Source organism: Peromyscus californicus, unplaced genomic scaffold (assembly GCF_007827085.1).
Source record: "Peromyscus californicus insignis strain IS unplaced genomic scaffold, ASM782708v3 Scaffold_11__1_contigs__length_118956290, whole genome shotgun sequence".
Lineage (NCBI taxonomy): Eukaryota > Metazoa > Chordata > Mammalia > Rodentia > Cricetidae > Peromyscus > Peromyscus californicus.
The window spans coordinates 100763654-100834060 of record NW_026294402.1 but is presented as its reverse complement, the minus strand read 5'-3'; the positions used below and the strand labels follow the sequence as shown (position 1 = coordinate 100834060).

The window sequence follows — 70407 nt, the reverse complement described above, 5'->3', positions numbered from 1 at the left end:
CACCACTAACGGCTGTCATAAAAGGATTGCTCAGTACTGGTAAAGAGGAGCATGGTGGAGAATTAGAACAACTGTATACACCACTGATGAAATACGTGGTACAGGTGCCCTACAAAAGACCTTTTCAGGCTGGGTGTGGTGGTGCTCGGGAGGTAGAGAGAGGCAGGTGGACCTCTGAGTTCAATGCCAGTCTAGTCTATATATTGAATTCCAAGCCTGATCCTCTGACCCCACCACAAAAAAGCCAAAATCAACCAACCAAACAAACAAACCATACTTTTTCTGGAAAGTTATGTGACTCAGAAATTCCACTCCTAGGTATATATACTTTAGCAAACTGAAAATGCCTACACCAAAATGTTCAGGCTTTTACAGTAGCATTATGAATGGGAATGACCCAAATGCTCACTAATTAACAAGTCAACAAGATGTGGACTAGCCATATAACATGACACAGTATTATTTGAAAAAAAAAAAAAAAGAAACTAAGTGCTAATTCATATGACAACAGGGATAAACTTTGGAAACATCATGCTACATGAAAGAAGACACACACAAAAGGTCATATGTTATCTGACACCATTTATACAAAATGTCCACTATAGGCAAATCTAGAGACATCACTTAGATGAATGGCTGCTAATGGGTACAGAGTTTCTCTTAGAAAGATGAAAATATTCTGGAATTATACTAGCAGTGATTGCCCAACTACATATATACATACATACATACATACAATCACTAAATTGTATTTCTTATTTTGAGATAGGGTTTCATATAGCCCAGGCTGCCATAGTAAAACAGAGAGAGCATAATGCATATGGACATGGAATTTTGTCACACTGTCTAGCTCAAAAGTTCACAGGTCCAAGTGGATACAAAAGGCTCTGTGCTGATAAGTACAGGGAACATAAGAACCCCTGGCCCTAGGGAAACTTACCTGCCAGTTCACAAGGTGCCAAGACACTAGAGCAAAAGTGAATAAGCTGGCCCATGTTTGGCTCACACAGTAACCAACACTTCCTGTCTTCAGCAGCACAGAAATACCCTGCTGCTTGTAAGCGCAACTTCTTTACTGAACTATTTTTTTTTTTTTTGAGAGAGGAGTTTGAGACAGGGTATTAATACTATATGTATCCCAGGATGACCTTTAATTTACTATGTATCTAAAGCTGGCTTCCAATTTGTAACAATCCTCCTACCTCAGCCTCCACAGCACTAGAATTACAAGTACATACCACACCATGTTCATTCAGAAGTACAATTTTTTTTTTTGCTTTTTGAGATAGGGTCTCTCTATGTAGTCCTGGTTGTCTTGGAGCTTGCTATGTATACAACCAGGCTGGCCTGGAACTCACAGAGATCTGCCTGCTTCTGCCTCCTGAGCGCTGACATTAAAGGTGTGCAACATCAAGTCCAGCAGAAGTATCACTTCTGACAAGCAGCTCTCAGCCATCTCTCCTGTCACCCTGAATGACATAGCTCTCCTGAAATCAGGGCAGCTGGGCCTGCTATTGTGGAGCTCTCAAAAGACCCTGATCCCTTCCAAGGACAGATAGGGAGTTAGCCATTTCTTGGGAGAGGAGGGAGATGGGTTTAGCTGCCATTTAAGTTGCCCCTGCTCCTACAGATGACCAGAATTAAACTTACTGGTTCACAAAGTTAAGATTTGGGTGGAATCATTTCTTTGGCTTTCTGGGGTGAATAGACAGATATCTTTTTACACTTCTCAGCAAGTGACATAACACCTGTCAGGACACTATACTACCACTCTGTATCATCTATATTAATATACATGCCTTTGGTCCCAGCACTTGGGAGGCAGAGGCAGGCAGATACCTAGGAATTTGAGGCCAACCTGGTCTAGACAATAAGCTCTAGGACAGCCAAGGCCACATAGTAAGACCTTTTCTCCAAAAAAGGGGGGGGGGGGGGAGCTGGAATGTTGTGGGATAATCTCGTTGTACACTGTGAAGAAATGTCACTTGGACTGGTTTAATAAAAAGCTAGACAGTCAATAGCTAGGCAGGATTTTGGGGGCAGGGAGAATGCTGGGAAGAAGAAAGGCACAGTCACCAGACAGACAGAGAGGAAACAGCAGGGGGAGTACAGAGTAAAGGTAATAAAGCCATGAGACAAAAAGTAGATTAATAAAAATGGGTTAATTTAAGTTGCTAAGAGCTACTATACATGCCTAAGCTACTGGCTGAACTTTTATAATAAATAATGTCTCTGTGTAGCTATTTGGGAGCTGGCAGGTAGGACAAAAATAAAAGTCCAGAGGTCCTGGGTCCAATTCCCAGCACCCACATGGCAGTGCTTAACCACCTATAACTGTAGTCCCATGGGATCTGATACCCTCTTCTGGTGTGCAGACATATATGTAGACACAACATCCATATACATAAAATACATAAATATATCTTAAAAACAAACAACAACAACAGCAACAAAAAACCCTTTCACATCATAAGGAACATTTTTCATGTAGAGACTAATTCAAATGTTGGCCTTTGTAGTGGAAGGCCTCATAAATACAAACAGTTCTTTTTTTAAGAGCTAACTGAGATTTGGCTTTGCTATAAATAACAAGTCTAATTTTAAAGCATAGGTTATCACCCAATAACTTTAGTTCACGTTTCTTACACACACACACGGATTCTTGTATGGCAAGCATGCTCTTACACTGAGCCACGTCTAACCCCTCATTAATTATATTTATTTTGGTATGAAGACTTGAATCTAGAGCCACTCACATGCTAAGCATGTGCTCAGCCACTAAAGTATACTCCAAGCTCCTACTTACAAAATGTTCCCCTTTGTTTTTTCAAGGCAGGGTTTTTCTGTGTAGATCAGTCAATCCTCAAACTCAAGAGATGCCCCTGCCTCTGCCTCCTGAGTGTTGGGATTAAAGGCATGTGCCAACATCGTCCGACTCCTTATTTAAATTTTAACAGAGACTATGTAGTTATTTCTGAAACCCCATCTTCTGTTTCCATTACCTCAGAGTTGGTTGAGATCAGTCAACAAGATGAAGAGAAATGCTCGCCAGCACTAAGGAAGGCTGGACTTACTAACAGACCTCTCCCTCTCTTGAGATAAACGAACTCTAACCCTGTAATACTCGAGTCTTACCTTTTGCTGTGTCCAGGAAAATATCTGATGTATTTGTTGTCATGCAACGACAAGTAACGGATAGTGTCTGTAAGAAAACAAATGAGGGATGACATTCACCATTTAAATGGAACTTACGCTGCATTTTCATTTCTGAAAAGACAAGGCCTAAGAACCTACTGTATTCTATCACCCAAGCAAATTACAGACAGATAAAGGCAAACAACTTCTCTCAACAACTTAAGAGTACACATATAGATTCATACAACTCAAAAGCCAAGTTTTCATTTGATAGCACTTATACCAACACTTAATATCACTGTGTTGGGGCCCAGACGGACAATTCAATAGTGATGTGCTTGCCTAGTGTATGAGAATCTCAAGAGTTCAATCTGCAGCATTGGAGTGGGGGTGGGAGACTCAGAGTAAAAACTACATTTAAAAAACAAAAACAAAACAAAACCAAAAAACACTGTTTTGCTACCAATCTTTGGATTCTTCATAATTTAAAATTCAACTTGTCCTACATAAGTATTTCCTGGCAAGGAAAAAAAAAAATCACTGGCTATAGACACTAATTTTAGTGTCTGCAAAATGACAAATCTTACACTAAGTATCAGGACCAAAAACTAGAGGGCTATATAGTGAGTTTGAGAACAGTCAGTGCTACTACACAGCCAGATCGGTCAAAGCTAAAGACAGAGAGAGGGAGGTGAAAGAAAGAATTCTATCTAGAAGAGTAAACAATAAGGGCTAGAGAGATGGCTCAGTGGTTTAGAGCACTTGGCTTCCATTCCCAGAACCCGCACAGTGGATCACAACTGTCTGTAATTCCAATTCCAGGGGATCTGACATCCTCTTCTAACCTCCCTGGGCACCAGACACATGATACATAGACACACATGCAAGCAAACCACTCACACACATAAAATAAAATGAAAAGAAAAAACGATAAAAAGATTATATTGACAGCAGAATGAAGTGAGTCTGGGTGTGCGGCTTAGGGAATAGTGCTTACCTAGCATGGGTGAAGCCCTTACTAGAACTAGAAAGCAGGAAATTACTACACTCCTAAAAGAAGAAAAGCTGGACATGGTGACTATAACCTGTAATCTCAATACACTGGAGACCACCATGGGGTACATTTAGTGAAACTCTGTCTCAAAAAACCAAACCGAAACATCACTGAAAACAAACAAAACAAAAAATAGGAAGAGAAACAGGTAACAGGAAACATGGCACCAAAATACAGGAGGGACGAAACACATTATAAAGGCAAACAGAAGATAAGATGTCTAAGCCAGGTGTGGTGGCACACACCTTTAAGCCCAGCACTTGGGAGGCAGAGGCAGGCTGATCCCTGTGAGTTCCAGGCCAGCCTGGTCTACAAAGTGAGTTCCAGAACAGCCAGGGTTGTTACACAGAGAAACCCTGTCTCTAAAAACAAAACAAAACAAAGATAAAACAAACAAACAAAAGAATAAAGAAGTCCAAAGTATCAAGTGGCTTACAAAGGGTTTTCTTTTTTTGGTCAGGGTCTCACTCCATAGTCAATGCTAGCTTGGAACCCATTATACAGGCCAGGCTAGCCTCAAAACTAGCAGCAATTCTCCAGCCTCAGCCTTCCAAATGCTGAGATTACTGGTATGAGCAACATACTTGGCTTGCAGGGATACTTTCTAATGAAAGGGCATTTACCCTCAGAGAGAAAAAAAGGAATCCTTTCCATACAATCTGTAACAGAATTCTACACGGTTTATTTGAACAACTCCAAGCCTCTCAAAGGACAACCATAAAGCATTTCTGGTTATTCTAGTGCTAGGAACTACTCACCTGCCCTAAAGAGAGATCCCTTCCCCATTACCTGGACTCCCAGAGATGAGCAGGGCTTCGCCATCTTCTCCACCCCACTTGGTAGCTGGTGCGCTGTTCCTGGCAAGGCAGTGGCCTGTACAGTTATCTCCTGTACCGGGTGGTATCATAGACCCTCAAACTGTACAAACTACTACCTCAGCCTGGAATCAGGCAAAAGAGAACGGAGCACTGGAGGAACTCTGCAGGACGCACTCGAGGCAGGAAAGGCAACATCCCCACAGCAGAGGCCTGGCAGCAAAGCTGCAAGTGCCACCACCCATTTGCCTCATCTTGTACGTGTTTGGAGAATCGTTTCATTACTCAGAAAAGCAGCCCAACAAGAAATACACCAATCATTAGGATAGCCTCAGGATCCTAGTATTTATCCTTATCCAAAAGCATCAACGGCAGTGCCTACTTAGAAAACTACTTCTGAAACAGGCATGAAAAATAGAAATTAGGTATGTACTAAAATCAAGTTCAGGTAGAGAAGTCTCATTAAAGAAAGACTTCTGCCCATTTGCTTTGAGACAGATTAAAATAGCAATTTAAAGTAATCTTTGCTGAATGTCTGGGCATGGTGTTACCTGCCTTTAGTCCCAGCACTGAGGATTCCTTTAAGTTTAAGGCCAACCTGGTCTACATACAGAGTACCAGGCCAGCCAGGGATACATAGTGAGAGCCTGTCTCAAAATAGGGAGGGAGGCAGAAGATACTATTCTGTGATCAAGAGCACATACTGCACTTTCAGAGGACTTGAGCTTAGTTTCTCAGTACCCCAGTACCCATGCCAGACAGCTCATAACAACCTGTAATTCCAGCTCTGGGATTGACACCTTCTAGACTCTTTGGCACCTGCATTCCCATGTGCACATACCACCTCCACACACATATATACACGATCAAAAAAGAAATCTTAGATGCCACAGAGATGATGGCTCAGTGGTTAACAGTGCTTGCTGCTCTTCCAGAGGACCTGAATGTAGTTCCTGGCACTCACAGCACATGGCTCACAACTGCCGGCAGCTCCAGGGAACCTGATGTCCTCTTCTGGCCCAAGGACACTGGCACCCACCCACCCAGAGATACACACATACATATAAATAAAAATAAATCTAACTGTGCCTGCCACAGTGGCACAGACCTATAATCTCAGTACTCAGCAGAAGCATCATGTGATCAAGGGCAATCTGAATTACAGTGATGCTATCTCTATACTAAGAAATCTTACTGCAAAAAGCAAATCAGTAAACCAGTACCAATAAGGCTAAAATAAGATAAAATAACAAGCATGTGACAGTTCAATCACTGAGACAGTTTGTCAACTTAGGAATTTATTCCAGAGGAAATCATGCAAAAGCAGAGACTATTTATTAAAAAGCAAGTTTCAATTCCTAAAAAAATTTCTTTACTTTAAAAAAAAACAAAAACAAAAGTATTCCTGGGATCAAAGACCACAAAGGTCACCATACTGTTCTTTATGACACACACCGTAGAAGAGCTAAACTCTTGTACCTGCCTCTAAGCTAGCACAGGGAGCCATTTGTAAGCCTTGTTTGTTGTTTTTAAGACAGGGTCTAGCTACAAATGCTAAACTTCCCAGATAGGGTCCAAACCATTTGGGTGCTGGGATACTTCTACTATATTTTTCCCCACAAGACAGGGTTTCTCTGTTTAACAGTCCTCGCTGTCCTGGAACTCTCTTAGGACTCAGGCTGGCTTCAAACTCACAGAGATCTGCCTGCCTCTGCCTCCCTCCCGAGTGCTGGGATTAAAGGCATGCGCCACCACCTGGCTGCTTCTACTGTTCTTAATTTCATGCACTTGGCCTCCTTTCCAGTCTGCCTTTAGTATATCTGTAAATTCTGTTTTACTCTCCCTCAGTCAGAAATGTAAAAGTTTTCTTTATACCAGCCACCTGCCTTTGTAGTTTCTGAAGATATGGTTTCACTCTGCAGCCCAGGCTAGCCGAGTACTCCCATTCCTCCAGCCTCAGACTCCCAAGTGCTGAGAACACAGAGGTAAGGTGTCACACCTGGTTTAATCCACAGACATATTCTGAATGGAAAGGCCCAGTAATTTACTAATTGCTGTGTCAAGTATTTCTCCCTTTCATTTTTGCTAAGTATTCTTTCAAGTTTCAAGGAGTGCAAATCATAAACATAATTAGTTACTTCCTTTTCCCACTCTCCATTGTACAGTAGACATTTTTCATACTCTGTTCCAAGTCCTTCCAAAGTCCTTGTGGCTTGCTTCCAGCATTCTTTCACTTTTAACGATGTAATCAGCACTGCTAACATTATAGGAAAACATTTAAACCAACTATAACCACAGCACAAATCCCCACAAAGATTCCGTCAAGTATTCAAAGGAACCACGGCTGTGACCTCCTAAACAGGCTTGCTTACCGTCTATTTTGTTAGAGCTGTAAACGACCGTGTTGGCTGCATGAGTGTATCTGATGAGGTCCACACCGTATTTCTTACTGTACAGGGTTCTCTTTGGTCTGATGAGCAAACAAAGGGAAAGACAAAAACCATCAGAATCCAATATCACAAACACTGGAGCTCTGCACATAAATAGCATCACCTGACTTGATATGGCAAGAGCAGGGATTATTAGTAGACACAAGTTGGGTCTTCTACAAGTGTAGTATGAACTCTTAACCACTGAGCCACCTCTCCAGCCGCCAAAACCCATCTCTTTTTTTTTTTTTGGTTTTTCGAGACAGGGTTTCTCTGTGTAGCTTTGCGCCTTTCCTGGAACTCGCTCTGTAGCCCAGGCTGGCCTCGAACTCACAGAGATCCGCCTGGCTCTGCCTCCCGAGTGCTGGGATTAAAGGCGTGCGCCACCACCGCCCGGCTCCAAAACCCATCTCTTAAAAATAAAAATCAAATGTAACAGCTCTTCAAGAATAGTCATTCAGCCGGGCGGTGGTGGCGCACGCCTTTAATCCCAGCACTTGGGAGGCAGAACCAGGTGGATCTCTGTGAGTTCGAGGCCAGCCTGGGCTACCAAGCGAGTTCCAGGAAAGGCGCAAAACTATACAGAGAAACCCTGTCTCGAAAAACGGAAAAAAAAAAAAAAAAAAAAAAAAGAATAGTCATTCACTTGTGTACACAAGGCCCAGGTTAGAAAGTAAAAGTAAATATAGAATATTAATTCAATCTTTTACCACACCTCATTCAAGGGAGGGGAGGGGTTGAGGCAGGTTCTCACATGGCCTCTAAGTTACTAGGTTGAGGATGGCCTTGAACTTATGATCCTCCTGCCTGGGCTTCTCCAGTTCTAGAATTACAAGAGTAGGCCACCACACCTGGCTTCAAATGTAAACTCTGAGAAGACTATTTGAGAAAAAGGTTCAGGAAATATCACAAATCATGACTCACAACAGAGCGATACAAGAGTACTTGAAAGACAGTAACTTCTCCTAAGCCATTCATTTAGAAAGCACTTTCTTTTTCTTTTTGGTTTTTTGAGATAGGGTTTCTCTGTGTAACAGTCCTTGGCTGTCCTGGAACTCACAGAGATCCACCTGCCTCTGCCTCCCAAGTGCTGGGACTAAAGGCATGCGCCACCACCGCCCAGGAGAAAGCACTTTCTTAAAGGCAATGATCTATCAAAATTGAAACCAGATGTAACACTGCTATGTTCCTAATATAATTCACTCTTAAAGATGTACAACCTTCTTATCTGGAGGTAAAAGTACCAGCTAAACCTTTCAGAAGAGAGGAGACCCAAATTCTCTCTGGCAAAATTAGTCAATGGTTCCTTTTTCTTTTACTTTAATGTAAAAGTACGTGTCTCTAACACCAAAGTTCCAAACTATGGGTTAAAGTCCCTTAAATGCAAACTTTGATGATCAAATAAAAGGGATCTCATGAGGCTGGAGAGATGGCTCAGCGGTTAAGAGCACGGGCTGCTCTTACAGAGGTCCTGAGTTCAATTCCCAGCAACCACATGGTGGCTCACAACCATCTCTAGGGGGATCTGATGCCCTCTTCTGTCGTAAATGCATACAGGCAATTAGAGCACTCATCCATAAAATAAATAAATAAAAGATCTTAGAAAAACCTATACCCAAAACAAAAATTTGAATGCTAGAATTCTCCACATGAACCAGGTCAGAAAATAAGAAAACCTTGACTATGTTTTACATTTATGTCTAAAAGAATTTTAAACTAGACATGGTGGTTCACATCTTTAATTCCAGCCAGAACTTGAAAGGAGGATCACTACAAATTCAAGGCCAGTTTCAACAACAAAATGAGACCTGTCTCAAAAACAAAAGGGAAAAAGAAATAATGTTCACTCCGAGTCTCAATTTATGCAAAAGAATGTTTACCTTCTCAATGTAAAATTATTTTGGAACCAGTGAGTTAAACAATCTTATGATCCAGGCTGCCTACAAGTCAATTTGCATTTTTAATTGTTAAAGTCAGTAAAGGTGAGATCTTCTGCTTCATGACACATATTCCAAACAAGAGTTCTTGAACTTGTATTATACTTACTTACTTACTTATTTATTTATTTATTTATTATACATGTTCTGTCTGCATGTGTCCTTGTAGGCCAAAAGAGGGCACCAGATCTCATTACAGGTGGTTATAAGCCACCATGTAGTTGCTGGGAATTGAACTCAGGATTTATTTATTTATTTATTTATTTATTTATTTATTTATTTATTTATTTATTTATTTATTTATTATGCGTGTTCTGTCTGCATGTGTCCTTGTAGGCCAAAAGAGGGCACCAGATCTCATTACAGGTGGTTATAAGCCACCATGTAGTTGCTGGGAATTGAACTCAGGACCTCTGGAAGAGCAGCCAGTGCTCTTAACCACTGAGCCATCTCTCCAGCCCCGTATTATACTTTCTATATGTCTGCCTTTTGTGAAATAAAATACTACCAGATCCAGTCTACTCTGGAGTTCTGCTCTGCAGTCAGTGCTTGGTGACTAATGATTAAGTGAGGCTGAGCCTGTGCCTACACTAAAGGTTGATGACTTTGCATCTATCAGTGGTAAAAGTGAATCCTAGTATTTCAGCCCATCTAAAATAGAAAACAGGTCTAGGGATCTGGCTCAGTCACAAAAGGCTTGCCTAGCATGCATGGGATCCTGGATTCTAACTTCAACACTGCAAGTAAACAAAAAAGATAAAGTATTAAAGCATGTGGTATAAAAAAGCTTGGTTCCACTAAGATATGGCCTGTATTTCTTAAATCTAAAAAACACTTGAGATTTGTTCCTAATAAAAGGAACCTATTTCTTTATTTCAGTTCTACTCTGAAAGAGCCTAATGTATTATCATTGCACGTGTCTTTTCATGCACATTTCCCCAAGTATTTTCTCCTTCTTTAAAACTATGATTCTGCCGGGCGGTGGTGGCTCACGCCTTTAATCCCAGCACTCGGGAGGCAGAGCCAGGCGGATCTCTGTGAGTTCGAGGCCAGCCTGGGCTACCAAGTGAGTTCCAGGAAAGGCGCAAAGCTACATAGAGAAACCCTGTCTCGAAAAACCAAAAAACAAAAAACAAAAAAAAAAAAAACTATGATTCTGGAGGCAAAGTATGAACAAAGAAAATAACAGTAAAGCCAGCTGGTGTGGGGGTGGGGCACATCTATAATCAAGCACTTGGAAGGTCGAAGGAGAAGAATCAGGAGTTTTTAAGGCCAGACTTGGATAGAGAGTTGGAGGGTAGTCTGGGTTACATGAAACTGTTGTCTTAAGAAGGCAAACTAGGGCTGGAGAGATGGCTCAGCGGTTAAGAGCACTGGCTGCTCTTCCAGAGGTCCTGAATTCAATTCCCAGCAACCACATGGTGGCTCACAACCATCTGTAATGAGATCTGGTACACAGGCAGAACACTGTATACATAATACACAATAAATAAATCTTTAAAAAAAAAAAAAAAGGCAAACTAGGGGCTGGAGAGATGGCTTAGCGGCTAAGAGCACTGACTGCTCTTCCAGGGGACCGGGGTTCAATTCCCAGCACTCACATGGCAGCTCAAAACTGTCTGTAATTCGTTTCAGGGGACCCGACACACATGGCAAAACACCAATGCATATTAAATAAAAATAAGTAAAATTAAAAAAAAGAAAAAAAAAGAAGGCAAACTAGGCTGGGCGGTGGTGGCGCACGCCTTTAATACCAGCACTCGGGAGGTAGAGACGAGCGGATCTCTGAGTTCGAGGCCAGCCTGGTCTCCAAAGCGAGTTCCAGGAAAAGGCACAAAGCTACACAGAGAAACCCTGTCTCAAAAAACCAAAACAAACAAACAAAAAAACAAAAAGGCAAACTAAGTGTGTGTGTATGCGTGCACCTAATTAACTCAAGGAATGAAATGCATTATAATGTTTAAGTGGACAAAAACAAACAAAAATCCTCAACACCTCTTTTTGGGCCGATGAGATGGTTTAGAGGCTAAAGGCAACTGTCATCAAGCTCAATAACCTGAGTTCAATCCCTAGGACTCATATGATGGAAGGAAAACACCAAATCCTGCAAGTTGTCCTCTGATTTATACATGTACAGCAAGCTCACACAATAAAAATGTACAAAAAGAAATATTGTAGGGAACAAAAACTACTTTTGACAAAAAGAAAAATGTAAAAAAAAATTCTTTTAAGCCAAATATTGTTGGTTCACACTTGTAATCCTAGCACATGGGAGGCTGAGGCAGAATTGCTATTTGAAGCCAGCCAGCACTATGGTTACATACTAAGTTCCAAATGTTGGGATTGTTTGACTGCTCTTCTAAAATATATATATATATAATATATATATTATATATATTAGATTTACTGATTTTATGTATATGAGTGTTTTGCCTGCATCTATGCATGTGCACCCTGTGCATGTCTAATGCCCATGGAGGCCAGAGAGTATCAGATCCCCTGGAACTGGAGTTAAATGTAGTTGTGAGCCTCCAAGTCAGTTCTGGCACTGAACCCAGGTTCTCTGCAAGATTAGCATGTGCTCTTAACCCTGAGCCATCTCTCCAGCTCCTGGATCCTTTTTTCAAACCTATTTTCTTTTTAAAGCAAGTTTTTTGTTTTTAAAGACTTATATACTTTATTTTTATGGTATAAGGGTTTGATTGTAAGTATGTCTGTTTATCACTCGTGTTCCTGGCATCACAAAAGTCAGAAGTAGGAGTCAGATCCCCTGGAACTAGAGTTATAGTTGGTTGTGAAGCTCCATGCTGGTGCTAAGAAATGACCCCAGATCCTCTGTAAGAGCAGCAAGTATACTCTTTTTTTCCCATTTATTTATTTATTTGGTTTTTTGAGACAGGGTTTCTCTGTAGCTTTGGAGCCTGTCCTGGACTACCTCTGTAGACCATGCTGGCCTCGAACTCACAGAGATCCGCCTGCCTCTGCCTCCTGAGTGCTGGGATTACAGGTGTGCGCCACCACCACCCAGCAAAAATTGTCTGCAAACTTCCTTTCATTTTTTTTTTCCAGAGCTGAGGACCAAACCCAGGGCCTTGCACTTGCTAGGCAAGCGCTCTACCACTGAGCGCAAGTATACTCTTAACCATCTCTCCAGCTCGTACATTTTCTTTTTTTGAGACAGGGTCTTACTATGTAGTTCCAAGCTGCATTCCAATATTCCCACCCCTAGTCTCCCAAGTGCTGGAATTACAGGCGCTGCAGAGCAGAATGTTCTTTTTTTTTTTCCTTCAAGAAAGTTCTTTGGAACATTGTAACTTTCTATTAAGTCTGTACTCATGTAAAAAGATTTTATGCATCAATAAACAGTCTTAGTCTTAGCATTTTGTTCCTTTGAATAAGGGATATGCATTTCCATTTCAGCTCTTGGAGGGAAGATTCTAATCTATGTACTGCACTAAACATTTCAAGCAAACCTACTTCAAATTACTTCTAGTTCCCAACTTTAAATCCTACCATCTCTTCCAAACAAACTCAAATGGGTAGAGCAAGTAAAAACCAATACACTAAAATGAATATCAATTCAAACAACTATCTCTCCAGCTAGTAATTCTCTCTTCACTAGGATCACCACTGTAGGGAACTCTTCCACATACAGCAGGCAGGTCCAGAGTTAGTTACGTAATACTTTGTTATAACCCCAGTGAGGAAAAACATCATATGCAGCTAAGTCTACAACACAGCCTTACTTTAGATAAACTCAGAGACAAGTTCCAAAGGAAAACTGTCTGTTATTTGAAAAAATAAACAAAAGGAACACCTGGAGAAAGTAGAGAAAAGCTAAGGCTTCAAAACCACAGGTAACTTTGACAAAATGATGTCAAAAACAGTAGCTATTAAATTAAATCAAACATCTGCTTTGGAAAGGCGGCTGAAGTTGACAAGCGAAATCAAACTGAGCCTACACTAGACTTCGACTTACAGGGGTGAGGCCAGGCAATGTCTCCCCCGACCTAGGCCATGAAAAAGGCAAAGTGCTCTGCTCAGCAAAGATACACAATCACAGCAGTTTTCCAACTAACATGTAACTCCCATAACCAGATCCAGAATGTTAATTCCAAACAAACCATACACTGGCGGGTTTTTTGACTGTTTTGAGTTTCGCTTATGAAGTCCAGAACTCAGAATCTGCCTGCCCCTGTCGTCCCAATGCTGAGATTGCTGGCTGGGCTGCCACACCCGGGTAAACTTTTTTTTTTTTTTTTTGGTATGCAAAAGGAAACACTAAATTGTTCCAGAATGCTTTCTTTGTTTTAAAGGGAGCTCGCATTCTGACCAGAATGGGGCGGCCAAGTTCGCAAGAGTCTGGCAAAGAAAAGTTTCCGGGAGGCTGTTTAACAAGTTAACTGTAAGCGTGGGTATCGGTACAGGGGAAGGGCAGCAAGCTCCCATAGGCACAATCGATAAATCCTGACAACTAACAACTGCATCTCGCGGGGCTTGATGGCAGAAAGGCCGCGCGGGAAGCTGAGGGGCAGGGACGGGCGCGGTGCCAGGGCCGAATCCAGGTCACCGCGGTGAGGGCAGCGAGCTGACGCCGCCGATGGGCAGAACAGCTCTTACGGTGCTGCACCGAGCTCAGAGGCGACCCGCACCTTCTGACAGTCAAGAGGGGTGGAAAGGGCTATCCGTCTGGCCGCCGGGTGCACGGACATGGCGTTTAAAGGTCAAGGTCAAGGTGGGGTTTGGCAAGAGACGAAGAAGGCGCGCTCGCAAGAGACCAAAGACACATGAAATAACAACGCTAGTATTACTACGACCATGGCCATCGTTCAAAGAAAGGAAAAGATCTCCTGCACCACGGCAGGATGGAGGCTGGAGTGCACCACAGGCTGGGGGGGGCCTCAGTCGGGAACCAGCGGCGAGAGGGAAGGAGGGAGGCACTCGGAATCCGGCCCGCGGCCCCCGCCACACTCACTTGCCCTCCTGGCAGTCATAGAGCACGATGGAGTCATCGTCGCTGCTGGAGATGACTGTCTCCCCATTGGGGCTGAAGTCAAAGCAGTTGATCTTGTCCGAGTTCTCGCGGAACACCTTGGCGACGCGGAAGCTCCTCAGCACGCTGTCGGTCAGCTTCATGGCGGCGGCGGCGGCGGCGGCGGCTGCTGCTGAAGGCAGCCGCGGCGGCGCAGGGCCGGGGCGGGGCCGAGAGGCAGGCGGGCGGGCGGGCTGCTCAGGGCCAACCCCAGCGGTGCGGGCGCCGCGGTGGCGGCTGCCGGGAGGGCGGCTGACAGTCGGGCCGCCGCGTCCTCCTCCTCCTCCTCCTCAACCAGCGCTCTCTCGTCGGGATGACGGGAACCTCACTGACCGTTCTTCCCCAGAGTCACTTCAGGGCCAACCGGCGCTGCGCCGGCTCATTGTCTCCGCCATCTTGAAGGGAGAAGCAAAATCAGAGGGCGAGGAGCCTCGGCCGCGGCGAACGTCGGGAAAGGGGGCGGGGCGGGAACCGAGGCGCGCGCTGAGGGGGCGGGGCGATGACGTCAGCGGGCGGGCTCACATTTCCGTGGCCCGGGATCGCAGAGGACTCGGTGTGCAAAGGGAGGCCTGCGGGCGTGGAGCGTCTGAAGCCTTTCCTGAGGGCGGGAATTTGAGGTCGCCTCGGGACTACTGCCTTTGTGAGTGCTCCCCAGGGAGACTCAGGTGTCCCTGAGGTGGCAGGTACTTGTGGAGATCACCCCTCGTGGCCTGTTCGTGGGTGTGACTCAGGTGAACCCATCACTGGGGGGCTTGACCACTACACCACGAACCCAGGAAGCCCCCATTTGTTATTTTAATGAAGTACAACATATAATTAAGTGGGTGACCTTTTTTTTTCTATTGATCACTGCCCAGAACATCAGAGCTTTCTTTAAAAACTTTTGGAGAGTCAAAGCACATGAAGAGAGCTAACTTTTAAGTGCGGTGGAGGGGGGGCCTTAGGAAGGGCTGTGAGACGGTTCACTCTTAGGAAGGTGTGACCTGAGTCCCATATAACCTGGACAATGGTTAACAAAATAAAAACCACGAGCCGGGTGGTGGTGGCGCACGCCTTTAATCCCAGCACTCGGGAGGCAGAGGCAGGCGGATCTCTGTGAGTTCGAGGCCAGCCTGGGCTACCAAGTGAGTCCCAGGAAAGGCACAAAGCTACAGAGAAACCCTGCCTCGAAAAACCAAAAAAAGAAAATAAAAACCACGAAATGGAAACTAGAGAAATTGGAGTCTAATTGGAAATAAGACTAGGGGTTGAATCCCACCCACGTCCTTAGGAGGATGTGGGGAACAACAATAGAGAAATTGGCTGAGGGAAAAAGACAAGATTGTAAATCTGGACTGAAGTTCCCACCTGACAAAGCAGAGCTCCTGGCTACAATTTGTTCTGGGGTTTGAGGAGGGGAAAAAACCGGTTTGAGTGCACGCTGAATGGATGGCAACTTTCCAAACTGCAGATTGATTCAAGAAAAATCTTGCACGGACTGTGGCACTCAATTCCCAGTGATTGTTTTTGAGTCTACAAAGGACGATTCAGTCTGCCAAGAAAGCTTGAGAGGGCAAGGTCAGATCTGCTGCCCTGTTCTGGACCCGCTGGGTGAACTGGAGTCCTTTGAAGAACATTATAGTCAAGATCCTGCGGACTGAATGACTAGAACATCATAAATGTGGGGAGCTCAAATGTAGCCAAGAGCCAAATGATCGTGAACTATTTTAGGCCTCTTTGAAAACTAGTGTGTGTGTGTGTGTGTGTGTGTGTGTGTGTGTGTGTGTGTAAGTGCTTTTACCTGCTGAGCCGTCTAAGCCCACCTTGCTTTTAATAGCCTTTTTGACATTTTAAAAAAAGGATTTATTAATTTTATGTAGATGAGTGCTCCGTCTGCATGTACAACTTTTTGTGAGAAGAGGGCATCAGATCCTACCATGTGGTTGCTGGGAACTGAACTCAGGACCTCTGGAAGAGCAGCCAGTGCTCTTAGCCCTAAGCCATCTCTCCAGCCCTACTTTAACTTGTAACAGTCTCCTAATTAATAAACTTCCTGAGAGGCATCATTCAGTTTAGCTTTGTCAACCCTACAGCTAAGGCGGCTGTAACATCACATCTGAAATCTATAATTTCCCCACTTTGCAGCTTTGCTGTGTGGCCCATCTACTTGATAGTCCCACAAATATAATTGGTCAACATATTGATTATTTTTTTTTGGGGGGGGGTACTGTTCTGTGACTAAAAATTTGTGTGGTTCTCTTCCAGGTAGAACCAGTCATTAAGGGTAAATTGACTCCTCCTCGTTCCTGGGCAAAGCTGTTCTTTGGGAAGCAAATATACCTAGGAGATGGCATTTTGGTGAGAGGAGTCTGTATTAACATACAAAAATGACTACAGAAACAGCCATAATCTACCTAATGTTCTCAACCAAAGGAAATCCTTGAAGGGTAGCTTTCAAAATTGTATCCTGTACCTTTCTCAGATTTCACTGTTAAGACCAAAGCTCCCTCCCAAGACTTAGCAGCCTGCACTATTTTTAAAATGAAAAAAGAGCCGGGTGGTGGTAGCTCACATTTTTAATCCCAGCACTCGGGAGGCAGAGCCAGGCGGGTCCCTGTGAGTTCGAGGCCAGCCTGGGCTGCAGAGTGAGATCCAGGACAGGCGCAAAGCTACACAGAGAAACCCTGTCTCGGAAAAAAACAAAAACAAAAAACAAAAAAAAAAAAAAGCAAAAAAAAAGTTATTTATCTTTGAATATTTAATATTTTAAGAGTGTCATGAAACACTCCTCAGTTTCACTTCCTAGTGTGGCTCCCTGCTCTGCTACGGTGGGCTTGCCTGCCCTTCACTCCAGCAGCACCACGGCCTTTGTAGCGAGCACATACCCCAGTTACGGGGGAGGAATAATCACTCTTGATTCAGACTTGGTATAACACTCATTTATTCACACAGTAAGATTACAAGCAATATTCATCCTGTCTTCCAAATGGAAGCAGGAGTACCTCTCCGGGTATACAGGTCCGGACTCGCCACGTCTGTTCCTCTGGATCTTGGGTCAGCCTTCCTCAGGTCAGCCACGTCTGCACTGGGGACAGGATCTCACGTCTCTGGCAGAGGAGAGTCGTCTCGCGCGAGGGCCTGACGAGCTCTGTTGGTCGGGTCTGAGGCTTCATCTTTTATATTCTTTCCTGGCTAGGTTTCTAGTCTTATCCCTACTTCCACACATAGCTTATAGCTTATCACTACTCCATTTGTGGTTTACTTACATCATTCTATTGCTTATCATTCCTGACCAGGGTTGTTCACCCTAGGCCTTACATGTGTTCCTTACATTCCATCCCCTGATGCCTGAAATGTCTTCAACATAAAAGGCATCACATGAGGTCGCAGCCTGGGGATTTACAATATGTTATCCTAATTTGTTAATCCTAGCATTCTTATCCTTCTCATTCTGGGTGGTTTATTTTTATGTTTTTTCTCTATATATGCATTATATAACTTCAACCAAGTGCTATAAGCTGCAAATTCTTTTAACACATCTATAACAAAATCTCTACACAATATTCTAGTACATATGCTTTGTAAATACATTGGTTCTCCTGTTTCCCACTGTGGGTCATTCAGGAAATCTTTATCAATGCTTATTATTGCTTCATCAGGATTATGTTTTAGCCATGTTCTATATGTTTCATATATTCTGTGATTACCGCGGCCCACATATGCTGCAGCTAAAGCTGCGCTTATATGTAGGGCTGCATCCATGTTATTTCTGTGTATTTTGTACATTCCATTCACTTTATATACACTAGATTGTATGGTTCCATAATATCTCATGTATCCATCTCCAATTAATCTCATATCATGTATACCTCCTTCTATTGTCAAGTGGAACGTTAAGTGCATCAAGAGCATTGGGAGGTTGTCTACCTCACCTGGTTCTGATAGGTAGAACATTGCATATTTATGGGTGCAGTATTTGCATCCCTGTATCGTTCCTGCCATAGATAATATACCTATTCTATAGAAAATATCAGACAATGGTTCCATATATTTTTGGTATGTGGTATATAGTAAATTACTCATTCCATTTTTACTAAGTAAATCGAAGCGTCTGCCTGACGGATTCCAAAGTGGGTTTCCTGTTACTTGATTCCTGTAAGACATCTTAAGCATGGAGTTATTATCAAGCATTTGATTTTTTTAGACAAACATAAAGCAATACTTATCCCTAAAATTACTAAAAACCAAAAGGTTGCTAACTTTATCCAGTGCCACCATGTGTAAATTGGTGTACATATTAGATCTAATCTGACTAGTCTGCCTAAATAATCCCAAAAGCTGCATTTCTGCATCTGTTTTGCCCAGTCTTTATGTATGTATGTATTTGTTCTTAACAGATTCACTAGATTGTGCGTTTGTGCTTGTGATGTATGTATGGCTGCATCTTGTTCTTTAATTTTGTTATGTATGGATTCCAGTTGTTTCTGATTGAAATCTGCAATGTGCTGTAACTCCATTGCTTGTTTTACAAATGTTTGGTGATGTTCTAATTCTGTTGGGTCATTAAATAAGTGTGAGCCATCAAAATAATGTTTTTCTTCTAGTGTTAATGTGGTCACTCTTTGTTTGGTTATGTTTTTACCATCATAATTAGTGAAATTCATTTGTAGGATGCTACAGTTGTGTACCATATAGCATCCTGATTCTGTAATATTGAATGTTGTGATATCATCATTCATTGTGGTTTCATTAAGATTTATGCAGCTAACTAAAGTAGGTAAATATTTAGCACATATCAAGAAAGTGTAATCTCCCGTATCTTCTAGTGACTGTGTGATAGTAGTTACTGCCAATTGACTAGTTTCAAGTGTGCTTTCTGGTAAATGTGGATAAACGTATGTATTTGCTCCTAATGATATGGAGTCTTCTAATGGTATGTACACTGGTGTGTCATTCATATTGGTCCATAAGTAATGGTCTATGGGTACTAAGTATTGGTGGTTCCATTCTGATACTCCTGTTCTTTCAGTATATAGCTGTGGTATCGCCTTGGAATGATATGCTGAAAATGAATTTTGTAAGAAGATCTGTACTAAATGTATATTGCATAATCCATCTGTGCATGAGCTTTCATATTCAGGGTTTAGTATACTTTGATATTCTCTTGTTCTTCTCCCTAACCCTGTGCTAAATAAACTATTTAATTCATTATTCATATTACTGACTTGAGTTCGATACATTTGACACATCATCATGTTATGGTTAGTATTAATAAGTTTTGCTTGATAGGAGAATTGTTCCTTATAAAGGTCTTGTGACATTTTTATCTCACCTTGCATAGTTTGTATTAGTGTATGCATGCCATCTATAGAATTTGATATAGCTGCTAAAGCTTCTGCTGTTTTCTTATTTACTTCTTGTATGTGGTATATTTCTGCCTTTATTGGTTCTATCATTGCTGCTGATACTCCTCCACCCATTATTCCACCTAAAATTGCTCCTGCCATAAAGGCTGCTACTGCCATTGCTTGTAGTGGTTTTCTTCCTACTCTTGTTGGTGATGAGTAGTCTAAATCAAATCTAAAATTCACATCACTACAATATTCTATAGGTGGTTTCAGTGCTGTCAAATCTATTGTAATTTCAATTTTTCTAATCCTAGGGTATAAAACTAATTTAGCTGGACTTTTTAGGTCTGGTATAATAGCTGGTGCCTTGACTACTGTTGGGGTTCCTTCTGGTGGTATTAGGTATCCTTTTGGAAAATGAGCTGTATATAATCCAATATTTTCTTTATTTGGTCTGGTCATATTTCCTCTAAATATAATTAATGGTGTGTTGGAATGTTCGCTGAGAAAATCCTTATTTCTTGATATCGGGAGATAATATATTTTATCCCAATATTGTGTATGTGATTTCATTGATCCTCTAGGTTTGTGTGCTACCCATTCAGCCTTATTCCATTCTTTATATTGTGGATTTGGCATTAACATGTAGAAATAATATGGGAGATTATGGTGCTGTAATTCAATTACTCTATCCATTTCATAATCCAAAGTTTGCCAAAAACTCCCTGATCTAGTTATCCCATTTTTATAATGTACCATTAGGTCATCTGGATCCATAACCTTATTGATTCTCATAGCCTTTGTCATTTGTACATATGGTGGGATATATTCTACCTCCCTTATACCTGTGAAATTGTATGCCTTTTGTTCAATTGCCCTATTAAATATGAAAATATTTTTTGCTGCTACTTCATCTGTAGTAACATTGGCACTGACTTCCCAGGGTATGGGCATGTCCAGTAAGTCTTTAGATTCGTGAAACCAGCAAATTGATATCTTACTGCCACCTAGCATGTTATGTATTTTATGTTTTGGTTCATGTATCATGCCTATGGTTAATATTGGTGTGCTGTCAAATTTTACTAGTGACATATGTTTGTTTATTATGGTAATTTTACCATATATATTCAAATTTATTATTGTGGTTGCTTTATTTGTGGTACAGTTAGTCCGTACCGCTGTATTATTTGTTTCGGTAAAGCATGATAATTTGTTTCTCAAGCTTGTGGTACCTTGTGTTAGTGATTTTGCTAAGGTTAGGTTAAAAAATCCCAAATTACTTGCTTGCGTAAAATATGTTGGATATGACTGTTGGTCATCATTAAATCTCATTATTGCCTGGACCTGTTTAGTAGCTGTTATATTTGCAGTACTGTCCACAAAAATTCCTAGCCATGGTATTTTCTGGCCTATTATATCTGTGATTGCTATTAAATCTTGTACTGACCTTGATGTTCTTCCAGTAAATAAAGGTCCTACATGTAGGTCCACTATAGTCTTTGTATTGTTGTTTTGTCTAATGTTTGTATTTGCTTCGGACATATTTATACATGCATATGCAAAAGAGTGTTTTTCCCTGTGTAATGTGGAATTTACTGTAAGTATGCAAATGTGTGTTATGGTGTCTGTGTTGCAATCATATTTAGGTTTCATTGTGTGTCTCATTGAAGCCCAAGGTTGTTGTATAATATCTGTAAGTATGATTGGGAATCTCCAATGTTCTACTCCTAATTGCAATATTTTTGTCCAGTCATCCCATTTCCATTCCTTTCCTTTTACTGATGGGTTATCTGTGCTATATAATACAGAGAAGTTACCATAGAATGGTAAATTGGGATAGTCTGCTACGCATAACCAGTTAGTATTATTTTGTCCTGGTACATCTAGCTTATGTTTTTGAATGTATCTCCATAAGTTATTGGGACATCTATTTCCCCAGGGTTTGGGTAATGGTATTATTCCAGATACTACTGGCCATGGTTTTACCATTTCACCATCATTGCATACTGTCCAATTCATAGGGTTGCATGGGTTTATAGGTGTTGTAGTTACTTTAGGTGTTGTACTAGCAGGGTAATCACCATCATAATAGTCATCATTGTAATTATACACTTGTTCTTCCCACCTTTCTGATGTCTTATTATACAGCATACCTATCTCCTCCATTTGTTGTGCTATTACTGGTGCGAAATATTGTCTCACAAAGGAGCTATTCATGCCTAGTTCGCAGTCAAATTCTGGTTCTGTCTCTATTCCCATTGTATTGGTCCTATAGTGTGAGTTTACCCTTAATGTGTTTGTTCTGATATGTGAATTCTTTGTCCAATACATGTTGTATATGGCTGCGTGATTGGTAATGTTGGTCCATAATTCATTGTAATGGCATTTTAACGGGTTCTGCTCATGTATGTTGGTGTTAACATCATCCCCTGATTCTAACATATATTCTTTGTTTGGATGGTATATGCTAAGTGCCATTCTATATTGATCGCAACCCTTATACCAGGCATATGTTAAACATGCTGCATATTTTTGCCAAAAACTGTGTGTTTTTCCTATGTAATGTGTAAATCTTCTCTCTGCTGACCAATATAGCGGTAATTTGCCTTCTAGATCATAAATTGTTGGTGTAGCAACGGTATTCTGTTTCCTAGTGCCCACTTGTATAACATGTGGTGTGGTGGTGGGTCTGTTTGTTGTGGGTGTACTGTCCAATAGGGCTGGCATTGGTATGCTGTTATTGCCATCACATCTGCTAACCTGAGACAGAAAAATGAGCACACAAAGGCTCCAATAGCATATAGCTTGCTTGCCTTCAATGTGCACATCACCTTTGCTATTCTTATTGCCTCCTGTGCAGATAGTGTATCCAGCATACCGTGAAGTTGGCTGTTCTGGATGCTGCAGAAGCGTATCCAGGATTGGTATTGTTGACTATGTTGTATGAGTAGCTTCTTTGGTAAATGATGTTACAGAAGGGAAAAACAAATTCTAAGATTGGCAGTACTATGTATACTGCAATAGCTATTAGCCAAATCGTCAGGAGGGTTGCCCTTATGAATATCACCTCCCTGACACACATTTATGCTATATCCTCCAGCCTGACTAATTTCAAGTCCTTTTTACCTTGAGTTATCCACACGTTGTTTCCTGTTCCTGGTGCTATTATTTCTGCTGGGGATAATTTGTTATTCTTCCGGTTCCTGTAAAGGCAATTAGGATTCCTTATTACTTCTCTATCTATAACTGTAGGGTAATCTATTGTGTGTTGTTTTTGTATAGCTTCTTCTATTGGTGACTTCCTATTTATTCTGGGTCTGGTATTCAATTCATAAGTTGCTATTTTTATTGCTAATGACAGTGGTATTCCCTTATGCATCTCTAGCTGTTTTTTAATCATTCCGTTCCATCTTTCTATTGCTCCAGCTGCTGTCGGTGTATAGGCTCTATGGAAGTCCCATTGAATGTTTAAGTTTCTAGCCATTCTTTGTGTTTTGGCTCCTGTGAAATGAGTTCCTTGGTCTGATTGTATTATATCAGGTATTCCATATGCTGCACACCATCCCCAGACTGTAAGTATTGTTGTGTTTTGGTCTGGGTGTGTGCTTTCTCGGGCCATCCCGAGACCTGTTGTTATGTCTACTAGGGTGCAGCAATATTTTCCCTTGAAGCTGTTTAACGGTCCTATGAAGTCTATTTGTAGGATTCTATTAAAATCCATTCGGTGTCCTATTATCCCTTGGTAATTGTGTGTTAATCTTGTAATAGCCTTTGGGCAATTGTTGCAACTATTGATTGCTTTCCTTATTGTCTGCCATGTTATCTTAAGATTTCTTTTATCGAACCAACTTTTTAGTGCATGTGTACCTATATGTCCTAACTGCTCATGGATTTTCAGTATCTCTTCTGTACTTATAGGTATGTCCTTAGTTGATGGTCTTACCTGTATCCATTCTCTCTGTATTTTACCTTTTCCTGTTTCTGGATTAATGTTTGCCTTCCATGTACCTTTTAACTTTATACTTAACGCTGAAGCTAGTTTGTCTACTACTTCATTGTTTTTACTTGTCTCATCCTGTTTCTTGGTATGTGCATCTACATGGTATACTATGATTTTGATTAGTCTGCTTGCTGCATCCAATTCCTGCCATGCTGCCTTTGACCATATGTCTTTACCATTAATTTTCCATCCATTATTTCTCCATTTACCTGACCATACTGCTATGCCATTTGCCACACACCATGAATCGGTGTATAAATAAATTTGTTTATAATTGTCCTTTATAGTTTGTCTTATCGCCAATAGTGCGGCTATAACTTCTGCATGTTGGGCTGATTTATCAGTGCCCTGGTCTGTAATGACCATTCCATCCCCAGGTCTATAAGCGGCTGCTCTCCATCTCACTTTGTTGTTCACCGTGGTTGCTGATCCATCGGTGAACCAGGCATTAACCAGAGAGGGATCGTACTCTCTAGTCCCCCAATGGCCCATTGGTACCTGTTTCTGGGGAGGGGTTGAGGTTGGGAAAATGTATCCCTCTGGAGTCATGGGCCTGTCGGACTGAAGTATCGACTCCGATACCGCTGGTACCGACCCCTTTGCTGACAGAGGTGTTGATCGAAGGAACTCCTGAAGGTACCATTTCCATTGAAGTACCTTTCCTTCCATGGGTAGTCCAGCCCATGCCTCTCCTGGTGCCTTTACCCAGTCCAAAATGGGTATATGTGATCGGAGAGTCACATGGTTCTCTTTGAGCAGTGAGTGGATTGTCCTGAATGCCTCGTAGGCTGTCCATATGGTTCTTTCGAACAGCGAATATTTGTTCTCTGACCATGGGAATTTCTTGCAGTAGAAGCCTATTGGCGTTTCCCTGTCTTTATTTTTTGAAAATATATTCCAATTACCATAACCCTGCATATACAAGATGTCCACAAATACGTGGTCACCGGGCTGTATATAATATAGGTGGCTATACTGGTTTATATATTCCAGTACCAATTTAACGGCATTTTCGCAGTTTTGGTCCCATTCAAAATCCTGTGCTTTCTTTGTTATTTTATATAAAGGCTGTAATATGATCTGTAAGTATGGAATATGTTGCCTCCAATATGCAAATAGGCCAATTAGATGTTGTACCTCAGTTTTATTCTGGGGTCGCTTAATTTGTTTTAATTTATCTATTATTGTTTCGGGTATTGTTGGTCCTTCTGTAGTCCAATGTACCCCTAAGAATTTTACTTCTGTTCCTGCTTTATTTACTTTTTCTAGGTTTATAGTCCATCCTTCATTTCTTAAATGTTGAATTAGTTTCTCTAATGTACTTTGTACTTTTTCAATGGCTTGTCCTACTATCATTATATCATCTACATAGGTGTATATGTTACAGTCTGATTGTGGTTCGAAGTTCTTTAATGTAGTTGTTAAGGTGTTGTGTGCAATAATAGGACTGTTCAAATACCCTTGAGGGAGTCTCAAGAATTGATATTGCTGTCCTTGCCATGTAAATGTAGTAAGTTCCCTAGATGTTGGGTGTAATGGGATTCCAAAGAACATATCACTTAAGTCTATAGTTGCCATTGCCTTTGGAGCCGAATTTTTAATTCTAAGAAAGATGTCTTCCACATCGGGAAGTTGTCCTGGAAGTTTGGGTGTTTTTTCATTTATTCTCCTGAAGTCAACTGTAAATCTCCATTTGCCATTAGGTTTCAGCACCGGCCATACTGGGCTGTTATAATTGAATGATTGAGATTTCTCTATAATGCCTTCTTTTAGCAAAGTTTGTATAGTCTCTGTTATTTCCTTAATACCTCCTTTGATAGGGTATTGTGCCGTGAAGGTCGGGGGTGTGTGTGGTAATTTAATAGGTTGTATTTTTACTTCTGCTAGATTACATCTGACCTTAGCTATTCTCTTATTATTTAGAAAGTCTGGGAATAATTTTCTTATTTCTTTAATGCCTAGGATATTACAGGGTGCATTGAAGCTAGCTGCTTCAATCTCATATTCCTTATTATATAATTTGAGTCTTAATTTTATTACTGGTACTTCTGTTTCTGCTGCTACTCCCTGTATTATAATCCTTTTATCAGTTTTAAAATGTTCTGTAAATTCCGTTATTATACTAATTTCAGAACCTGTATCTATTAGCCATTTTACTATTCTCGGCCCTTTGTTAGTTATTATAGGTATAGCTACGAATGGTCTACCAGCCGGGTTGATCAAGTCCGTCTTGGTATGTAGCGTCTGGGGGGTCCTGCTCTTGGGGGCCTGTGATTGTTCTGATTGAAAAATTTTGGTCTGAAATTTGGTTTGAAATTTCGATTGCCTAAAAAAGGTTTTGGTTGGCATGTCTGTCTCCATGGGTTGCTCTGTGTCTCTCTCCATGGGATATTTTTCCTTCCTGTCAACCTTCTAATTGGGTTCCATGGTTTATTTGCATTCTGTCTTATGGGCATTTGATTAGCTTTCCCAAATGGTCTTATGTTCGAAAACCGCGGTGTAAATTTCTTCTTGTCCTGTTTCTTATTAACATTGAATGATACTACCTTGTCTATGTCCATTTCCCTGTAAGATTTAAAGAATTCCATGGCATCTGAGATGGTTTGACATGCCTGCAGGGGTCCAGCTAGGCTCATTTTAAGGTGTGCTGGAGCTCCTTTAATAATGATCTTTTTAAATTGTGGTGTAAAAGGTGCGGCTTGAGGTGTGGGTACCTGGTTGTATATGAAATACAATATGCCTAATTTTCTACATTGTTTTATGGCTTGTGCATATGTTGTCCACTGTGCTGCTGATTCAAATTGAGTGAGGTCTAATGTTGGAAATGCAAATCTCCAAGCTGCAGTAATCCAATCTAATAGTGGATGTGTATCGCCTTTTGATGTCTCAATTACATGCTCTAGAGCTTCTGATACTGAGGGGTTCTCTACTATGTTTCTGATCTTTCTCATTTCTAGATCAGTTAACATGACTGTGTCAGCTCCCTTTTCCCACAGTCGGCACATATATTCTGCGTCTTTCTGTCCATTTTGGGCATAATCTTTCCGTAATTCTGAGATCTCCTGAGGAGTATATGGCCTGATTTCCTCAAACTTCGTTCCCATTTCAAATTTGGGACGATTACTACCTCCTCCAGTGCTGAAGGGGTTCAGAGCTGATATAGTACTTCTAATAGGAGTTCTCTTACTTTGGGTAGAGACAGGAAATGATGGTACGGTGTTACATCCATTCCATCCAGGAGTAGCGCTACGCTCCTGTTCCTTCCTCACTATGTTTAAGGCTAGCCTTTTGCCCATTAATCTGTCCTTATCAATATCCTGCACCGTTTTCATAAGCAGTGCGGTAGTTTGTGCCTTGCTACATCCCTCTAATTCTTGTTCTACCACATCCGGATTTGTTAATGTGTTAGTTACATTTACTGATTTCATGCCGGCCTTATTTTTAACCTTGGAGGCTACTTTTCCCCACTGTTCTTCAACCTCATCTTGGTATTCTCTACCTGTCACTGGGGAGATGTTAGTCTTCTTAAATTTCTTAATTAATCTATTCATTGTAAGTGGTATACCAAGCCGTACAAAAATTTAATTAATTTTTTCCTACGGTACCACTCCCAGTCACTAATTCGTTTAGACTGATTCAAAGAATCAGTTATCAATTTTTCAAATTTCAAATCCGCAATCCTTTCTATCCTTTTGGCCAGCCAGCGCCTCATTTAGCTCTTTCCCAGCACCTTCCGCTCTTCCCCAGGGGTCTGGGTTGGCATCAAGGTGTCCGGTATTCTTTCGGTACTCCGCACCCTTAGGGAGGGTGGTGTTTCCCGTCTGCTTCTGATACTCTCTCTCCTACCAGTTCTTCCTCCTTGGACCTTCAGATTTTCTTTAGGTCCTCAGAGTTGACTTCGAGGAGTTGATTTCTCAGAGCGGCTTTGAGGTCACTTGCTAGTTTATTTGGTTTCCTGTAATTTGTTACTCCACCAGAGTAATAGCCAATTCTTTTGTATTACTTATTTTACATTCCTCAGTGCTCAGTGGTCAAGGAGGCTTTAAGCCCAAAATCCTGCCGACTACGCCAACTGTAGCGAGCACATACCCCAGTTACGGGGGAGGAATAATCACTCTTGATTCAGACTTGGTATAACACTCATTTATTCACACAGTAAGATTACAAGCAATATTCATCCTGTCTTCCAAATGGAAGCAGGAGTACCTCTCCGGGTATACAGGTCCGGACTCGCCACGTCTGTTCCTCTGGATCTTGGGTCAGCCTTCCTCAGGTCAGCCACGTCTGCACTGGGGACAGGATCTCACGTCTCTGGCAGAGGAGAGTCGTCTCGCGCGAGGGCCTGACGAGCTCTGTTGGTCGGGTCTGAGGCTTCATCTTTTATATTCTTTCCTGGCTAGGTTTCTAGTCTTATCCCTACTTCCACACATAGCTTATAGCTTATCACTACTCCATTTGTGGTTTACTTACATCATTCTATTGCTTATCATTCCTGACCAGGGTTGTTCACCCTAGGCCTTACATGTGTTCCTTACAGCCTTAAAGCACAGACTTTGCAAGTGACCCTAAATGACTAGCTCCAGAGAACAGTGGGCAGAGGGAAAGCTGGGCTTAGAGAGGAACTGCAACGGTTTAAAAAGAGCTCCAGGCCACACCTTTCATACGAGTGCTGGCCTACAATAGCAAGTTTGAGTGAAACCTTGTAGGGTTTTTAATTTTTTTTTTTTTTAAGATGAAACAAAAAAATCAGAGCTGGGTATGGTAATATACACATGAATCCCAGTACTCACAAAATTGAGACAGGAGGATTATTTTGAGTTGAGGACAATCTATGCTACATAGTAAGACTACTTAAAATCAAAAAACAGAAAAAGGGTTAGGTGTATGGCTGTTGTCCAATCTCAGCCTCCAGAGTGTTGGGATTACAAGCACTCCAGGTTTTTCCTTACAAATTCTAATGGAGATACATTTCTGAGCTAAAGTGCCCAGCAGGGCTTCTTTGAGTCTTGAAATAACTAGAGTCAGGTGGTGATGTCACTGGGCCAGTTAAAAGAGGGTGTGTGTAGGAAAGAGTAATTACTCTAGAAGAAAAGTAGGATGTTGGAGCACAATTGAATCTAGCTGGAATTTTGTATAGTAATTTTCTTGGTGAATTTGTATAGAAGGTTTCAGATATCATGCATAGTTCACATGTAACTGCTGCATACCTTATGAGTTACTTGATTTGGTAAGTGAATGCCCTTGAGGAAATAAATGTTCTATGGTAGTCATGAATAGAGATAACATTTTATATCAATCTGAAATTATAAATTATAATATCTTCTATGGCAACCTCATTGATGGTTTTATTTATTTAACCATGTATGTGGGACCAGTGAGATGACTCAGGGGTGAAAATGCTGTCTACCGACATGGATGTGACATAGGGTCACTTATGGAGCCCATCCTGTGTAGGAGAGAGCAGACTTCCTCAAATTCTCCTTTGCTGTCTGTGCTTGACTTGTGTCGTGTACACACACAAAGTGAATGTAAAGTAAATGTAAAACAAAATTTTTCTTTTTTCTTTTGGTTTTTCTTTTTTTTTTTTTTTTTTTTGGTTTTTTTGAGACAGGGTTTCTCTGTGTAAGTTTTGCACCTTTCCTGGGTCTTGCTCTGTAGACCAGGCTGGCCTCGAACTCACAGAGATCCACCTGCCTGAGTGCTGGGATTAAAAGCGTCTACTACCACGTCCTGGCTTGCTTGCTCATTTATTTATTTGTTTGTTTGTTTATTGTGGTGATTTGAACCCAGGGCCTGGTGAACACTAAGCAAGCTCCCTCAGTCTCTTTTAGGCTTATTTTGAAGAGGAAGACTGGGTTTCTGAGCGGTTTCTCAAGGTCATGAAGACAGCCAACACCCAAGACTGGATTCACACAGTGCTCTGCAACTCCAGCTTTGGCTTTGTTCCCAAGGCTAAGGGCAAATAACCATTCACATTTAACAAAGTCTATTGTCAGCAAACAATGCAGTCTTGTTCTGGGGCAACGGTATGGACTGACCTGGAGCAGAAGGAACTGCCTAGCCCCTGAAGCTCTACCACAAAACCCACAAAACTATCTCTAAAGTCTTAAAACACTTTCTGCTAATCTAACCTACATTATATCCCATGGATTCCAGATATGCAGATGGACAGTGTAGTTCAGCCTCGGATGGGTAGATCTGAACTGAATGTGTAAGGACTTCCTTGTCCTGTAGTTGTCTCCTAAACAGTTCAGTGTAGCAATTACACAGCATTCATACTGTATCAAGAATTACACACCAAGGTGGCGCACACCTTTAATCCCAGCACTCAGTAGGCAGAGGCAGGTGGATCTCTGTGAGTTCCAGGCCAGCCTGGTCTACAGAGTGAGTTCCAGGACAGGCTATAAAATTACACAGAGAAACCCTGTCTTGACAAACAAATGAACAAACAAACAATTACAAAGGAGGCAATTTCAAGTATACAGAAGGATGCGTGTGTCCTATATACAAATACTATTTTAGGACTGGGTGGCAGAGGCAGGTGGATCTCTGAGTTCTAGGACAGCCAGGGCTACACAGTTAGACCTTGTCTCAAAAACAAAGCAAACAAAAGTATTATTTTAAGGGACTTTAATGTCCATGGGTTTTGGTATCCATGGGTACCAAATGTCCATTATTGGTGGACATTATTGTTACTTTAAAAATATTTTATCATTATTATGGGTGTTTTGGCTACATGTATGTGTTGTACGAATTCCTAAAAGTCTTATAATAAAAAACCTGGAGCCAGATATTGGGGTAAATGTTGAAAGATCAGAGAGACAAAGGAACAAGCCACAGCTACTTCTCAGCTCGCCACCTCCACAAATCCTCTGCCTGAATGTCTCTGAGTCCTCAGCTGAAAGGAGTCCAGTTGAAAAGGGCTCTCAGCTGAAAAGCTTTAGTTCCTGTCTCCTCACACCTTATACGCCTTTCTCCCCCCAGCCATACCACTTCCTTCCTAGTGCTGGGATCAAAGGCGTGCGTGCTTCCCAAAAACTGGTAGCAAAGGCATGAGATCTCAAGTGCTGGGATCAAAGGCGTGCGTGCTTCCCAAAAACTGGTAGCAAAGGCATGAGATCTCAAGTGCTGGGATTAAAGGCCTGTGACTCCCAAGTACTGGGATTAAAGGTGTGTGCCACCACTGCCTGGCTCTGTTTTCTCCTAGGCTGAATCAATCTCACATACTCCAGGGTGGCTTTGAACTCACAGAGACATTCTCTGTCTACCAGTGCTAGGATTAAAGGTGCGTGCCACCACTGCCTGACCTCTATGTTTAATCTAGTGGCTTGTTCTGCTCTCTGGTCTTCAGGCAAATTTTATTAGGGTACACAAAATATCACCACATGTATGTATATGCACCACATGGGTGCACATTGACGCCGGAAGAGGGTGTTTATAGCAGACTTTCTTTTAGGCCACCAACCAGCTCCCAAACACATGACATAGAGACTTATTAGTTATGAATGCTCTGCCTTATCTTAGCTCTTAGTTTAATTGGTTTCTCTTTATCCGTGTTTTGCCTTGGGGCTCGCTCACTTTCTCTCTCTCTCTCTCTCTCTCTCTCTCTCTCTCTCTCTCTCTCTCTCTCTTGTCTGTCTGTCTGTCATATTTTACTGCTTCTAGTGTCTGTCTGTCTGACAGCTGCCTAGCTTCTGGTTCCTGGCCCTGAGCGTATCTCTCTCTTCTTCTCTGAGCCTAGATTCTTCCTCCTACTTATTCTCTCTGCCCTTCAGCCCCGCCTGTCCCTCTCCTGCCTAGCTATTGGCCATTTAGCTCTTTATTAGACCACTCAGGTGCCTCAGGCAGGCAAGGTGCAACAGCAACACATCTTTACATAATTAAACAAATGCAGCATAAACAAATGTAACACATCTTTACATCATTAATACAGCATAAATAAATGTAACACCTAGTTACATTTGCCTAGTTAAAGTAGTATTTCACAACAGGTGTTGGATATTCTGTAACTGTAGTTACAGATGATTGTGAGCCATCATTATGGTACTGTGAATTGAACCTGAGTCCTCTGGAAGAGCAACCAGTGTTCTTAACTGCTGGGCCATCTCTTCTGGCCTTTTTTGTTTGTTTGTTCCTTGAGACAAGGTCCATTTTTGTAGCCCTGGCTAGCCTGGAACTCACTATGTAGACAACAGGCTAGGCTCAAACTCACAGAGATCCACCTGCCTCTGCCTCTGGAGTGCTGTCATCAAAGGGATGCACCACCATACCCATTGGTGGGCATATCACCAGATATTAAGAGACAACTGTAGCTGGCGGTAGTGGTTGCATGTCTTTAACCCCAACACTTGGGAGGCAGAGGCAGGTGGATTTCTGAGTTTGAGGACAGCCTGATCTGCAGAGAGAGTTCCAGGACAGCCAGGGCTACAGAGAAAACCTTGTTTTAAAAAAACTGTATATAAATGTACAAACACACAGAAAGACAGACAGAGAGACAGAGAGGGGGGGAGGGAGAACTCTAAGCCCTGGTGGTTCTGTGGTATAATTCTTACCTCCTTCTTATCAGTTGTACAGTTGAGCCCCTTCTGGGAGCATTTCACACCTTCTGCTCCACCTTGCTATCCTCCAGCACTGCCAACCCACTTCCTTCCACAGAACAACTTCACATTTGCATCCTTCCACTAGACAAGGTCTCAAGGAATATGTAGCACATCAGAGCCAGCGGTGATGGCAGAGGGGGACTGGCCCCAAGCTTGAGGCTCCACCCTAAGTTGAAAGGGTTTTGTTTCTTTGTGTATCCCTCCTTTCTTCAATTCACTAGGGCAGCTTTCTTTTCTTTTGCACACAGCTTCATGTTTTAATGAACTGTAAAGTTAATTAAAATCTATTGCTCCTTTCCCCCGAGCTGCCCCATTCACAGGTTACAGTAAGGTTTATGATTAAAAGGTACTTGTCAAGAAAATACCAAGCATAGACTAGTGATTAAATCAGGTGCACAGATTTTCAAACAAGCTTTTGATCAATCATGTTTTTTTCTTTTTTTTTTTTTTTTTTAAAGAACTTCATGTGACGTTTAACTTGCTATTTAGTGAGGATGACCATGAACTTCTAATCCTGCCTCCACTTGCTGAGTGCTAGAATTAGAGACATGCACCACCATGCCCAGTCTATGTGGTGCTGGGGAATGAACCCTGGGCATCACAGATGCTAAACAAGTGCTCTACTATAAAACAAAATTGCCAGCCCAATAAAAGGTTTAATTTGGGACAACTTAACATGTTGGAAAACAGGAGTCCAACACCTGGGCTGGGCTGTGACTAGGAGGTTTAGGTCTTTTCTGCCTTCCTTCGTTCTTTTTTTTTTAAATTAAAAATGCATTTATTATTTTGTTTGTTTTGAGATAAAATCTCACTAAGTATTAACTGACTGGCCTGGAACTTGCTATGTAGAACTAGCTAGCCTCAAACTCTGTATGATCCTCCTGCGTCTTTCCCTAGCTCCAGGGGATCTGATGTCCTCTTCTGGCCTCCATGGGCACCTGTACACACATGGACACCCCCCCCCCCCCCCCCCGCCCCCTACAGACCTTGTTAAAAAATCCACAAAACAACAAAACCCTTTCCTTGTTCCATCACTTTCTAGAGTTATTGGCTGTCCTGGGCACAGCAGAACCTCACACAGGGCTGACCTGGGACATCCCACCAAGCAAGTTCCACCAACAAGTGGCCACCCACTGGTGCAGACCCTGTGAGGTATTAGGGGTTAGATGGTAAGGAAGAAGGGATGAGCAGACAAAGAACCATGGGCTCAAGGTCCAGGCTATCAAGGACACGTGAAGGACAAAACAGACATCTGAAGCGACTTTAGGAGGGACAGCTGCTCTCAATATGGAGCTGATGACAGTTTCAGTTCCCAAAAATATTTCATAAATGGAATCCGTTTTTGGCTGGTGAGTTGCCTTAGTTGGTAAAAATGCTTGCTGCACAGCCCCAGTAACTGGAGTCTGATTCCTGGAGTCCATGTGAATGTGGATGGAGAGAGGTGATTCCACCAAGTTGTCCTCTAACCTCCTTGTCCACACTTGGGCTGCATCTGTATGTCATGAACACACCATCTAAATAAATACAATTTCAAAAATCACTTGTTTTCTTTTTATTTTTCGAGACAGGGTTTCTCTGTGTAGCACTGACTGTCCTGGAACTCGCTCTGTAGACCAGGCTGGCCTGGAACTCACAGAGATCCACCTGCCTCTGCCTCCTGAGTGCTGGGATTAAAGGCGTGCGCCATCGCTGTCCCACTGGTTCTCTAATGCGTCATTGCTGCAAAACACAGTGCTTGCTCCAGAGGGACTAAGTTTGTTTTGAGCGTGACCAGGGAATATGGATTCAAGTTGTTCTGCACGGTCCTTTCCACCATGGAAGCAGTTATATAATAATTTTATAGTCCCAGAAGGGAGTATACATCATTGCATTTATCCAATCAGGAAAGCTCTGTTGTAGGTCTTAGATGCTATCAAACAGCATTCTTAGCTCTTGGCTTGGGTGAAGCCAGTGGGCCTGTTAGTAGGTTACTGCACTCCAGAGACTTATTTGATTGTTAATGTGATGTTAGGTCAGATAGAGAGGTAGGTGATACACGTCTACTAAGGGAATTAAAAAGCTTGGCATGGTAGCTCACATAAGAGGCTGAGGCAGAAGGATTGCCATGAATTCCAGGTCAACCTGGGGTACACAGAGTTCCACACCTGGAGTATAGTGTGAAACCCTGTCTCAAACAAAACAAAACAAAACAAAAAAACACTAAACGAAGGCTGGAGAAATGGCTCAGTGGTTAAGTGTAGCTGGAGTTTTCCTGCCTGGCCCACAGTCAGGACAAATCTCTCTCACCTGCCAGCCCCTCAGCCGCTCAAACCCAACCAAGTAAACACAGAGACTTATATTGGTTACAAACTGTATGGCCGTGGCAGGCTTCTTGCTAACTGTTCTTACAGCTTAAATTAATCCATTTCCATTAATCTATACCTTGCCACATGGCTCGTGGCTTACCGGTATCTTCACATTCTGTTTCTCATCGTGGTGGCTGGCAGCGTCTCTCTGACTCAGCCTTCCACTTCCCAGCTTTATTCTCCTCCTTGTCCCGCCTACTCTTCCTGCCTAGCCAATGGCCAATCAGTGTTTTATTTATTAACTAATTAGCAACACATTTGCCATACAGAACATTCCACAGCACTTCCCCCATTTTTCTTTTTCAAAAAGGAAGGTTTTAACCTTAACAAAGTAAAATTACATATAATTTGGGAATTTGGGCGTAGCTTCTCTTACTACTTCCTGCTGGAGGGGGGCACTGTATCTTATGGGGAAACAAAGAAAATTTTAGGATTATGGAATAGTCCATGAGGCTGTATTGTCTGAGCCAGATGCCTTCAAACCGTTCTGGATGTTGGATCATCTGGGCCATGGTGTCATCAAAGACCTTTCAGGGGGTCTTGGCTGGTCAAACCTGATGTATCTTAATCTTGAACAAATCCATAGCCTCTGGCTTTCTGTGGAAACAAAAGCAGAGTCTCCTTTCCAAAGCAACATATCCTTATATCCAAATTTTGAAGTCAAGGTACCTTTAAAATATACATATTGGTTTAACTCAGCTTCCTTTACAATCAAATATCTCTCTGCAGTTAAGAATCCCAAAGACAACACAATCCAGATTCTCTGTGTAATATTCATCTTTACGTGGCTTATTTTCTATATTAATTTTACTGTCTCTTTAAAGACTTTATTTTTAAAAACTATGTATTTGTTTCTATAACTGTATATATCACCTTTTTTGTCTCTTTCAAGCCTACATATATTTTACATAAATTTTAAACTATTACATCTGAATCTGTCTTACTGTGAATCCATCACTTTAAACTGCAGCAGCTGTGGCTGCTGGCTCCGCCCACCTCAGCTTCCCAACATGGTGGTTTTCCACCAGCTCTGGGAGCTATCATGGGTCTATGCTTCTATCCAAGCAGCGTGCAGTCCAGAAACCTCCCTCCTTGTCCTGCACCTGCAAATTCTAAATCCACCATGCAGCTTAATGTGCCACTTGCAGAGGCCTCATTCAAGCCATACTGCAGGTCAAGGGCACACGCTAGGAACCCACCAGTAGCTCAAACCGGCAGCTGCCGCTCATCTGAGAGAGACAACCAGGAACTGTCCTTAGCTCCGTTTCAGAATCCCTTCTCAGTTTTTAGGTGGAAACTCCTGCCACCACGTTGGACGCCATTTTTAGCTTGAGTTTTCCTGCCTGGCCCACAGTCAGGATAAATCTCTCTCACTTGCCAGCCCCACAGCCGCTCAAACCCAACCAAGTAAACACAGAGACTTATATTGGTTACAAACTGTATGGCCGTGGCAGGCTTCTTGCTAACTGTTCTTACAGCTTAAATTAATCCATTTCCACCCTATACCTTGCCACATGGCTCGTGGCTTACCGGTATCTTCACATTCTGTTTCTCATCGTGGTGGCTGGCAGCGTCTCTCTGACTCAGCCTTCCACTTCCCAGCTTTATTCTCCTCCTTGTCCCGCCTACTCTTCCTGCCTAGCCAATGGCCAATCAGTGTTTTATTTATTAACTAATTAGCAACACATTTGCCATACAGAACATTCCACAGCAGTTAAGAGTGTGTGCTGCTCTTCCAGAGGCCCCTTGTTCAATTTCAATCTCCCAGGTGAGGCAGCTCACAATTGACTGTGACTTCAGTTTCAGGGGACTCTAGTTTCCTTGCACACCTGCACTCATGCATAGACCCCCACAGAGGCACACACACCACATACAAATAAAGTAACACCCGACCCAAGCAACAACAAAAACTAGGGAACTAAAATCTGCCCAAGATAATTTCAGCTTTAGATGTGCAACATTCCAACCCTCCAGAATCATAGGATTCCAGTCAGTAGATTAGTCTGCAGAATCTTCCATTAGGTGCGACTCCAGTCTCCTGAGTGCTGCTATTGTTGGGATATTTGTGTCTCTAAAATTCTTGTTGCAATTCAATCTTCAATGAAATAATATTAAGAAGTAGAGCCTTATTCAGATGAGGTGGTGCAAACCTTTAATCCCAGCATTCCAGAGACAGAGGCAGGCAGAGCTCCATGAGTCTGTTCTACATAGTGAGTTCTAGGACAACCAGAACTACAAAATGAGGCCCTTTCTCAAAACAAAACAAAAAAACACCCCCCCCCCAAAAAAAAATAACCACCAAAAAGTGGGGATTCTGGGAGACGGTTAGATCCTGAGAATAAATCCATTGTAAAGGAGGTCAAGGCCTCTTCTAAGAGACCCTTCAACTCTCTACCATGTGAAGCCCTATTTTATCTCCTCCCGAGGATACAGTGATAAACTGCCATTTTAGAAACAGAAATAAAGCCATGGTCAGACATCAGACCTGCAGATAGCTTATTTTGTATGTGTGCATGTGTGTGAGGACAAAAGACAACCTTGGGTGTTACTCCTCAGATACTATTCATTTATTGTTTTAATTAATTATTTTCTAATTTTGTGTGTGTGTGTGTGTGTGTGTGTGTGTGTGTGTGTGTGTGTGTGTGTGGTCTGCATGTATGTAAGTGTATTGTGTGTGTACCTGGTACCCTCAGAGGCCAGAAGAAGGCACTGGGTCCCTTGGAACTAGAGTTACAAATGGTTGTAAGCTGCCATGTGAATGCTGGGAATCAAACCCCATCCTTTGGAAGAATATCAAGTGCTCTAAACAGCTGAGCTATCTCTTCAGTCCCCCAACTTTTCTTTCTTTCTTTCTTTCTTTCTTCCTTTTTTTTTTTTTTTGAGACAAGGTCTCGTGTATCCTAGATTGACTTTAAACTACATAGACAAGGATGACTTTGAGAGCCTGATTTCTAAATGTTGAGATTTAGGCATGTACCATAAACACTGTTTTATATGATGCTGGGGACCAGACCCAAGGCTTGTGCATGCTAAACAAGCTCTCTATCAGTTGAGCTACATTACCAGCCCTGTCTTCATTTTCTTAAAAAAGATTTCTTGGGCTGGAGAGATGGCTTAGGGGTTAAGAGCACTGGCTGCTTTTTCAGAAGTCCTGAGTTCAATTCCCAGCAACCACATGGTGGCTTATGACCATCTATAGGATCTGATGCCCTCTGCTGGAGTGCAGGTATATATGCAGAACACTCATACATAAAATAAAAATTAAAAAGATTTCTTTATGTGTATAAATGCTTTGCCTCATGTATGTATGTGTACCACATGAATGCCTGGTGGCTGAGGAGGTCAGAAGATGGCATCAGCTTCCCTGGAACCGGAGCTCTGGATAGCTGTAAACCCTTTGGGTGCTAGGAACAGAGCCCAAGACCTTTACAAGAGCAACAGGTGCTCTTAACCACAGAACCATCTTTCCAGCTCCCTGTACCCATTTTCCTGTAGCCATTTTTTAATATTCCATTGCCATCCCCAAACTATTCACAAGATGCTTTTAACAGCAAGAAGATTAAACCCATTGGACTGTAAACTCCTGAATGGTATTGAGTTGACTTAATTCTTATATTTCTATTGCCCTGCGTACAAACAGAACCTGGAATTTCCTTTTACCCCCCTCCTTTCTTCTTTTTAAGATTTATTTTTATGGGCATTGTGTTTTTGCTTGCATGTATGTCTGTGTGAGGGTGCCATGTCCCTTGGAACCTGAATTACAGGCAGTTCTGAGCTGCCATGTGGGTGCTGGGAATTGAACCCAGGTCCTCTGGAGAGCAGTCAGTGCTCTTAACTGTTGAGCCATCTCTCCAGCTCCCCACCTCCCCAGCCCCCTCCCTCCTTCCCTCCCTTCCTTCCCTCTCCCTTCCTCCTTTCTTCTTCTTTCTTCTTCCCGCTGGGTGGACCAGACTGACATGGAACAGCAATGTCTTAAAGAGTTGCAAAAGGAAAAGAGACGTTGCTGAGTAGTCTAAGTGTCAAGAAGCAAGGAAATTTAGAATGTCAGGTGGGTGGGTGATTAAGCTTCTCAATTACACAGTAGTACATGCCGCGATTTTAGTTACTCAGGAGGCAGAGGCAAGGGGATCATGAACTTGAAGGAAGACAGCCTAGGCTACACAGTTTGTCCCTGTGTGTGTGTGTGGTGAGCAACAGGGCAAAAACCAAACTTTTTAAGGAAACATGTTTGAAGAAATCCTTTCCATCAGTAAAAAAAAAGTGTACTCTGGTGTTTTTGGAGTCCAGCCAATAGTTGATTTTTGAATGTGGGAAGGCATCACGCTTGGGTCATAGTGGACACAAGGTGAGGGCAAGGGTAGGGAGGAAGAAGGCTCAGGGTCATTTTTGTTTACAGGCAGTTTGCCCTTGTGTTCAAAGATCATGGAACAGAAATACTTCACTGAATTAGCTGTATATGGTGGCTCATGGAGAAGAGTGGTAAACATCAATGAATTGTCAAAGAATTGTAACTATGCGGAGGAGCAAGGATGACCCTAAATCTGATGGTTCAGCCTGGAGTCTGGCACCTAACAGGAATTCGGGGTGTATTTAATGACTGACTATATCTAACAGGATGAAGAGGGAAGGATCATTACAAATCACTGAGAATCCACTGCAGGAATGTAGAAACCGGAGGACTCCATACACCTCTTTTCAGTTTTTCTGGAGGTCAGCGAGGCACGCAAGTTTTAACCCACGATCCTGTTCTCTAGGGAAGCCCCAGACCAGCCATTTCCGGATTAATCCCCACCCACCAGAGCACTTCCGGTTTCCAGTGCTGGAAGCGGCAGAAAGGTAAGTTTGCATCTCAAGGACGTACATGGACCTTGGAAATCATTCCTGGCCCAGACGGAGGCGAATCCAGGCGACAGCAGCCCCTTACTTCCTGCGACACCTAGTATCGTGCAGCATAATTTCTCTCGCGAAGATTACAGGCCATTAGCCTCGGGCGACGTCACTTCCGGTCACCTGGCGACTGGCCAAATCCGGATGTGAGGTCAGCTCCACTTTGTTCCGGGAGGAGCCAAGGCTGGTCTTCGCATTTCCTCACTTAGCAACCGGAATGCACAGGAGCTAGAGAGGTGTAGTGTCTTAAATAGAGTTGGGGATTTGGCAACTGAAAATGAAAGTCGTCCAATTAAATTTAAACTCGCCACAACGTAATTTTTAGTTACAAATAATCCCAAATGTACTGATCATATTTATGCTAAAAAATTACTTATCCGAAGTAGAAGTTTCACCAAATGTCCTGCATTTTATCTGGCAACTTTGGCTTTGAGCATTCCTTTGTCCTGGGTTCTATTAGGGATCTTCTAGGCTTTGCTCCTCTGTGAGATAGACAAAAGTTCACCTGCAGCTGAGCATTGTATGTTTTAGATGCAAAGATGCATTTAGCTCCAAGCCCTGGAACTTGAAAAGTGTAGTTCTGTGGGAGAGACCATCCCTATCATGTATGAAGTCATGGACTCCTCCATAGTGGTGGAGGGCTGATAACTTGTTTGCCAGACACTTCAGGCTTTCTGATGCTCTGTCCAATGCAAGAGATTAAAAAAGAAAAAAAAAACCCTCCAGTTAACAATTTATCCCACTCCTTTTTTTTTTTTTTTTTTTTTTTTTGGTTTTTCGAGACATGGTTTCTCTGTGTAGCTTTGCGCCTTTCCTGGAACTCACTTGGTAGCCCAGGCTGGCCTTGAACTAAAAGAGATCTGCCTGCCTCTGCCTCCCAAGTGCTGGGATTAAAGGCGTGTGCCACCACTGCCCGGCAATTTATCCCACTCCTAAATAACATGCCACTTCTAGACCTGTGCCATGTGGCCGTGTAGTTCACAGTTAAAAAAAAAAAATGCTAGCTGTGTTGTAAAAAAGAATACATAGGGTTCCGGCTGTGGGTCGTCTGTAAACATGTCCGGTTTTCATATAAGGAATTCTCAGGGCTTAATTTCATCCCACCTCTCATCTTGCAAATGAACTCAGTTTGAGAAAAGATATACTACACACTTTAAAAAAACTAGCATCGCTGCCTGTCGGTGGTGGCGCACGCCTTTAATCCCAGCACTCGGGAGGCAGAGCCAGGCGGATCTCTGTGAGTTCGAGGCCAGCCTGGACTACCAAGTGAGTTCCAGGAAAGGCGCAAAGCTACACAGAGAAACCCTGTCTCGAAAAACCAAAAAAAAACAAAACAAAACAAAAAAAAAAACAAAAAACAAAAACTAGCATCGCAATTCCTAGACTACTTCCTCTTGTATCCACACTTACTGATGCAGTTGTCTTTCAGCATAATGGTAGGCATTTTATTATAGTAACTATCTTATTTAGGGGCTTTAATGTATCTCAGTGGTAGAGTGCATACTTGTCACATGCAAAACATGGGTTTGGTCTCCAGTACTTCTCTGTCCTCAGATTTAGATACCCAAAAGGTATGATGAGTCCTTTGGCTTTGTTGTCCCCATATTTACCCTGTATAACATCCTGACCTTTACCCCAAGACCTTTCTGTTTTTCACTCTGCCCAGTGTGGAAAATGATTGGGCATAGTTAGGAGCCTGGCCTTTGCCTGCTCCAGCACTGGGCTGTTTCTGCTCTGAGTGGTGTAACTCAGGGCTTGTTTTGCTATCATGGAGCCAGAAAGGGGTGTTCCTGGCAAGATTGACCCTGCCCAGCTGTGTGGGTAGAAGGGCATCTTTTCTTACGCTGTAGATTGAGCCCCATAGTGCACGTCCTCTTGCATATGAACTGGGGACTTGCCAAAGGTCTCACCTTGAGTCAGATTTTGTAGCTACTCCTGATTTGTGCCTGGACCTCTCGCTGAACTATTCTGAGTGCTGAGATTCCTTGGGTTATGTGCACTGATAAGCCTGTAGCTTTTCTACATAGACTCAGCATTCCCAGACTAGTCTTAGGAGCTAATGAAATAGATCAAGCTAGAGGTCAGTGGGCTTGGGGTCAGTTGGTGAGACAACCAACAGCCTTTCTGTTTCTTTCTTTTGGCAGTAGAAGTGGTAAAAAGGTAAGGCAGAAATGCCAGAAAGGAGCCCTGCCGTGGTGTGAGGGCTTGGCAGTGAAGGATGTGGATAAGAGTGGTGCAGGAGACCACTGGGAGGAATTGCTTCCTTTGTGAATGATTAACTCCCAGCCAAAGGAGGTGACCCAGGAGGAGGGTCCACTTGTTAGGAACTTTGGACTTGGGGCAGAGTGTCTAGAAGACCGGTGTGTGGCCTGCAGAAGAGGACGTGGCTGGGCATCAGGGCTGGGCTTGCAGGACTGGAGTAGGATCAGGTTCGCTGCAGGCTTCATGAATTCTTCAGCTTTCATTTCAGGTGGCTCGTTCTTGCAACAATGGCTATGGAGTCCACCAGCCCTGAGCTCTCAGAGGGGTACCCATGATGGTAGGGTTCTGTCTGTGGTCTCACTCATTCTCCTCTCTCTCTAGGCAGCTATGGATACAAGGCTTTGCTGAGAGATGTGGGCATGGCTGCAGCCCTACAGATCTTGCCCTGTCTCCTCCGAGCCCCATCACGCCCATTCCTCTGGGGGCCCCCAGTGGCCCGGATGACCAGTGGTATGGCCTTGGCAGAACAGGCACGGCAGCTGTTTGAGAGTGCTGTGGGCGCTGTGCAGCCGGGCCCCATGCTGCAAAGGGCACTGTCCTTGGATCCGAGTGGCAAACAACTGAAGGTGCGGGATCGGAGCTTTCAGCTACATGAAAACCTCTACCTAGTGGGCTTCGGCAAGGCTGTATTGGGCATGGCAGCTGCAGCTGAGGAGCTACTGGGCCAGCATCTTGTGCAGGGTGTGATCAGCGTTCCCAAGGGGATCCGAGCTGCTATGGAGCAGGCTGGAAAGCAGTAAGAATCTATTGGTGGTGGGGTGCTCTCCTCTGCCCTTTAGAGGAAAACTTCTCTTCCTCCTAGGCCTCCCTATCTGGCCTGGTGGGTGGGCAACCTCACTCAAGTCACTCTCCCTGATGGACAGCTGAGAAGTCAGGTGGGAGGAGAGGAGCCCACCCCATCCCGTCCCTGTTTGCTCCCTCCTCAGAGAGATGCTGCTGAAGCTGCACAGCCACATCCAGGTGTTTGAGGGTGCGGAGGACAACCTGCCGGATCGTGATGCTCTGAGGGCTGCACTGGCCATCCAGCAGCTGGCAGAGGGGCTCACAGCCAACGACCTGCTGCTTGTGCTCATCTCAGGTGTGGGTTCCAGATCAGCTGAGAACAGCTCACAGGGGGATGCCCCAAATACCAGATCCTTGAGACGTTCATCTGAGCCACCGTGGTCACAGGGTGAAGTTGGGACCAGGACAGACAGTGAGGAGCTGAGAGGGTACCTTGCGGGGGGTGTCAGGGGTAGTCATCTGTCCTGAGCTGTGATGGTGAGGGCACACTAACACGCTAACACATGTCAGAACCTTTGGAAAACGTTTCTGTCTGCAGCAGTGTCACCCAGGCTCCACGAGCTGGGTTTCCAGCCCCCACAGCACTCTCTTGGGTTGTCTGCTGTGTTTTTCTTGCTCTTCCTTAGTCTATGCTTTTAAAAAAATATAATTTTTGTGGTGCTGAGGATCAAGTTCAGGGCTTCACACGGACTAGACAAACACTCTACTACTGAGCTACATCCCCAGCCCCTCTAGCATCTTCTGGGGTCTAGAGTACCCCAGCTAGGGGACAGCTTCACTCCATGTCCACAGGGGGGCACTCTAACTCCACCGTCTTAGTCCTCGTCCCCCTCCCCTGCGGTCTACCTGGTTCCCTTCTCTTCTTCCTGACACCCTCACTGACTGCAGGTGGGGGCTCAGCCCTGCTGCCTGCTCCCATCCCACCTGTCACACTGGAGGAGAAACAGACGCTCACCAAGCTGCTGGCAGCCCGTGGAGCCACAATTCAGGAGCTGAACACCATCCGGAAGGCCCTGTCCCAGCTGAAGGGTGGAGGGCTGGCTCAGGCTGCCTATCCTGCTCAGGTGCATTTATCACTCTTTCAGCCAGCCCTGGGTTCCCCACATGGGACAGGGATAGGAAAGCTTAGGCCAACATACACGTTGTCAGGGGCCTTGCCCGTCGGGGAAGTCCTGGGAGGAGGCCAAAGAGGGCGAGAGGGATGCTCCCTGGTCGGTGTTCTGCCAGTCCACCTGCAAGAGGCAAGAAGCAGATAAATGCCGGCAAAGCAGCGCACCAAGGGGTGTACACCCAGGACCAGTTTGTCCTTAAGGGCCCCCGGGGCGCGGAGGAGTCAAGACTGAACCTTATCTTATGGCCTTTGTCTAGGTGGTGAGCCTCATCTTGTCAGATGTGATTGGGGACCCTTTGGAGGTGATCGCCAGTGGCCCTACCGTGGCCAGTTCCCACAGCGTGCAAGATTGCCTGCATATTCTTAATCACTATGGCCTTCGTGCAGCTCTGCCACGTTCCGTGAAGACTGTGCTCTCTCGAGCTGACTCTGACCCCCGCGGGCCACACACTTGTGGTCATGTCCTCAATGTGATCATCGGCTCGAATTCTCTGGCTCTGGCTGAGGCTCAGAGGCAGGCTGAGGCCCTGGGCTACCATGCCCTGGTGCTGAGCACAGCCATTCAGGGCGATGTAAAAAATGTGGCCCGGTTCTATGGATTGCTAGCCCGGGTGGCTGCAGCCCGCCTCGCTCCATCCACGGCTGGTCGTTCCTTGGAGGAGGAGGAGGAGGCAAAACTCCATCAGCTGGCAGCTGAGCTCCGGCTCCCAGACCTGCAGCTGGGGGAGGCTCTGGAAGCGGTGGCAAAGGCTAACGGCCCAGTCTGCCTCCTGGCTGGTGGTGAGCCCACGGTGCAGCTGCAGGGCTCTGGCAAGGGTGGCCGGAACCAAGAACTGGCCCTGCATGTGGGAACAGAGCTGGGAAGACAGCCACTGGGGCCCGTTGATGTGCTCTTTTTGAGTGGAGGCACTGATGGGCAGGATGGGCCTACCAAGGTGGCTGGGGCCTGGGTCATGTCTGATCTTGTCAGCCAGGCTTCTGCTGAAGGCCTGGACATAGCCACCTTCCTTTCCCACAACGACTCGTACACCTTCTTTTGCCGCTTCCAGGGTGGAACACACTTGCTGCAGACAGGGTTGACAGGGACCAATGTCATGGATGTCCACCTCCTGATTTTTTGTCCTCAGTGACGGCCTAGCTCCTATTTTGAGAGTATATGGGTAATTATGGGCAGGATCTCGTGGGAAGATCATGGGCTTGTCACCAGGGCCTCACTGTGCTTTAGGATCCCTGTCCTCTTAGCCTGGCTTCCTGTTGCTCCACCCACCTCCCACAGATCGGCTCCATATCCATTCCCCAACTAGACCAGAAGACGAGGGCTCCTTTCCACCCCTACTTCCTGTCATGTCAGCAGGTAGCCCTGAGGCCCACAGGAAGCTCCTCGGCCAGTTCCTAGTCTTTATTTTCTCCCCATCTGCCCCAGTCCTCAGCCTGCTTCTTCCGTGGAGTGAAGTCAGGGAGCCTGAAAATAAAAAGAAGGATGTTGTGGGGGGTCTCAGCTCACTGTCCTCAGTATTTCTTTAGTGCAGGGCTTCGGGTAGCCGCTGGGGAGGGGAGCATGGTGTGCTCCTAGCAATTTTGCCGGCATCTCACAGAGTTTCTCACCCGCTTCTCCGCTGGGCATACTCAGGGTCTGTTGATGGGAATCTGGGAGGCTTGAATACGGCTCCTAGCAGCCTCAATGTGGGTGAGCAGGACGGGTTTAAGGATTATTACCTATTCAACCACGCCTCCCTGTGGCAACCTGGCCATGGTTTCTCCTCTCCTACTGTAGCCTGGCTGGGTGGAAATTTTCTACTTGACACCAAGGATATTCCTTCAGCATTTGGACTACTCTTAGCTTTCCTCCTTTATCTTACCCACTCTTTATCAAGTGGTCTCTTCAGGCTGCAGGACACTAGGCTTGTTCTCTCTTGCCAGTCCCATTTTCCCAGGCTAAACATGCCATGCAGCATACACGCCATGTCCCATGTGTTCTGGGTACACAGTTGGGGTCCTGGTGCCAGCATTCAGTACCTGTCTCCAGGACTCGAATGGTAGGTCGGAGCAGTGAAGGAGTTCAGCCTTCTCTCACCCCCTCCTGTTACAGCTGTCAGAGGTGAGTCCCTTGGGTTGGCCTGCAGCCACTGGCCTGGCTCCCCTTGAGCCTTCTTACTCAGTATCAGAGCCCTCCGTTGGCTATCCTCACCGTACGCCACGGCTCCAATCCCTATATGAGTGAGCAACAGAATCACATAGGAATAAAAAGCCATAGAGAACAGTGAGGCCTGGGGCTGCTCCTATGGGCCCTTCCACTGTGAGGGTGTGCGGGGCTCTAGGTGTGCAGAGCTGACGTGTCCTGGGTAGAGCTGCCCTTCTCCATGGGCTCTGGACAGTCTGGCTAGCAGTTGGGCCATGACCTGGAGACCTAGATCCTGCATGTTCCAGGGACCAGGAGGGAGATAAACAAGGCAAGCTGATTCTGAGGACCAGAGAGGTTTAGGAGAGAGGAGTGGTGTGTACCATTTTCTTTCCTGGTGGAGAGGGTCAAAGTCTCAGGGGATTTTGTCTTTACACTGGTGTTCTGGCTTCCACGAGAGGTGTCCTGCCTCTGTGTCCTTGACCTTGGGAATGTATTCCTGTTGGACACCAAGTTGCAGGCAAAGAGCTTCGAGAGAAGAGGGCTGGGGACCAAGGACTTGTCGGCCACATCCTCAGTGTCTTTGTGTGGTGAGCATGTGAGCGGGGACACTGGTGTCAGAATGCCTCTGTGGTGCCCCCGCAGGTGCTTTTCAGAGTGGGGTTGCTTGTGGGTATGGCTGCCGCCATTGCCTGCCGAGGGCTTTACGCATGGGCAGAGTCTTGCTGGAGCCCCCTTGTCTACCTTTGTCCCTTTCCTGTCCCTGTGTTTTCAGAGTCTGGGGGCCAGGGTCTGAATTGGACCCCTTAGAGCAAACTGTTGGTGGACCCAACTCATTGTACTTGCTCGCCTATCTATTTGGTCAGTCTAGATGATAAAAATATGCAGATTCCTCATAGTTAGTGCTTGATAGGACTTTTTTTTTCCTCCATAAATGTCAGTTATGTAGCTGGGCCTGGTGGCACAGGCCTATATATCCCAGAGTACTTGAGAGGCAGGGGGACTGAGAATTCATGGCTAGCCTGAGCTTCAGAGAGAATTCAAGGCCAGCCTAGGCAATTAAGTGAGATTCCCATTTCAAAGAGCTTTAAAAAGAGGGTTGGGAATATAGTCAATGGTACTTGCTGTTCTAGCATGTGTGAAGCCCTGGTTCAGTTCCCAGCACTGAAAAGTAAAATAAATGAATGAATGGCTAAATACACACAAGTCTTATCAATTATGGATTAGTGAAGGCACTCCCCTTCTTTGGTTTTTGGCTGCCAGCTCTCCTGACTCAGTTTTTTGGTGCCCAAATTCCCATTTCATCTTCATGTGCTGATACTTTCCGTGGTTAGAGGATTTTTCCATGAGGGTGCCCAACTCTTCTTTACACTAAAAACTCCTCTTTGTCTGCAGCTGGCATGAGCTGTGGGTCTGGAGAGCCTTTTGGGGTCAGCTTCTCTAAACCCATTTGTCCTAAAGCTGGAGAATTAGAGAAGGTGGTCTGTCTGGGAGATAGAGGAAGTTAGTCACAGATCCAGACTGAGAACCTGCTTTGGACCCCTGAGTCATTCTCTGCTGCCCTTTGGGGCTCAGGTACCCTGGGGCCAACCCAAGGCTCAGCGGAGTTAGGGGATGTACCTTTCCTTTCCTTGTTGCCTCTCAGGGGTTTGAGGATGGTCCTGTGACCACACTTAGCCTCTTCAGGGATCTGTAAAAGCAGATTTCTTGGTCTCTTTGTGGATGGAAGGGCATCGTGACGAGGGATTTGGTAGGAAATCCCATTCATGTGAATGGTGGGCTTCTACATAAAGGTGTGCATACACCTGAGTGTGCATGTGTAGGAGTGTGTGTCCAATGCAACCTCCGACCAGCCACTGAGCAGGCCTCCACACTGCTCCATTCCAAGGTGCAGGCTTTTGGTGTGGTTAGAATGTTGGGGATGCTGTGGAACGTGGTGGGCACCGAGACCTGAAAGCTTGGCAGAGGTGGGATGGTAAAGAGCCCTGTGGGTCTGACTGGGGGAGTGAACCTTCCTTTGATAACAGAGGCGAGGTTCATGGAGATTTTAGCAGGAAGTGATACCAAGAGGATGTGGCAGGATTGATGGGAGAGGGCAGGGGAGGAAGGTATGTGAGGAGGTAGGAGGCTTCCAGGGGGAGAGACACACCATGTGGCTTCCAGCACTTCCTCTCTTCCTTCCTCACCTTTACAAGCTCCTTATGGCCTCAGTCCTGTAGCCTTCATTTAGCCCTGGCAGCTCTGTTCTGTTTTTACTTATTTATTTTTTTTTGAGACCAGGTCACTATGTAGCCCTGGCTGGCTTTCAACTCAGAGTGATCCATCTGCCTCTGTCTCCCAAGTGCTGGGATTAAAGGTACCACCACACCCATTCATTGGCAACTCTTTAGATGCCCACTTTGGAATCAAGATGAAAGCCCCGGTTCAAACATCCTTGGGAATAAATGAGCCCCTCTGTCCTTGGGAATGTCGTCAGTGCCGTGAGGATGTGGGAGGTGGAGAGACTGGACAGTTAGTGCGTCCATTAGAGGGTATGGAGAGTCTCTGTTCCTATAAAATCTCACTGGAGTGGCACTTCAGTGGCCTGGAAGGCACATTAGAGGGGGATTCAGGTCCCAGGCCCCTGTCTTGGCCTGTTAACCTGTCTTTCCTCCTTTTTCTGATGGAGACAGTGTTTGTGTCCTGCTCTTCTCTGGTGGGGCGGGGTTAGCAGCAGCAGGTGGATCCATATGCGAAAGCTCCATGCAAACAGGAAGCTCAGGGAGAGAAAGGGGGAAAAAAGGGCTAGATAGACGGGCTGTAGAGATGGCTGTTCTTCCAGAGGACCTGAGATCAGTGTCCAGCTGCCACATGGCAGTTCCAGCTGTCTGTAACTACAGTTCCAGGGATCCAACACTCTCTTCTGGTCTCTGTGAGCACCAGGCATACATGTGATGCGCATACATACATACATACATACATGCAGGTAAACCACTTATGCACATAAAATAAAAAATAAGTCTTTAAACATCTGTTAAAAAATTCTAGATACTAGTATCTTCCAAAGATACGTGTAAAGAGATCTCAATTTAGAGAGGCCCCCTTCTTGCCAGAAGGGGCCAAGATTAGAACCAGCAGGACATTGGTGTTCATGGCCTGAAGCCAAGCAAGCCACCTGCCACCTCTGTCCTCTGACATTAGAATGGCATTAGCCAGCCTTTTTTCTTTTTCTTTTTTTTAAGACAGCGTCTCATGTAGCTCAGGTTGGCCTTGAGCTTGAGATGTCGCCAAGGATGACTTTGAATTTCTCTATCTTCCTTTCTCTATCTCATGAGTCCTGGGATTGCAAATGTGTGCCATCATCACAGTTTCATGTGGTGTTGGGGATCCAACACAGGCCTCCTGAGTGCTGGCTGAGTACTCTACCAGCCGAGTTAGATCTCCAGTTCCTTCTCCTTAGTGTGTTCGTGTTTGGGAGTGCCTGTCACTGAGCTATCCCTCAGTTCAGGGATGGTATTGGAGTTATGGATGGTCTAGGAGCTGAGAAGGGCTAGCTGGAGCTAGAGTCAGCTGCCTGTCTAGCAGGACGATGGTCCTCTTATGTCTCAGAAAAAAAGGCAGGGAAGCCTGCCTCCCTCTGAGTTTGGTTCATGTATGAGGAACATAGGCCCAGATTAGGGAGGGACTGCTGGCCTGGCCCCAGGCTGGATCAGAAGATTTGGAGTATGCTAGGGGAGGAGATGGCCTGTGCACATGGGTGGAGGGGTGAGCCCTGACCCCAATGACTTAGGTAGACTTCCACAGAAGACAGAGCTGTGCCAGCCTGGGAGGGGTAGTTTTCTCCAAGAGGCAGGGATGCCTAAGGGTCAATCAAGCCTCTTAGGAAACCACTCAGGCCGGTCCTGAGGCTTTGTTTACCCTCCTCCACCTTGGCCCAGGCTGGCTTGTGGTGGCTGGAGGGTGTGGGCCGAACGTGGCTATTTGGTCTATAGCAGCTACACCAGCTCCGTCCGGGTGTAGTGCTGGGAGAATCAGTGGCAGCAGCTGCTGTTCTACCTACTAAAATGCAATTCTGGTCAAGGGGGAGGGAGAGGTGGCGTCTGTAAATGTGTGCCCTAGGTGCTCAGTCCTTAGGCCACCACCCTTAGTAACTAGAACTCATGGGATCGGCTCCACCTTCGTGATCTGGTCCACTATTGGCACTGGGTGGGATCTGGTCCTACCCCAAACAGGCAGCCTGAGACCTTCCCTCAGAATGCACCCCATTGGGAAGGTCCCCTGTGGGTCACCGCTCTCCTATCCTTTTCTGGCTCTCCTGCAACCAGCAGAGACAGCACTTGGGACTATGAGCTTTTCAGACTTGGTCCCAGTCAGAGCCAGCCCTGCCTCCGACTGGAGCCCCAGCTGAGAAGGGGGCCCGGGCGCCTCAGCCCCTGTCTCTTCTGTCTACTCCTACCCCCCACCCAGCTTTAGGCTCTTAGCTCCTTCCGGTGGCTCCAGGTTGTCCCAGAAAGTGCACTTGTAGCTTCCCTCAAGAGGCAGGGCTCTGTCTCCACCTGCTTCCCACCTCTTCACCCCACCCCTCCCACAGAGCCGGATACCTTTCTGTCTCTCCCAGTCCCAGCGAGCCAATTGCAGGAACATCTGTTCCCTGGCCTCAGATGCTGTTTGCAACTCTGGGGAATGCTGTCCTGGGCACCCTGTCTGGACGGGAGCTGGTCAGAGACCCGCGGAGAAGGGAAAGATGTCCGGTTTCCTATGGCTTTGTGAGTCTCGGGGTCAATAGCTTGGAGGATTCCTGGGAGCTGGTGATAGGGGAGAGAGCTCTGCCCCGCCCCCTCTACCTGGGCAGTAGGAACAGCCCCAGCACATTCCGACCCACAACCAACCCGGGGACAGGCACTTGTGAGGGTCACAAGGCGGTCAGTGCGGCTGATGCCCCCTGGCAATCTCCAAGCTGCAGCTCAGCTAGAGGCAGGGAGGACTGGGCGTAGACTCAGACCTTCAGGGGTGCGCTGTTCTGGGTGTCCCAGCCTCCTCCTTCACTCTGTCGGGTCCCGGGAGGGTCTCCCTCAGTCTTGGGCCATCATCAGGAGCTGGGTACCAGGGCAAGGACAGCCTGCCAGCTCCCTGCTAGCCCTCTCCCTCCACCCTGCTCTTGCTGACCGGTAGGGCACCTGCGGCTAGCACTCTGCTGCTTCCGTTGCCCTGGGCAGAGAAGTGATGTGGCCCGGGCTACCCACTGTCCCCACCTGCCCGCCCCCAGGGCTTCGGCTGCCCCGCGCCTGTGTCCCCGAACCCCCAGCTTACCTCAGTGGCGCTGTCTCCTCACCAGAGGCACTGCAGTGTGGGAACTGTCCCGAGGAGCCGGTTCTCAGCTGAAACAAAGAGGTGGGGGAGAAAGAGGGGGGGCAGCGGGAGAGGGAGAGGGTGAGTGAGCAGGCGAGGAGTGAGGAGTGGAGGCTGGAGGGGGGAAGAGAGAAGGGAGAGGGTGAGGAGAGAGGGGAGGACAACGAGCCGCCACTGCCCCTGCCGAGAGAAAGCCCGACTCCCCGAACTGGAGGGCCAAGAAAGGAGGGGAGAGGAAATGGGGAGGGGGCCAGGCCGAGAGGAGAGAGGGGCGGGGAGCAAGAGCAGGGTGAGGGGAGTGGGGCTAGTAAGGGGATGTGGGCAGAAGAGGGAGCATTGCGGGAGGAAGGGCTGCAGTGAGTGAAGGGGTCCCACCCCGTCCCATGCCAGGTTCTGATCTGAGACTTGAATGGGTAAAAAGCTATGCAAGAAAGGGGGGGATGGCTGGGAGAGAGACCTGCCAGGCAAAGGACAAGGGCTGGTGGGCTGGCTTGGGAGGCCAGGGCCAGCCACAAAGGCTTGAGAACAAAGGTGTCTGAGGGGAGGCGTAGGACCCCTACTGACCGCAGGTGCCCCAGCCCTGAGCGTACACAGGAGTGTCCTGATCACACAGGCAGGTTCACTCTGGCTGCCCAGGCTGGAGTGGCCCCTCGAGGTCCAGGGTCTGGGGGAACAGGCAGGATTCCCTTTCCTTGGGAGCTCTGAACACCCGAACCCACACTCCACAATTGACCACACATCAGGATGCTGGTGTCGCTGCCTTTGATGGGGAGGGGGAGGAGACAGTTCATCGGGAGGGGGTCCGAGGGGCCCTATGGGAGGAGCAGAGGACGGTGGGCCTATGGAGGAGGCAGAGTGTTGGGAACCCGAGCGGGGGAAGAGGCAGTGAGGAGTGGACACAGAGCGCTTCCTCACAGACCCACCTGAAGCTCCCACTCCACCCCATGTACTTCTTGGACTGCCTAATGCAGAAAGGTGAACTGATGGTCTTCGCTGTGACCCTCTTGCTGCCCAAGATGTGACAGGCAAGGCCCCTGCCTGGGAAAGTTGCCTTGGCCGGCTGGACTCAGGATGTGTTAGTGCTGGTGGAGGTGGGAGCGGGGAGAGCAATCAGGTCTCCTCTGAAGCGCAGGGCTCTGAAGTGCAGGAGCTCCAGCTGCCTTTCCTTCTGGACCTGCCCACCGAAGAAAGTTCTCCTCTTGTCCACCCTGAGATTCCTCATAGTCATTTTCTGGAGCAAGGGGGTGGAGCATGTATAGCTATGGTGGTGATTGGGGGGAGAGTTTGCCCTCAAGCTTCACCCAGCAGGGTCACATCACTGGGCTATCACAAAAGTCTTTTCCAGGGACCTGGAGCCCCTAGAAAGGAAAAGACTTTTCTTCCTTTCTCATTACTTCAACAACAACAACAAGAACAACAACAACAATTTTTAATGTTAGGGCTGGAACCCAGGACTTTGCTTATGCTAGATAAGCATGCTACCACTGAACTACATCCCCAGTCCTTGTGTGTGGTGCATGGATGTGTGCATGTGTGTGGGGATGCTCCCACCCACGTGGACGCATATGATGAGTGGTTTACTCTGGCACGTCTTCTCCAGCGGCTTCCCCACCTATTTTTTTTTGAGACAGAGTCTTACTGAACCTCACCTTTTTGGCTTGCTTGGCTGACCAGCAAGTCCCTGGATTCACTGTCTCTGTCCCCCAGTTGCAGGGATGCTTGGCTCACAGCCACAGCTGGCTTTCATTCAGATCCTGGGGATCTGAATTCTATCTTCATGCTTACCCAGTAAACACTTTACCTACGGACCCCCTTCTCCAGCTCCTGACCATCACAGTCCTTATTATCACCACCATCGCCATCGTTATTATTATTGGAGATTGGAACTTACTAAGTAGCTAGGCTGGCCTGGGACTCCCTATGCAGTCCAGGCTGAATTGCAATCCTCCTGCCTTAGCCTACAGGCATGCACAATTATGCCTGGTATTTTAAACTACTTTTTATTTAAGAATTATTTTGAACTTAAAGTGGCCAGAATAAGAATAGTATGAATGACACCCATATGTCCTTGGGGGTATATATTTATATATTTAACTTTTTTTTTTTTTTTGAGACAGAGTCACACTCTGTAGCCCAGGCTTTGCTGGTACTTGCTATGTAGCTGAGGCTGGCCTTGAACTTGCAGTGGTTCTTCTGCCTCAGCTTCTCCAGTGTTGGCATTATAGACACAAGGCACATTGTGTCAGCTTATTCAACTATTCTTTTTTGTTAAATTATTTTGATTCCCACCCCCCCACCATGGAATGGCCCTGGCTGTCCTGGAATTCGTTTTGTAAACCAGGCTGGCCTCGAACTCACAGGGATCTGCCAGCCCCTGAGTGCTGGGATTAAAGGTGCATGCCACCACAGCTGGCTCTATTTTGATTTTTTAAATGACAGCTCCTGCATGGATGTCCGTGAAGCATGTGTGTGACTGGTGTCCATGGAGGCCAGAAGAGGGTAACAGATCCCTAGAGCTGGAGTTGCAGATGGTCATGAGCTGTCACATGGTCCCGGGAATCAAACCCAAGTCCTTTGCAAGAGCAGCCAGTGCTCTTAGCCATGGAGCCGTCTCTGCACTTTTCAACTATTCTTACTATTCAACTGTTAGCATTCTTCTCCGTTTTCTTTTTCTTTATAGGTTTGCCATTTGTGCATTCGTACATCCTCCCATCCCTACTCCAGTTGGTTAAATAAGTTGCCGACTTTTAAAGGATGGCTCAATGACTCTGTCTTTTATGCTGGAGCCACACCTGTGGAGCGCAGATCCTGTTGTGTGGAATGAATGAAGTGAATGAATGAAGGGACATCACCTACTGGGATCCTGAGACCTGGCTGGGGTAGGATGAGCTGTGCTGGGGCTGTAGTCCCGGGAGGGAAGCGATTGAGTGGGAAGGAGGTCTGCCCAGCAGAAAGCGAGCATGTGGTATTTCCTGGGTGTGGAGCTGTAGCATATGTCTTCGGAGATGGTGGCAGGCAAGCAAGCAGGCAGGCAGGCAGGCAGGCGGAGTGGAGCTGTGAGAGTGAATGGCCATGCCAAAGCACCTGGGCACACTTGAGAGGCAGATACTGTCTAGCTAGCCCTGAGGTAGGAGGGAAGCTGCTGGAGGTCTGCCCTAGCCCTTAACTCTGGGCCCCTTCCCACAACCCCATGAAGGACAGGGCAGGCACAGGGCCACTTGGCCCATGCTCACTTACTTTGAGTGGCTGGATGGAGGCCCCAGCTCTTATGTCTTGGTTTTTGGCTTTTTTTTTTTTTGAGACAGGGTCTCCTTCTGTAGCGTAAACTGGCCTAGGTCTCCTGAGTACTGGGATTAGAGGCATGTACCACCATACTCAGCTTCAGGGGTGACACTCTTGTTACAACTCTAATGTCCTCTTACTTCAGATGGCTGCTTCCAACTTCTATCCAAAGAAGTTTTGTATTGGGGTCTGTGGAATGGTTCACTGGAAAACGCATCGACACCATGCTTGACAACCTGTGATCAGGAAGCCAACTTCCACAGGTTGTCTTCTGACCTCCTTGTAGGAAGGTATGCATGCGTGCATGTGCGCTTGCATGCACACAGTAACAACAACAACAATAATAAAAGGAGTTTCATATTTAGAAATCACAGCTTGAAGATGATCTGACTTTGGGTATTCTGATTTTCTCCCTGCCTTGTAGTGAAGGCTCTTCCCAGAAACCCTCTAGACTTCTTCAGAACACCCTGCTTCACACGTCTTCCTGGGATTGTCGGCCCTAGCCATTCTCTTTGCTAGCACACCTTGCTTTTTATCTCTAGCAACTGGGTCTTGGCTTGCTCATCAGTTTAACTCATTCTTGCTTTCCAGACTAACATATAACTGGGTCTCTAAGATGGACACTAGTTCACGGCTAGCTTGGTCCTGACTTGGTTCTTGATGCCCCCTCTGCCCAGAATAACCATAAACCCAAAGGTCCTGGGCTGGTGAGATGAGGGACAACAAGGGACCCTATTGAAAGAAAAGGCTAGCTCATGACTACTAGCTTGTTGGGGCCAGGGCAAGCCTTTGACTTGGGCCTTTGGTGACTTAGTCAGTACTTTCCTCCAGAGTCCGTGCAGGCACAACTGTCCAGAGCTGCCATCCAAGGTCCTTCCTGAATTTCACCAGGTGACCCTTGGGAAGGTCTTTTACTTCCAGAGCACCCCCATCAAATCCAGGAGACATAGGGCTCCTCTCCCAGTGCCCATCCCCCGAAGAGATTTCAGCCAATTAGCACATACAGTATTTACTTAATTAGGGTAATGACATAATTAGTGTAACTTGGGCTCCATCACATGGCTTCAACATGCAATTAGGAGCTGTCAGCGGGAGGCGACATTGTGAAAATGCTCATTCAATTGTTGGTTCCAGCATGGAGGCCTAGCAGCTGCCTCTGCTCTACGGTGGGTGGTGGCGGGTTGCTGTGTATGTGCCCAGCGTGTGTGTGTGTGTGTGTGTGTGTGTGTGTGTGTGTGTGTGTGTGTGTGTGTGTGTGTGTTTGTGTGTGTGTGTGTGTGAGAGAGAGAGAGAGAGAGAGAGAGAGACAGAGAGAGAGAGAGAGACAGAGAGAGAGACAGAGACAGAGACAGAGAGAGAGAGGAGAGAGAGAGAGAGAAGAGAGAAAGAGACTGCCAGTTCTTCATAGCCTGGGGCAGAAGAGTAACCAGGGCAGAAAATAGTTTCCAGGGCAAATGGAGCCCCTGACAAAGCCTGTTTGTGCCAACTATGGGTACTACTACTCCAACCGAATACCAGGGAAAGTGGCAGCTGTGACCTGCCTTGTGTGGCTGAGCCTGGGCCTTTGACTTCAAGGTCTCTGCCTGAAATGCTATCACAAGCAGGCTCATCTTGCCTTTTTTTAATTTTAATTTATTTTTGTTTTTCGAGACAGGGTTTCTCTGTGTAGTTTTGGTGCCTGTCCTGGATCTCGCTCTGTAGACCAGGCTGGCCTCGAACTCACAGAGATCCGCCTGGCTCTGCCTCCCGAGTGCTGGGATTAAAGGCTTGCACCACCACCGCCCATCTTGTCTTTTTTTAGAGGGTTCCAATTTCAAAGATGCCGCTGTCTCATACCCACAGATCTGTGGTTCCTCCAGGGTGGCCCCGGGACACCACTGATGGGGTCAAGTATCCTAACTGGATGAGTAGAGAGACTGAGACTCAAGTCTGGGAAGGTGGTGGATGCAGTCACAGTAGTGCTGACTTGAAGATGGAGCTTGGAGTTGCTGGGGACTCCCCAACACTGGATGTTGAGTGAACTTTCCTTGGGGTGGCTAAACCCAAGTAGGCATCAGAACAGACTAAAGTAATGATTCCATTAAAGTCCAACCAGTTTATTGGGCTTACTTTGAGAACATGGGTGAGGGGGGCTATTTATAGGAGTGGGGGTGGCCCCCAAAGAGTGTTACCCCAAAGTATTACCCCAGCTTAGATAGTGTCTTCCCTGTGACTGCATATATAGGGTACCCTGTTCAGCTAACTTCCCACGTACTCTCCACTAGTGATTCTCAGCCTTCCTAACACTGTGACCCTTTAATGCAGTTCCTCATGTTGTGGTGACCCCCAACCATAAAACAGTTTCATTGCTACTTCATAACTGTAATTTTGCTACTGTCATGAATTGTAATGTAAATATCTGATATGCAGGAGATCTGGTTAAAACCCCTGAGAACCATTATTTTACCTCCCAAGACTGAGACCATGCACAGCTTGGCAGAATTACATACACCTGGGAGGGAGGTGTAGGAAGGAGTGGCTGGAGTCTCAGGGGACAGCCTGTGGCTTCCCCAACCCTTTCTTTTCATGAGGAAACATTAGCCACATCTCGAGGATCGCTTGCAGGTAGTCACAGCTGCCCTAATGAAGATGGCTGTGCTTGGAAGACCATCTTCTACAGCACAGGGCATGCCATCTTCTCAGAGGTTAGTTGGGGAGTTAAAGCCTCCAGCTCCCTATCTCTACCTCAACAGCAATTCAGCGACGTTACCAAAGGTTCATAGGGTACCGCCTGGCTCATCTTGTGCCTCCTAGATTCTCCTGCTAAGCGGCACCAATGTCTTCATTTCTTAGGTGGGGAGACAGACAGCAAGTCCTAGTGAAGTCCGGTGCTAAGTCCCAAGCCTATGCCTTGTTCCTGCAGGTCAGGGTCTCCCACACCGAACTGTGCTGGTCACTGACCATACACAGGAGAGAGGCTCAGGTGAGAACGGGGTCTAACAGACTGGAGGTGATGCTAAAGATCCCCACCAAGGGTGTGTATGGTTTAGGTGGCCTCCACATGGGAGGAAGGTGGGGATCCTACAGTTCAAAAGGGCAGAGGGAATTGCTGCCTGGATCAGTCTCCGCAGGGACCCTGACCTTCAGGCAGGTGGGTAACCAGACCATCCCGGTTGCTGGCAATAGTCAACAAAATTAAAACTCCATTATGTGGTCAGATTTCTATTAAGGCCAGGACATCATCTGCGAGATTACATGGCAAAATTCACTTTGCGAGAACAGGAGGCTACAGAGCCCATGCCTACGTATGGCCAGAGCCCCGGAAGGTCCTGACCATCCAGCTCAGTCTGCCATGGCTCCCATGGGCTTTCCTGCCAAGGAAGTGAGGACCAGCTTGGAAGGGATGCTGAGGCTGAGGAACAGATGGCACGGAGGCAGGGGTGTCGGCTGCTGAGAGGTCCTGCTTTGCCAGTTAGGAGAATGAGCAGTCAGTGCAAAGGCCCCAAGGCTTTTGAGGTACCAAAGACCACTCACATGACTTTGGCAAGGAGAATGGAAAGTAGGGGGCTGGGTGAAAGAGGTAGGCTAGGACTTAGCAGCATGGGAGAAGGGCTTTGGGCTTTATTCTGCATGTGATGGAGCTGCCAGAGGATTTTGAGGATTGAGTACATACGGGGAAGTGGTGGGAACCTGACATTTGGGGCTATTATTTGGAGGCAGGACCAAAGATACTTCTGGTGGGCTGGCTGTGGTGTGTGTCAGAGGCTGATCAAGGGCAGTGCCTCGGTTCCTGGCTTTGAGCAAGCAAGGAAATGGTGTGGCCATTTTCAGAAGAGGAGGATTCTGGGAAGAGCATGCTGATGCCTGAGAAATTGGAGTTTCTGACCTGTTCATGTTAGATTTGGGATGCCTGGGGGTGGCTGGGGCTTGTACTGAGAAATCCCTAGTCAGATTTAAGTCTGGAGTTCCAGAGAGTGGGATGCCATGAAGCAAGGGCTTTAGTTCATTGCTAGCTAGAGACATGTTGCTCTATAGTAAGACTGTGGTCTCCATTTAGCCCAAGAATCCAGAGATTCAAGTAAGCTAGTGATCTGGAGGCCTCCAGCAGGACCAAGACTAGGGCAAAGAGGGGTGCCAATAGGGAGGTAACTGCTCTTTTCTTTTTTTTTTCCCCCAAAACAGTGTTTCTCTGTGTATCGTTAGCTGTCCTGGAACTCGATCTGTAGACCAGGCTGGCTTTGAACTCACAGAGATCCACCTGCTTCTGCCTCCTCTGCCTCCTGAGTGCTGAGATCAAAGGCATGTGCTACCACCTCCTGGCCCTGCTGTTTTGTGTGTATGTATGTGTGTATGTTTGTGTAGAGGTGGGTGTGCTTACCTATACTGGGGCATGCAGAGGCCAGAGATTCAATTCCTAGCAGCCACATGGCATCTCACAATCCAGTTTCAGGTGATCTGATGTCATCTTCTGGCCCTCATGGGCACTGTAGACATGTGGTACACAAACATATATGCAGGCACACACACACATTAAATAAATAAAGATTTATTGGGAATTGAAGAGATGGCTGAGCTGTTAAGAGCACATACTGCTGTTCCAGGGGACTGGAGTTCAACCCCCAGTCACTACACCAGGTGGCTGGATCATCTGTAACTTCCACACCAGGGATCCAACTTCTCTGGCTTCCCTGGGAACCTGCACTTATGTGCTTATATCTACACACACACACACACACACACACACACACACGCACGCACACTTAAAAAGAACAAAAACAAATCTTAAGGATTTATTTTATTTATGTGTGTGTGTGTGTGTGTGTGTGTGTATGCACACATGTATGTGCGGGTGTCACTAGATCCTATCAAGCACTCTCCCATACTGGGGGGGTTGAACCCAAGGTTCCATACATGCCAGGCAAATGCTCTGTCACTGAGTTGTATCCTGGTCCTCTTTATAATTCTTATTTTTGAGATACAGTCTCGATAAATTACCGAGGCAGGCCCTGAACTTGTGATCCTCCTGCCTCAGCCTCCTAAATAGCTGGGATTGCACCTCTAGGCCTGGCTACCCATTGTTCCTAAAATGCCCACTCAAAGGTTACTCATCTGCACCCCCACTAGTTAGCTGTGTGTCCCCAGCAAGCCCCTCACCTCTCTGTTCCTCCCCATCGCAGGAGACAGAGGAATTACTGAGTCTTTTTGTCCTCTTTTGACAGTGATCTTGGAATAGAAAAGTCCTGCTTGTCACACCATCAGCTGGGTCCAGTGTGACTTGGGTCCCTCCCTCCTCAGGCAGGGTAGCCAGGAAGATAGCATGGTGTGTGTGTGTGTGTGTGTGTGTGTGTGTGTGTGTGTGTGTGTGTGTCCTGCTTTGCCTCCACTCCTGGGATCTCAAGTCCTTAGGGCTCACTCCTGGCAGACAGACATTCCTCCTGGGTGTCCCTTCGGTAGGGAGGGGAGGTGGCAGCCGCTGCTACCACCGAACCATTCTCCAGGTCCACGCTCCTTCATGCCAAGCACATTAGTGGATAATTAAGTAAAAATAGGCCTTCCGACCAGTGTAGCTCATTAAGACCTAATTAAGCTAATTAGTTCCAGGTGTGGCTGGCGAGGCTCAAGTGAGGCAAGCGGCTGTTGTTTGCTGTAATTGCGTTTTCCAAGCAGCAGCGATGGTGGTGATGATGCTGTGGCAGAGGCAGTGGATTCCTCGGAGGCCTGGAAGGCTGCCAGGGTGCTCGGGAGCCTGGCCCTGAGCTGGGAGGGCTGGGAAGCAGCAGTAGGCTGGAGACCACCCACAGAGAGAGTGGCTGGAGGTTGGACCGGCCCCAGGGAGCCCCTCACTCACACTGGCCCACTCTCCTGGGTGAGGGGTGGTGGTGGTGGTGGCTTGCTGGTCTTTTGGACTAGCACTGGATTCTCTCATCTGTCTTATCTCTTATCCTTGTGGACATCAGGAAGGTCTATAAAGCGGCTTTTCGCAAATGGAAAGTGTGACCCAGAAGGAGTGAATGAGACTCTAGCATCAAACGCCATCACTCCCGTCTATGTGGCTTGACTCTCCGGCTTTTGTCTCTTTGCAGGTATAATCTTAGAGATGTGGCTTGGGGGCCATACAAATCTGGAGCCTTTGCAGAGGCTCTGTACCTACCAGCCCCTTCCGTCACTTGCTCCAGACCGCTCCCTGAACCAGTTTTCTCCGATGCCTGTCAGATGCACTACCTTGAAGACAGATGGGTGGGATGACCTCCCAGTCTTGGTCAGCATAATTTGTCCCTTCAGCTGACCATGCATTGTGTAAGGAGTGGGATGGAGGAGGCTGCCCCATCCTTGGGAAGGAGTCTTAGGAACAGAATCAGGCTCTGAGACATCCCTAACAGGACTGTGGGGTGGGAGGCCAAGGATCCGGGAAGCAGAATTTGGGATGCTCATTCTCAGACTTTCGTTCCTACCTGTGCCCTGTCACTCAGCTCTTGAAATTCACTGTTAGGAAAGACATACAGGAACTGGGGAGATGGTTCGGTTGGTAAAGTGCTTGCCATGTGAGAATGAGGACCTGGGTTTGACCCCCAGAACTCATATAAAAATGCCAGTGTGGTGGAATGCACTTATAATCTTAGTGGGGAAGCAGACAGGCAGATCCCAGGGAATCACTGACAGGCCAGCCTAGCCTATTTAGTGACCAGTGAGTCTCCAGACCAGCGAGAGACCCTGGTTTAAAACCAAAACGACCGGCCGGGCGGTGGTGGCGCACGCCTTTAATCCCAGCACTCGGGAGGCAGAGCCAGGCGGATCTCTGTGAGTTCGAGGCCAGCCTGGTCTCCAAAGCGAGTTCCAGGAAAGGCTCCAAAGCTACACAGAGAAACCCTGCCTCGAAAAACCAAAAAAAAAAAAAAAAAAAAAAAAAACAAAACGACCAACCAAACAACAACCCCCCACCAACAAACCCAAGGAGGACTGCACCTGAGGTAGGACAATTGGGGTTCCCCTCTGGCCTCCACATGCATGTGGACACACACATGTAGGAGTGTGCACTCACAGGAGGGACACATGGATGGCTAGGGATGTAGCTCAGTGGCAGAGAGAGTGTGTGAGTAGCGTGCCCAAAGCCCTAGGCATGCACATACACACACACACACACACACACACACACACACACACACACACACACACACAAAATGACACACAGCAACTGTGGCGGTGCACACCTGTAATCCTAGCATTTGGGAGGTAGAGGCAAGACGATGAGGAGTTCAAGGCCATCTCCCACTGCATATTGAGTTTGAGGTCAGCTTGGCCTAATGAACCTCAGTCTGGAAACAAAACAAAATCTTGGAGCTGGATGTAGTGTAAATCCCAATGCTTGGGAGGCCAGGGCAGGAGGATGCAAAGTTTGAGACCAGCCTGAGCTACACCCACCTTGAGCTATATAGTGAGACCTGTCTCAAAATACCAGAAAAAGAAAGGAGTCCCTTATCCCCAGGAGTCTGGTTTTCTCAGGTTTTTTTTTTTTTTTTTTTTTTTAAAGTTGCTTTTGTGGTGTGTGGATTGAATCCAAGGTGTTACACGGGCTAGGTAAGCGCTGTACCAGAGCTACATCTCCAGCCTTACTGAAGGATTTTGACATGATCGTTAAAGCCGCCTTGAAGACAGCCATAGAGACAACAGTCCCTTTCTCTGACAGAGATTTCAAACTTGCTGAAAGAGCTAATTAGCCATGCTTGAGGCCCTAGCACGTTTTCAACCCTGTGACCTCTGATTTTAACCACTCCTTGCTCATCCATAAACCAGAACAATGAACCTCAGAAAACAGCTTTCATTTACAAGACACCCTTTAAGAGAAATAAGTTAAACCAGCTCACGTTTAATTTAATTTTGAAACTTTGCTTAATCTTTGAATCTGATCAGAAATCACATCCTTTGAGCCACGTAGCTTCAAAAGTCACAAAAATAAAATATACAGCTATTAACTCGCTTAAAGGGGGCTTCAAGGTGAAGGCTCTGTGAGTAGGAGTACGTGGTGTCTGAAGATGCGAGCCGGATGACCCGAGTTCAAGCCCGGGAACCCATGTAAAGGCGGGAGAAGAGACATATTTGTCCTTTGTGGAGCACATGCCCCTAAATAATAAAATAAATAAAGACATCTTCTTAGATCTGTCTTTTCTTTTTAATAAGGCTCACTTAATGACGTGCTCTGAAATTCCACAGTGTTAGTCAAGATCACGACCACAGTGAGCAGTAGTCCCAAGGGAAACTCAGGCTTCCTTTCCTGCTAATACTCAGAAGTAGAGGCAGGAGGATTGCCAGTTTGATGTGAGCCTGGGCTACATAGTAAGACTCTATTTAAAAATCAAACAACAAAAACAAAAAGGAACACAGATACGACTTGGGAAGTGAAGCTGCTTCTGGAGGTGGAGCAGAGGGAGGGGATGGTTCTGGGCAGGGGGTCCTGCCCCTTAGCATTTTCAACTCCTGTCTGGGAGGTGCTGCCTCCTCAGCCCCTCTGAGGGCTGAGTGGAGCAGGACAGACGGTAGGATCATAGACTCCGTTACTTGGTCTGTTACCAAGACCAGCTACCTGCTCCACAATAGTCCAATTAAGTCCAGAGACAAGGAAGACAACTTTATTAAACTCATATTAGAGAGGGAGGCTGGAGAGATGGCTCAGCAGCTAAGAGCACTGACTGCTCTTCTGGAAGACTAAGGTTTCATTCCCAGCACCCACATGGTGGCTCACAACTGTTTATAACTCCAGTTCCAGAGGATACATCTCTTCTGTGGGCACTTCACGAACATGGTACACAGGCATACACGTAAGCAAAATACCCCCCCTCCCCCCGCGCATAAAATAAAAATAAATCTTTTTAAAAAAGCATCTAGAAAGAAACTGGGACTGGGTGTGGTGGTGCTCACCTCTAGTGCTAGGGGCTGGGTGTGGTGGTGCTCACCTCTAGTGCTAGGGGCTGGGTGTGGTGGTGCCCACCTCTAGTGCCAGGGGCTGGGTATGGTGGTGCACACCTCTAGTGCCAGCACTTGGGAGGCAGAGACAGCACATATATTAGAGTTGGAAGCCAGCCTGCTAGAATGAGGTCCAGACCTGCCAGGGCTATATAGTTAGGCATTGTCTCAAACCAACCCCGACCACTACCACTTGCCTAACCAAACTGGGTATATGCCTGCAAGCCCAACAGGAGCATCGAGCGTTCTTTGCTATATAGCCAGTTTGAGGTTAGCTTGGGCTACAGGAGACCTTGTCTGAACAAACCAAACGAAATGAAACAAATGAACAAAAATCACCTAGTGATTGAGAAGATGGGGGACTGCTGTCCAAAGTCCATCTGCTGTGGAGGGCCATTTAGGAGTGGTTTCTATTAATATAGGAGATGGGTTGTTGTGGGAAGTTACTCCTGCCGAGATGTGAACAAACATCTGTTCATCCCAGATCGGAAACTGATGACAAACCAAAGGGATACCACTGACTAAGTCCACCGCAGTGAATCAGTGAGTTTATTAAGGACCACTTACAGAAGCAGAATTGACTCAAGAACAGCCACATCACCAAAGCCCACCCCAGTGTGTATCATAGCTCAAGAGAGCTGGGAACCTGGAGCTCAGGGCACAGTTTTCTGATAGCTCAATAGGCTGGAAATTGTGTCAGGCAGCAGAGGTGGTCAGAGCCTTCTCCAAGCAGCTGTGTGGTTTGGAGACCCTTGGGCAGCTTAGTTAGTCTGCTTCTTCCAGGCAACCTGGCTGATTTCCTTCCTCTAGGCAGTTGGTTGGTCTGAGACTGTCTCTCAGCATTCCTTACCAGTTCTATAAGCTTGGGAGGGAGAGTCCTAGTGCATCTGGTCAGTTTCAGGGACTTCCTGAAGCTTTTGAGTTGTTAAGGAGCTTCCTCGCAGGATGGAATGTTTCACCTCCCTTTAGCACATCTTGCATCTTAAGGAGTTTCCCTTCTTAAAGGAAGGTTTTAGCCTGGAGGAAACTGTTTTATGACATGCCTGATGGTGCCTTCTTTTCTCAAGTGTAGATTTGTGGTCAAAAGGCACACATCTGATCCCAATCGCCAAGTCACAAGCTGCTTCTCAGGCCTGCAGATCTCAAGAACAAAGATCATATTATTTCTTTGGACTATTCCTGTCACTGATTACCTTGGCCGTGTGCACAGGCTCGAGGGGTGGCTTCCCTGAGGCCCTCTCTGGTCACCAGACTCTATGGTGATAAAAGAAAACACACAAACACAGTCTGATGATTGAGCAAGACCAGGGTCAGGTGAGGCTGAGTGGGAAGCTGGCAGGTGATCTGGTCTCAGGGCTTGGCTTCAGTTTCTCACCATCAGATGTCTGTTCCTCCACTGTAAGATTTGTGTTGATACCTTAAAAGTGGATACTTCTTGCTGAATGGGGGGACCTTGCGAGGTAAAAATGGAGTGGGACAACCTGACCTGGAGAAATTTGAATAGGGGTCACATTATCTTTCTGTGCAGCAGAATGACCACATAAAACAAATAAAAAACTGTACTTTTCTGGGGGTGAAGTTACTCATTGTTTTTAAGGAACCTCTCCGGTGGTCAGATTTTTGTTTCTCTCCAGGGCTTGAGCAGCCCTTGGTCCGTGGTGGAGAAAGGTGCAGGGGTTTGCATGATGGAAGTCTGGACCCAGAAGAAGCAAGCTGCGGCATGCTATTTATTATTGACTTTAGCTCTGGATATATTTAACATGATTTTTAAAAAGTATTCAAAGTGAGGAGATAAGGAACACACTGCAGATGTCCAAAGAATGGCAAATGGGCCTTGGGGAGCCTCTCTAACGTGTAGCAGGGCACAAGGCTTACGCTAAGGTTTTTTTTTTTTTAAGATGTATTTATTTTTATCTTACGTGTATCCGTGTTTTGTCTGCAGGTGTTCCTCTGCACCATGTGTGTGCCTGGTGTCTGCTGAGCCCGGAAGAGGGCGTCAGATCCCTCAGAACTGGAGTTAGAGACAGTTGTGAGCTACCATGTGGGTGCTGGAAACTGAACCCAGGTCCTCCGCACGAGCAGCAAGCTGTTTTAACTCCCGAGCTGTTTCTCCAGCCCCCTGTGTTTGTTTTCTTTTGAAAGCCTGATTCATCTTTTCTGTCTTTTCAGGGAACTGGGGTCACCAAGATGAACAAAGTCTTTATTTCACTCTGGACTGGGCTAGACAAACTTCTCTGGGAATCATGCCTTTTAATAAGACCCTGATGAGCTCTTTGTTGTGTTTTCTTTTCTTTTTCCAGATAGGGTCTCACTGTGTAGCCCAGGCTGGCCTTGAACTTTTGATCCTCCTGCCTGAGCCTTCTGAATGCCTGCTATCTTACACCTCTCGGCCCCTTGCAAGGCTGAGTCTCTGAAACCTGAGCCAAGATGAATCTTCTCTTCATGCCATTTCTCTCGGGTATTTGTCACAGCAATGAAAAGCTCTGTAGCACAAAGCCTGTCTGTAAACTGAGGGACTGTTTTTGAAGAAGCTGTGTGTTGTACTCTGGAACGCCACCCATCTCCTTTGAGACAGGGTCTCTTATTGGTCCGGAGTTCACCAGTTAGGCTGCAAGCCTCGTGGATCTGCCTGTCTCTGGTTCCCCAGAGCTGAGATTACAAGCTCATGTCACCATGCTTACTGTTTTATGTAGGCTCTGGGGATCGAACACAGGTCTTCATGCTTGCTCAGTGAAGGCTCATTAATCGAGCTGCCTCGCTCCATCCCTGGAGGAACTCATATCTAGTTACCCTGGTGTAAAAATTACTTGTGAGTTAAGTTTGTAGATTAGATCTTGGCCCAGGAGAGTATAGTTTGGAATAGTTTCGTCAGGTCAGCTGACATTCCAGTGGCTGCAGAATCAATTGTTCTGCTTTTCTTCAGAGATACTGTTGACTGGAGTCTGTTCACAGGTGGCACCAGTCTTGACTGAAATTCAAACTCAATTAGCATATTCCGACTGTGAGCGCCTATGAGGCTCCAATGCGGAAATGTAGATTGGGTGCTTCCAGTCCAAAGGAGCTCCTGGGAACCCCCTTTAGTCTTTGTGAATGTCCTGATCCATAAATACCCCCTTGACCAAATTGGGGTTCCCATCTGGTGCAAGAGTCTGAGACCCAATCCACTGTTTTAGCCCTTTTCTCTTTTTAATTCCTCCTAACAAGATCCAGCCTCCTGGTTTCCTTCACATTTCTCTCCCTCCTTTTTTTTTTTTTTTTACTTTTTTTTTTTTTTTTTGGTTTTTTCGAGACAGGGTTTCTCTGTGTAGCTTTGCGCCTCTCCTGGGACTCACTTGGTAGCCCAGGCTGGCCTCGAACTCACGGAGATCCGCCTGGCTCTGCCTCCCGAGTGCTGGGATTAAAGGCGTGCACCACCACCGCCCGGCCTCTCCCTCCTTCTTATGGGAGTTCCTTTCTGCCTTATTTCCTTCCTTAAATTTACACTTTGTAACAATACTTACATAAAATCTGAATTTAGACTAAATTACTTTTTCCTCAGTAAATACATTCATGCTTTTCTTCTAATTTTCTCCTCAAACACAGCTTAATTTCTTTTTGTATTCTGGGCATATAGAATCACACATGCAAATTGGTTTTTCATATACCAACAGCTTATGATAACACTTTTATGAATAGACCAAAATATATATTGTTTTTCTAAGAGTATTGAAATTAATTTAACAATTGATCTGGCAGTTATCTAATTACTTGGAAACAACTTGAATTTTTTTTAATATTTACTTTTTTTAAAAAATGTGTAAGAGTGCTTTGCCTGCCTGGATGTATATAAACCTGTGTGTGCCTGGATGTATGTAAACCCTGTGTGTGGGTGTTGTCTGCAGAGTCCAGAAGAGGCTGTTCAGTCTCCAGAGCTGGAATTACTGAGTGAATGCTGGAAATCGAACCCAGGTTCTGTGTGAAAACAGCAAGTGCTCCTAACCACTGGGCCATATCTCCAGCTACTCAGATTTATTTATCTATTTATTTATTTATTTATTTATTTATTTATTTATTTATTTATTTATTCATCATTCGTTCATTCATTTATTTGAGACAGGGTCTTGTCAAATATCCTAGGCTGAAACATTCTTTTCTGTGGGGAAGCTCGTTAAGATGGGAAATAACTCAAAAAGAAATTAAGTTCCTAAAACTGAACAGACTCAGTAGGCCCCTCCCTCCTCATTGATATATATGCAGAAAAGACAGCTGAGAACCACTCTCAGAGGAGTGAGGTTGTAAAGACTCTGAGATAAGCCTGGCTGCCTGGAAGAAGCAGAGACCAGATGAGCTGCCTAGAAGAGGTTTAGACCAATGAAGACACCTGGAAAGGATACTCTCCAACCTGCCTGCGGGCTGGGCAGTGTGCACCAGACTTCCAGCTTTCTGATGGGCTTTGTTGATGCTCTCTTTGAATCATCTCTGCTCCTGTAAGTAACTCCCATAAAACTCATTGGTTCACTAAGTTGAACTTTGGTGGTGTCCTTACTTTGGTCTGTCATGGGCTCTCTGTTTGGGGTGAATAAACAGGTATGTGTTGTGTCTTCCAGAAAAAGTCACGACAAAATCACAGTGTACTTACACATCTGTTCTTAGGTCTTAAACATCTAGTAGAGATAATATAATCTTGACTGGGCAAGCCAGGCATGATAGCGTGTATCTGTAATGCTAGCATTCAAGAGGTTGAGGCAGGAGGATCAGAAGTTCAAGATAATCTATGCTGGCATGAGATACACGAGACTGTTCAAAAACAGACCGGCCAGGAAGATGGCTCAGCGAGTGAAGTCTCCACTGTGCAAGCTTGAGGACCGGAGTTCAGATCCCTAGCACCCATAACCCCAGCCCTGGGGGATGTGGGAGCAGACTGACAGATCCTGAGGGCTCATTGGCTGGCCAATCTAGCCAAAATGGCGAACTCCAGGTTCAGTGAGAGACCATGTCTTAAAAATAACAACAACAACAACAACAACCAAAAAGGTAGGGAAGCTATTGAGAAAAGAGGTACACATGCATGCAGCATGAGCAAACACACACACACACACGCACACGCACACGCACACGCACACAAATCCAGGTAAAAGTGTCTACTCACAATCCTGAAGACATCTTCATCTTTATTTGACTAGCAAATTTAAATTTTTTGTGACTAAAAGACATTTAAACCAATTGAACAGCTTTAACTTTTGTGACTGGTTTGTAAAAAGACAGTTGAATCCACATTCTGTTGAAGGCTGTTGAGCAAAACTTTTCAGATAAAATAATTGACATAGCAGCTTGAGTATAAAAAAAAAACCCCGAAGTATCACATTTTTGTTTTTGTGTGTGCTCAGGTTCGTGTTACAGTGACTGTGTGAGGGGCAGAGGACAATTCAAGGCAGGTAGGTTGCTCTTCTGCCACGTGGGCCCTGGAGATTGAGCTCAGGTTGTGAGGCTTGGCGCACAGCACCATTGCCCGTGAGTCATCTCAATGGCCAAGCAGCTTACTATTTTTTTTTATACAGAATTATTTTTATCTGTACAGGTGTTTCCCTGCATATACGTCTGTGTACTGCCCACGGGCCTGGTACCCTTGGAGGCCAGGAGAGGGCAGGCAGGTCCCCTGAGACTAGAGTTAGGGATGGTTGTGAGCTTCCAGGTGGATGCTGAGGATCTAATCTTCCTATTCACTGAGTCAGCCCCCTAGCTCTGAGTGGCTTATTTTTAAAGAACCTTTCCTTTCCTCTCCTGTTTTCTTGGTCTAAATTCATTAAGTTAAAAAAATAAAAATTCAAAAGGCTTTAAATGTTTTTAAATTCAGCATGTTGCTCAAACAAAAATACGACATTAACCCCACAGAAACAAAAGTGGATTCATTATAAAAAGGCCATAAAACGTCACCATAAGATCAGTCATGTTAAAGAGTACAGGAAAGCGCTGGAGAGGTAGTTCAGTAAGAGTTCTTGCAGAGGACCTGAGTTGAGGTCCCAGAGCCTCACAAGTGCCTGTAATCCCCCTGCAGGAGATCGGATGTCATCTTCCGGCTTCCTTTGACACCTGCTCTCATGGGCACATACTCCCACACACAGACACACAAGTAATTAAACAGTGAAAAATGAATCTTAAAAAACAAAGTGCAGGGAAAATCTTTGGGTTCCACCCCCACTCCGGTCACCTTCACTAGAGCTGAATTGCATTTTACCCAATGCTGTCTCTCAGATCCATGTAGTCAATAAAATATCATCTCCTGTTTGGGTGTGTGGTAGTGCACACCTGTAATTCCATCACTTCAGAGATGAAGGCCAGGAAGCTCACCAACTGGAGGCCAGCCTGGGCTACATAGTGAGTTTGAGGCTGGCCTGTCTTTAAAACAAAAACCAAACATGTGCCCAATCAGAGAGGAAGAGGTTCTTGGGAAGAGGAAGTGACATTCTTGGGACAGCAGAACCATGACGAGATACAGGGTCCACTCTGCTGGTTTCCAGATTCTCTGTGCAGCATCCGCTCCAGGTACAGGAGCAGGAGCAGGGGCAGGAGCAGGAGCAGGAGCAGGCAGGAGCAGGAGCAGGAGCAGGAGCAGGGGCAGGGGCAGGGGCAGGGGCAGGGGCAGGGGCAGGGGCAGGGGCAGGCAGGAGCAAGAGCAGTCTCTCACTCAGAGGTCCCAGCATTAGTTGAGAGTGGTGTAGGCAGGTTCATCCTGATGTAAGTGTCTGCACGCAGGGACCTCTGGGACATGCATGTCTGGTATCTGTGGTCGTATGAACCCTTCCTGAGCTGTTGTGAGAATTTCTTGCCTGGGAGGACATGGATGTCTACCCACTCCTTGCAAGGTATCAGGTTCCACAAAATAATGAGCTTGTTGGGCTTCCTTACAGAGCATCTATGAGGAGTTACTGACAGGAATATGGGTGACCTCCAAAGCAGCCACACGGATGATGTCATCCACCCAGTATGGATGGATGGATGGCTTCCCCCATCTGCATAGATGGAGTTTTCTCAATTAACCTTCCCC

General features: G+C 45.7%; 3 protein-coding genes and 2 long non-coding RNA genes across 9 annotated transcripts in view; 2 read left to right on the top strand and 3 right to left on the bottom strand.

Annotated features, from left to right (window-relative positions):
• Wdr82 (WD repeat domain 82) overlaps window positions 1–14851 on the bottom strand; it is a 22655-nt gene extending 7804 nt beyond the window's left edge. The window contains exons 1-3 of the mRNA XM_052719201.1: window positions 14346–14851; window positions 7377–7474; window positions 3136–3202 (exon numbers count right to left, since the gene is read on the bottom strand). Of these exons, the coding sequence (XP_052575161.1) occupies window positions 3136–3202; window positions 7377–7474; window positions 14346–14506 (326 nt within the window). The 5' untranslated portion in view covers window positions 14507–14851. The remainder of the gene's footprint in view (window positions 1–3135; window positions 3203–7376; window positions 7475–14345) is intronic.
• A 2454-nt stretch (window positions 14852–17305) lies between these two features.
• On the bottom strand, window positions 17306–29269 carry LOC128098254 (uncharacterized). The gene is made up of 2 exons (XM_052719137.1): window positions 27936–29269; window positions 17306–22932 (listed from the first exon to the last, which is right to left on the bottom strand). Exon 2 carries the CDS (start codon window positions 22454–22456, stop codon window positions 18524–18526), a length of 3933 nt encoding a protein of 1310 aa, XP_052575097.1. The 5' UTR covers window positions 22457–22932; window positions 27936–29269; the 3' UTR covers window positions 17306–18523.
• A 7540-nt stretch (window positions 29270–36809) lies between these two features.
• Window positions 36810–51873, bottom strand: LOC128098249 (uncharacterized). 3 transcript variants are annotated; one of them, XR_008214180.1, is made up of 2 exons: window positions 51126–51873; window positions 36810–40243 (listed from the first exon to the last, which is right to left on the bottom strand). It is a non-coding gene; the product is annotated as an uncharacterized LOC128098249 (long non-coding RNA). The 3 variants fall into 3 exon arrangements; XR_008214179.1 differs by lacking the exon at window positions 51126–51873 and adding an exon at window positions 43746–43852; XR_008214178.1 differs by lacking the exon at window positions 51126–51873 and adding an exon at window positions 43562–43674.
• On the top strand, window positions 39402–45215 carry Glyctk (glycerate kinase). 3 transcript variants are annotated; one of them, XM_052719109.1, is made up of 5 exons: window positions 39402–39510; window positions 42145–42559; window positions 42750–42901; window positions 43495–43670; window positions 43975–45215. In XM_052719109.1, exons 2-5 carry the CDS (start codon window positions 42183–42185, stop codon window positions 44845–44847), a joined length of 1578 nt encoding a protein of 525 aa, XP_052575069.1. In that variant the 5' UTR covers window positions 39402–39510; window positions 42145–42182; the 3' UTR covers window positions 44848–45215. The 3 variants fall into 3 exon arrangements, with proteins under 3 accessions (XP_052575069.1, XP_052575052.1, XP_052575061.1); XM_052719092.1 differs by lacking the exon at window positions 39402–39510 and adding an exon at window positions 39604–39712; XM_052719101.1 differs by lacking the exon at window positions 39402–39510 and having other exon boundaries at window positions 40936–42559.
• A 1644-nt stretch (window positions 51874–53517) lies between the features above and the next one.
• On the top strand, window positions 53518–61152 carry LOC128098235 (uncharacterized). The gene is made up of 3 exons (XR_008214174.1): window positions 53518–54043; window positions 54592–54736; window positions 60509–61152. It is a non-coding gene; the product is annotated as an uncharacterized LOC128098235 (long non-coding RNA).
• Window positions 61153–70407: the final 9255 nt, after the last annotated feature.

Coding starts and splice junctions, on each gene's coding strand:
- LOC128098254 (XM_052719137.1), bottom strand. CDS start 22,456: ATGCCAGCCCTATTGGACAGTACACCCACAACAAACAGACCCACCACC.
- Glyctk (XM_052719109.1), top strand. CDS start 42,183: ATGGCTGCAGCCCTACAGATCTTGCCCTGTCTCCTCCGAGCCCCATCA. Junction 42,560..42,749: donor ATGGAGCAGGCTGGAAAGCA/GTAAGAATCTAT, acceptor CTCCCTCCTCAG/AGAGATGCTGCTGAAGCTGC. Junction 43,671..43,974: donor AGGCTGCCTATCCTGCTCAG/GTGCATTTATCA, acceptor GCCTTTGTCTAG/GTGGTGAGCCTCATCTTGTC.